The sequence below is a fragment of the Theobroma cacao genome, chromosome 1 (assembly GCF_000208745.1).
Source record: "Theobroma cacao cultivar B97-61/B2 chromosome 1, Criollo_cocoa_genome_V2, whole genome shotgun sequence".
NCBI lineage: Eukaryota > Viridiplantae > Streptophyta > Magnoliopsida > Malvales > Malvaceae > Theobroma > Theobroma cacao.
In genome coordinates this window covers 6508740-6579549 of record NC_030850.1, presented here as the reverse complement: position 1 = coordinate 6579549, position 70810 = coordinate 6508740, and the positions used below count along the sequence as shown (strand labels likewise).

At 34.2% G+C, this 70810-nt stretch overlaps 5 protein-coding genes and 1 pseudogene across 7 annotated transcripts; 1 reads left to right on the top strand and 5 right to left on the bottom strand.

Annotated features, from left to right (window-relative positions):
* On the bottom strand, window positions 733-1749 carry LOC18611743 (agamous-like MADS-box protein AGL103). The gene has a single exon (XM_018116981.1). It carries the CDS (start codon window positions 1747-1749, stop codon window positions 733-735), a length of 1017 nt encoding a protein of 338 aa, XP_017972470.1.
* LOC108660474 (WAT1-related protein At5g64700-like) lies at window positions 3442-8087 on the bottom strand. The gene is made up of 7 exons (XM_018116351.1): window positions 7886-8087; window positions 7710-7772; window positions 7462-7578; window positions 4467-4719; window positions 4222-4380; window positions 3965-4116; window positions 3442-3878 (listed from the first exon to the last, which is right to left on the bottom strand). Exons 1-7 carry the CDS (start codon window positions 8056-8058, stop codon window positions 3737-3739), a joined length of 1059 nt encoding a protein of 352 aa, XP_017971840.1. The 5' UTR covers window positions 8059-8087; the 3' UTR covers window positions 3442-3736.
* LOC18611742 (WAT1-related protein At5g64700) lies at window positions 10713-15427 on the bottom strand. The gene is made up of 7 exons (XM_007048159.2): window positions 15226-15427; window positions 15050-15112; window positions 14802-14918; window positions 11817-12069; window positions 11572-11730; window positions 11315-11466; window positions 10713-11228 (listed from the first exon to the last, which is right to left on the bottom strand). Exons 1-7 carry the CDS (start codon window positions 15396-15398, stop codon window positions 11087-11089), a joined length of 1059 nt encoding a protein of 352 aa, XP_007048221.2. The 5' UTR covers window positions 15399-15427; the 3' UTR covers window positions 10713-11086.
* LOC18611740 (WAT1-related protein At5g64700) lies at window positions 34397-38413 on the bottom strand. 3 transcript variants are annotated; one of them, XM_018120391.1, is made up of 8 exons: window positions 38251-38413; window positions 37809-37993; window positions 37658-37720; window positions 37375-37491; window positions 35934-36189; window positions 35342-35500; window positions 34987-35138; window positions 34397-34729 (listed from the first exon to the last, which is right to left on the bottom strand). In XM_018120391.1, exons 2-8 carry the CDS (start codon window positions 37979-37981, stop codon window positions 34549-34551), a joined length of 1101 nt encoding a protein of 366 aa, XP_017975880.1. In that variant the 5' UTR covers window positions 37982-37993; window positions 38251-38413; the 3' UTR covers window positions 34397-34548. The 3 variants fall into 3 exon arrangements, with proteins under 3 accessions (XP_017975880.1, XP_017975885.1, XP_017975889.1); XM_018120396.1 differs by lacking the exon at window positions 38251-38413 and adding an exon at window positions 38210-38239; XM_018120400.1 differs by lacking the exon at window positions 35342-35500.
* LOC18611739 lies at window positions 45208-50074 on the top strand. The gene is made up of 3 exons (XM_007048155.2): window positions 45208-45719; window positions 46408-47899; window positions 48541-50074. Exons 1-3 carry the CDS (start codon window positions 45341-45343, stop codon window positions 49721-49723), a joined length of 3054 nt encoding a protein of 1017 aa, XP_007048217.2. The 5' UTR covers window positions 45208-45340; the 3' UTR covers window positions 49724-50074.
* Window positions 60430-63792, bottom strand: LOC108661100 (annotated as a pseudogene).

The following is a 70810-nucleotide window of genomic DNA, read 5'->3' as shown; positions in this document are numbered from 1 at the left end:
TTAGTATTATTTAAATTTAATGAAGAATATATTTTATCTTTTAATATTAAATATTATTTAATTATAATAAAAGGTTTAATTATCTTCTAATACAAAATATTATTAAATTATAATAAAAATATGTTTGTATTTTGATGAAAATATTATTTAATTATAGTAAAAGTTATTTTGATTTTATTGCTCAAAATATTTTTATCTTTTAACAAAATAAATTCTTTAATTTTAATAAAGAGTATTTATTTCTCATCATACTTTTTTTGTTTTTAATTAAAAAATCTTTAAATTTTAATAAAGGGTATTTATGTCATTTACCTATTATTCTTTAACCATTCTTAAAATTATTCCTGCCAACCAAATAATAGAATAAGTAATAATAGCAATTTCTATTCTATTACATTCCCATAACCAATTTACATAATAATTATTATTTCTCTATTCTATTCTTTTAGAATGACTATTCTATTCCTATTCTATTCTTTTCAGTGAACCAAACATGCTATAAGTGTTGCCGATATGGGAAATCATTATGTTTTTTTGTCGATGCAAGCAGACATGTATATAACATCCCAAACTGATCATACTGCATGTAAAATTAAAACTGAAACCTTAAATTAAGCAAGAATCTTAGGTACAACAAGAAAATAGCTAAGAATCAAAGGAAAAAGGTCAAATCAAGCCTAAATTCACGAGTTTTCAGCGATCTTTAAAATAATTACCAAAACTCCTTACTTTCTAAAACTTTGGTTTCTTGCTCTTTGATCCGCACTGATCATCGGCGTCACGATAGATTTCCCCATACTGAAAAGGAAAGCTTGGCATTGCAGACTGCCCAAAGGGTGTCATTGCCTGCATAAACGGACCGTAGAAGCAAATCGGGACTCCCCAAGGGTTATTGAACATCACATTGTCCAGCATTGAAGCTGATGGATCATAACAAGCTTGGGGTGAAAGTGAACTGTAAGTTATGCTGCTACTAGACTCCCCATCCACTTGAGTGAAATCCGAACCGTTTGTGGACAGCATCATCGAATTATCGATAGGATTTACATTGAAGGGCTGCATTTGGAGAGCCTCACCAGAAACAAAAGGGTAAAAGGAAGGCACAATATTCATGTCAAATGGTTTTAGTCCTGACATAGGTTGTTGCCGGCTTGTGACTTCTAAGTCCAAATTCTTTTGAAACAAGCAGGGTCGAGCTTGATTAGAATGATTAAGTCTTGCTTGTGTACTAGGACCAGTCAATATCCCTGATTTTGAATCTTCAATCAGACACTGATGGTTTCCCTTTATCATCTTGATCTTCTTGGATGCAGCTTCCAGGTTTGAATCAAACCTAGCAAGAAGTGCCCAAATTTGGTTGATCGAGAAGTTGTTGATACGATCATCCCATGTAGAAAACTTGGCATCTATATTAGCTTTACGCAATTTACAAATCTCATCATCAAGCTTCTTTTGGCGAATTGCAAAGAAATCAAACACGTTAAAGCATTTCCTTTCACGTACATCCAAAGGCTTTCCCTTGTATTTGTTGATGACATGCATGACTTTAGCAGGATCTGAAGGCCAAATCTCAAGCTTAGCAGGGCCATCCTTCAATTGGGGCCCGTAAATAATTACGCACGTCTCAACACCGCAAAGAATGGAGAATTCGTGAGCCTTCTTTATCAAACCCTTTTTTCGCTTTTGGTAGGTTGAGACACGAATCTTCTCCTTCGTTATGAATTTCATGTTCATTTTTCCACGACCCATCTGTATAGATCTTTATATTGGCACAAAAAAATGCTTAGGACATAAAATACATGCACACAATACATTTTACATAAAAAATTTTATATATAATTGTTAATAAATAAAAACTCCATGCACATATCATGTTACAGAAGAATTAATATAGAAAAGGAATATAGGTCAAAGAAAGGCGATGCCCCTCAATTAGTGCAGAATTGAACTTTGAAATTGACAACTAAAATCCGAAATCGTAAACTTTAAATTGGACAAATTGGTGGGGACGTTCTTAGCAAACTGTAGGCGATTTACACCAATCAAGGGATCAAAAAGGTCATACAATAGTGTTTTTCTCTTTAGTAAATCAAAGAATCACAGTAAGAAAGGAAAGAGAAGTTTTAAACATTCACAGAAACAATGAAACCCATGAACAATTTTTTTTAAAATCTAGATTAGATTCAAAGCCTTTTCCACGCCTGCTGTAAAAGAAACCAATGTATGAAAAAGAAGAACCAGAGAACAATAATAAAATAAGAAGAAAAAAAGAACAATACAGGAAAAGACAAACGGCTAGCAACTGAACAAAGGTTAGCTAATAAAGAAATGGCAGTGTAATAAAGCACAGAAGTAACTTACCTTAAGCTTTCAATGGTTTCTCTGGACAATATTTCTCAAGGCAATACAAAGAAAGATAATGGATTTCCTTTCGAATTTTATAGATGAGAAATTAATTAGGTTTTTTTTTTCCATTCATTTATTATGATTATGATTATTGGTACAAATCAAAGATTCTGATTTTTATTCATAAAAATTAGGGGTATATATTTTTCTTAATTACCTTAAGTACACATTGTGGTAATGCCAAATCTTTTATGTTCCTGTTTTTTAGACAAAGATATGGTTAAATCGGTGGGAAATGAACACTGAAAAAAGATAAAAGAGCTGAAATTATTATAAGTAAAAGTCTAATTCCCTTTTCTGTCCTCATTAATTATAATGGGAATTTATGTATGATTTACGATTGGAAGTGGAGGCGGAATGAAATCCCCAGTATAATCCGTCAAGTTTTATGTAACTACATACTAATTTCAAATTAAGACATTCAATTGGAAAGACTTCTATAGATGGTAACAAATATGAATTCAGAGCTTTCTTCCTTCAGATGATGTACATATGTAATGATTTTTTATATTTTCTTGCTTCAAAAAACTCTTATTCCTTCTTTTTGTACAACTTATTCATTTTATAATTCAAAATATTATTTCATTAAACAATAAGGTAATTAATTAATTAACATTGTAACTCTTGGCCAAAGAAAATTAATACACAATATATTGTATTTTAACCAAAAAAATTTATAAGAGGGACTAAACTGTAATATTAATTGTCACCATTTAGCTCATTAATAAATGTTATCTAAAAATTTGTTCAAAAAATCTTACTTTTCTAAACAAATCAAATAATCATGAACACATAGTAATATATATATATATATATGAGCGAAAGAGTTAAAAGATTAGGCTTTCATCTTGGATTGGGGGGGATGGGGTTTTGTTGTTGGCCGGTGGGCCTTTCTTGGCCTTTAGGCTGGCAGGCGGGCCAACACTAATTGTAATCTACTTGAGAAAGTCTGTAAATTCATGCTAAAATGTTGCCCAGTTGAACCATGACAACATCAATTGGCAAACTGCAATTAACAGCGGAAGCATTTAGGAATTGAAATTTAGCCTCTTAGCATACATAAAATGACCAAACTTTTAAACCCAGGCGAATGGTGAACACTACAATCGGCTTACATTGGCGTTGCAAAAGACCATTTTGGTCCCAGCTCTCCTTAGAGTTCAATGTCAATAGAGTTACATCATCTGTTTCAGACCAATCTACATGAGCTCACTCTCTCTTTTCTCCAAATTATCCGAAGGTAGAAGGAAGTGATGGAATACTGGGGCATTTGCCATTCTCAGTTAGGAGCGTTCTCACTTTCTTTCATGATCAGCAATACTGATGGATTTCAGGCTGTTACAACTTGGATTTCTGTGCATTCTTTATCAACAGGAGCTGGTAAACAATTCTCATCCAGCATTCTTTGCTCTCTGGTTTTTCCCCACAACACACTGTATAGCCCACCAATCAATAACAGCCCCCCTAAGACACTGAAGAAACAATAAGAAACTAAGGTTAGATATTGAAATCAGAATTCAGAAAGATAACTTGAAGGCTAAGATGGTTATAACTTTACCTTCCTAAATTGATAATCTCGCATAAGAGAAATGCAGAACAAAATATTGTGAACATCAGATTCAATGGTGTTGACATGGCCAAGAAGACAGGCCCTTTCTTCTCAATAACCCATGCTTGTAGGTAAAATGTCACGCCCGTTACCACAATCCCCTGCCGTAAGCAGCATAGAATTCATCAACACCCTACTACAGATATGTGTCTATAGGTATGCGTATATTTGCATGTATAAGAACAAGTGTAGCAGTAGATGTTTACACAGTACGCTACTGCAAGGAGTCTAACATTCCAGCCCAGTCTCCATTCGTAAGGGTCTCTTTCCAGAGCAATAGCAATAGCAAATGATTGAATTGTGCTTAAGAAGCACTGAAGAGCTGTAAAGAGAAGTTTTGAAGGGTAGCTCTTCAAAACCCGACCCTGTTTCACACCAAAAATTTTCTTCATTGTCCTAAAATGGAAGTACAATTTTATCATGGCACAACTTGATCTGGATAAATGCCTACCTGCAATACGAGCCATAAGCCCCAGAAACTGTTGGAAATCAACATGAGGAAACAACCCTTTATCCATGTGTCGCCGGAGGAAGTACGTCTCTGAAGGTTCTGGCTATGGTGGTGCTCAAACAGGTGATGGAGGCAGAAAAGTTTCATATGGGGACCCTTGTAAAAGGCAAGGGTCAATGCACCAGCCAAACAAATTAGTATTCCTACAATTTTTGCAATCCCTGGAGTTGTCTTCAGTCTCAACACCTCCATTCTGCCATTCAAATTTCATCTTTTTAGCCAATTTGATTGAACAGATACAGAAGCAAAGAAACCATCCAAAAAATAATACAAATACACGAAACATTCCAAATTAACCATAACTGTAATTTACAATTTTTTTCTGGATTCCAACTTTCTTAATTAGACAAAATGAATATATATATATATTATAATATATATGTATATATATATTTTTTTTTTTTTTTTTAAATAAAAAGGAAATGAATGTAGAAGAAAGACATTGCTAAACTTTCTGACATGGTTTTGTTTTACTTGTTTCTCCCAAGAGACATTGGTGGAAAGGTTGCAAATACATGTAACTCCAAATTTAGTGGGGCATTGAATCAGAGCAGATCCGGTTTTTGACAATACCGTTATCCTTGACAACAAGTAAGTGGTCCAATGTTGATAGTTCAAGTTCTGTCACAAGCAAATTGTATGGCATCTAGATCATATCTATCGAGTCCATATCATAAATTCTTACACGTGCTGTATATATCAGGATTCAGAGCTGTGTGATATGGACTCGATTTAAGTGTTAGACACGTACCGATATCTAAAAATGGATTTGTTGGAAAATTTTATCTTCATTTTAATGATGTAAATGTCTTGTTTATTTTTTTTTAATTTAGAGAAAGAGGATTTGAATTTTATTTTTTTAAACAGAAAAATTATGTATCAATAAGTCAAATGCTTGGACGTTAAATGTCTTGCTTGCATACATGTAAAGTGTTTCAAAAATGTTCAAAATGAATATACTAAGCTAAAGTAAGAACTCTATGGAACACAAATTACTTTTTAAAGCCTAGAAGCTTAAAGAGCAGGCCTATCAGATTGCAACCAAAAACTGGCCTTGCAGATTTCCACTGAATACTCCAGGGTTCATTCACTTCAGAAAGTGCTAGAGAAACAGTAAAAGTCTAAAGCAAATGCAAGTCACAACATATTTAGTTGTTTGCTTCTATGACAAACCTGATATTCATTGAGCAGAAAAGATTTATGAAAACTTCAAAAAATATCAAATAGTAAAGACCAATGTTATTGTTGTTTTTTAGAACTTATTTTACGAAGAGTTAAACTAACAAATAGCTAATTAAAAGAGCATTTGACAGTTTCTATAATTAGATCACGCGTTGGAAATTTTTGGTTAGCCTGTCTATGTTGCAAGGTTTAGTGTTTTAAATGTTTTTGAATTAATTACATATCGGCATTTTCTCTTTGGCTACTACACCATGGGACCCTATGTTTCTTTTTTGACTTTGATTGAAAGGCACAATATAACTAATGAGAAGAATAAGAATAAAAAAACAAAGATCGTTGCATTGAGCAAGGTTTTCCAAGGACATTATTGACGATGTTGCATATACCCGATTGATCTTGAAAAAAAAAAGATCAAAACCATTAACTATCTAAAATAAATGCCTTTTTTATTTAGAAAAAAAAGTAAACATTTGAAATTGACTTATAAATAAAAGATATATACATTTACCGTTAATTTAAATGATAAATTGTTAGAATAAAGTTAAAGACTTCATATGGCATAGCAGTTTAATGTCAATAAAATTAACTTTTAAAAAAAATGATAAATTGTATGTATTGGTAAATATGTTTTTAATAAATGAAGCTTAATTTGGAACTCCAAAATTAATATGTAGCAACTAGCAAAATCTTTCACTATAAACAAGAAATTGTTTTTTATAATATTGTGTGTGTGCAAATTTGGAACGTAGGATTCAACATAAAAAATTGTATTAAAATAATGTTTTTAAGCTCTTTTTTTTTTATATGATAATTTCCTATGATTGAGGGATTTTTTTTATTCTTGACCAATAATCAGAGGGATCAAAGGTAAAATCAAGCAAATAGTAATACTAATAAAATATTTAAAACATTCCTACAGGGACTAATAGAAGGGCAAATTGCCCTGCATATTCCCATTCCTATAAGAGTGTCAAGCCCTTTCCACCGACCAGATTTTTAAGACAAAGCTATTCCTTATCAGTTGCAACCTAAACATTCTTTCCTAAGAAGCAACCTTCTATCAATTTTTAATTAATCACAGTTAAAGAGGAAGACATTCGATACAAGAATGATTAGGTCTAATGAATCAATGAGCTGTCTGTCACATGGCATGCTTACTATATTTTTTGCAAAAATAAAACTAGAATTAATCCACTTAAATTTAGTATTAGTTAAAAATAAGAAAAGATATAAAAGTCGATTCTAAAATAGTAATTTCCCTTTTAAAAACAAGTTAAATGAAAGAATTAATAGGACTTAATCTCAACACGCGTGAATATATGAAATAAGGTACTTCTCTCTTTTGAAATTATATCAAATAATGTTATTGTAGAATATGAGTGATGAATCCATGCATAATTTGGCATCATACATCTGAAACTTGAAGCATCTACGAAGCCTAATGCTGATATTTCCATGTCTCATGCTAACATCATTTCCGCTTCTGATGAGAAGCCGCGACTAATTAATTATTCCTTCTCTTTTTTCTTTTTCTTTTTCACTTTTGGGTAAAAAAAATGTTAGCATCATTCACTAATATGACATGCTAATTAAACGATGAACTTTGTCTCCAAAGAGATATCCTAAAAGAAATTTACCTAAGAAGGATATATAGAGTGAAATTTATAAGATGAGAGCATATATCATTCATCAATCTAAAAGAAGACAAAAGAATGGATATTGAAAAAAAAAATCAAGAGCTGGAACTAATTACCTGAGTAACACTGCCAAGAAAAAAGTGATGACAGGCAGGCAATTTGTTGTTGCAGCAGCTAAAGTTGCAGAGGTATAAATCAGGGCAACGCCATAGATATCCAAGCTTAAAGTTATCCTGAAATTGAAGAAAACGAGTGAAAATTGAAACTTGAAAGTCATGTATATTGCTTTTTCATTTTCTATTGATAACTTTGAGTGCGATGGCTGCAATATGTTAATTCAACAAGCAATTTCAACTGGACATACCCGCATAAAGATAGCATAAAAATCTTGCAGAAGGTCATGAATGATAGAGGCGGCGCAGTTTTCCTTGAGTTAGAAAGAAAATAATTACTCAAGTGGATACATAATATATACTGAACTTTCAAAGAAAATTGGCCAAAAACCAGGGAAAAACTTTAAAGGCTAATTGAGAAATTTACCATTCAAATAACAAGGCGAGAGGGATCAAGAAAACTGTTGCTGCAGCCTGTCTGTAAAAAACGAACACAAAATTGTTCATGCCGCCATCAAATGCAGCCTTGGAGAGCAAGAACATGCCAGCATAAATAGATTGTACGAGAATAGCAGCAAGATAGGGCTTCCTTTTATCCATTGTTGAAGAAGTTTGGCACTTGAAGTGAATCAATGGAGGGGTTTATATATAAGTGGAGGGAGGATGGGCAATGAAGGGAATGCTCATTGAAACTAACATGCTTCTCTCTATTGGGACGTGTGTGGTGAAGATAATGGGACTCCTTTTCTAGGGGCAAGGGACCACCAAAAGTTATTGGTGATGTCTCTATTCATTATTATTCATGCAGCGATCTTAGAATTGGCTTCTTTGATAGCTGGATTGGTGCCCTTTTTTAGGTGTTTAAATTTGAGGGATATACTGCAATTATTTTCCTTTTGTTATTATTCATTTCTTCCATGTTAAACACTGAAATCTCATTCCTCACCCCGCGAGGAATCTTTTTCGGTTCAATCATTTTTTAAAGTAATGCCAGAACCTCTTTTCTCACACTATTAGCCATTAAATCTCAATATAAGTTATAAAATGACCTTAATTGCTTGGTTTGTATTTAAAAAGGGTGTATATATATATATAAAACAAATTAATCAGCAATTTCATTAGAAAAGCATCCAAACATTTGACTTCTTAGTAAGTTTATTTATTTGTTATATTTTTTAGCTTGAATTCATTACTTAATTCGCTCTCACTTAAGAAGATTTTTTTTTTACATAATACTCAAATAAATCCTTAAATTATGTAAAAAAATTTAAAATAATACTCAAATAAGTCTTTAAATTATGAAAAAAAATTAAAAAAGTCTTTATTCTTTTATTATGTTTAATCAAAACTCTATAATTTTTATTTTGAGTCAAATAAGGCTTTGTGACTAATAATTGACTAATTGTCATTAATGAAAATATCACTTGTTATTTTATATTCATATGACATTGATATAGCTTTCATATAGAGAGTAATCAACGCTACGAAAGCATAGAATAACAAATAGTATTTTGACTAAATCAATTATTAGTTGTAAAAGCTTATTTGATTTAAAAATAAAAATATAAAGACTTATCTAATTGCAAATAAAAATATANTGTTGGGAAATTATGGAATTGTCTCTAAAGAATTGTCCAAGATCTAATCCAATCAATAGAATAAAGAAAGAAAGAAATCAAGGACACCCACAAGAACACAAGAATTTACGTGGTTCGGTCTTTTGATGACCTACGTCCACGGACACAGTAACAGAGAAAAATCCACTAAGAGAAAAATCAGGAGATTACAAGAAACAGTCTTAAACTCATAACCCTTATCCCACGTACACCTAAATCACTCTCTCTAAATCTAAGTGATAATTATTCTTTAACCCATAGGGTCCTTTATAGTATCAAATACAATAACCTTATCCTAATTTAATTAGGAATCTTATCCTAATAGAATTAGAAATTGTTATTCTAATCTAACTAGATTTAAAGACTATTTATAAGGTATACTAATTTAATTAGAATTAAACAATCCTAATTAAATCACAATTCAAGACTATCCTAACACTTAGTGGGGCATTGAATCAGAGCAGATCCAGTTTTTGACAATACCGTTATCCTTGACAACAAGTAAGTGGTCCAATGTTGATAGTTCAAGTTCTATCACAAGCAAATTGTATGGCATCGAGATCATATCTATTGAGTCCATATCATAAAATCTTACACGTGCTGTATATATCAGGATTCAGAGCTGTGTTATATGGACTCGATTTAAGTGTTAGACACGTACCGATATCCGAAATGGATTTGTTGGAAAATTTTATCTTCATTTTAAGGATGTAAACATTCACAGAAACAATGAAACCCATGAACAATTTTTTTTTTAATCTAGATTAGATTCAAAGCCTTTTCCACGCCTGCTGTAAAAGAAACCAATGTATGAAAAAGAAGAACCAGAGAACAATAATAAAATCAGAAGAAAAAAAGAACAATACAGGAAAAGACAAACGGCTAGCAACTGAACAAAGGTTAGCTAATAAAGAAATGGCAGTGTAATAAAGCACAGAAGTAACTTACCTTAAGCTTTCAATGGTTTCTCTGGACTATATTTCTCAAGGCAATACAAAGAAAGATAATGGACTTCCTTTCGAATTTTATAGATGAGAAATTAATTAGGTTTTTTTTTCCATTCATTTATTATGATTATGATTATTGGTACAAATCAAAGATTCTGATTTTTATTCATAAAAATTAGGGGTATATATTTTTCTTAATTACCTTAAGTACACATTGTGGTAATGCCAAATCTTTTATGTTCCTGTTTTTTAGACAAAGATATGGTTAAATCGGTGGGAAATGAACACTGAAAAAAGATAAAAGAGCTGAAATTATTATAAGTAAAAGTCTAATTCTCTTTTCTGTCCTCATTAATTATAATGGGAATTTATGTATGATTTACAATTGAAAGTGGAGGCGGAATGAAATCCTCAGCATAATCCGCCAAGTTTTATGTAACTACATATTAATTTCAAATTAAGACATTCAATTGGAAAGACTTCTATAGATGATAACAAATATGAATTCAGAACTTTTTTCTTTCAGGTGATGTAAATATGTAATGATTTTTTATATTTCCTTGCTTCAAAAAACTCTTATTCCTTCTTTTTGTACAACTTATTCATTTTATAATTCAAAATATTATTTCATTGCCTTTAGGCTGGCAGGCGGGCCAACACTAATTGTAATCTATTTGAGAAAGTCTGTAAATTCATGCTAAAATGTTGCCCAATTGAACCATGACAACATCAATTGGCAAACTGCAATTAACAGCGGAAGCATTTAGGAATTGAAATTTAGCCTCTTAGCATACATAAAATGACCAAACTTTTAAACCCAGGCGAATGGTGAACACTACAATCGGCTTACATTGGCGTTGCAAAAGACCATTTTGGTCCCAGCTCTCCTTAGAGTTCAATGTCAATAGAGTTACATCATCTGTTTCAGACCAATCTACATGAGCTCACTCTCTCTTTTCTCCAAATTATCCGAAGGTAGAAGGAAGTGATGGAATACTGGGGCATTTGCCATTCTCAGTTAGGGGTGTTCTCACTTTCTTTCATGATCAGCAATACTGATGGATTTCAGGCTGTTACAACTTGGATTTCTGTGCATTCTTTATCAACAGGAGCTGGTAAACAATTCTCATCCAGCATTCTTTGCTCTCTGGTTTTTCCCCACAACACACTGTATAGCCCACCAATCAATAACAGCCCCCCTAAGACACTGAAGAAACAATAAGAAACTAAGGTTAGATATTGAAATCAGAATTCAGAAAGATAACTTGAAGGCTAAGATGGTTATAACTTTACCTTCCTAAATTGATAATCTCGCATAAGAGAAATGCAGAACAAAATATTGTGAACATCAGATTCAATGGTGTTGACATGGCCAAGAAGACAGGCCCTTTCTTCTCAATAACCCATGCTTGTAGGTAAAATGTCACGCCCGTTACCACAATCCCCTGCCGTAAGCAGCATAGAATTCATCAACACCCTACTACAGATATGTGTCTATAGGTATGCGTATATTTGCATGTATAAGAACAAGTGTAGCAGTAGATGTTTACACAGTACGCTACTGCAAGGAGTCTAACATTCCAGCCCAGTCTCCATTCGTAAGGGTCTCTTTCCAGAGCAATAGCAATAGCAAATGATTGAATTGTGCTTAAGAAGCACTGAAGAGCTGTAAAGAGAAGTTTTGAAGGGTAGCTCTTCAAAACCCGACCCTGTTTCACACCAAAAATTTTCTTCATTGTCCTAAAATGGAAGTACAATTTTATCATGGCACAACTTGATCTGGATAAATGCCTACCTGCAATACGAGCCATAAGCCCCAGAAACTGTTGGAAATCAACATGAGGAAACAACCCTTTATCCATGTGTCGCCGGAGGAAGTTCGTCTCTGAAGGTTCTGGCTATGGTGGTGCTCAAACAGGTGATGGAGGCAGAAAAGTTTCATATGGGGACCCTTGTAAAAGGCAAGGGTCAATGCACCAGCCAAACAAATTAGTATTCCTACAATTTTTGCAATCCCTGGAGTTGTCTTCAGTCTCAACACCTCCATTCTGCCATTCAAATTTCATCTTTTTAGCCAATTTGATTGAATAGATACAGAAGCAAAGAAACCATCCAAAAAATAATACAAATACACGAAACATTCCAAATTAACCATAACTGTAATTTACAATTTTTTTCTGGATTCCAACTTTCTTAATTAGACAAAATGAATATATATATATATAATATATATATAGTGTATATATATATATATAAATAAAAAGGAGATGAATGTAGAAGAAAGACATTGCTAAACTTTCTGACATGGTTTTGTTTTACTTGTTTCTCCCAAGAGACATTGGTGGAAAGGTTGCAAATACATGTAACTCCAAATTTAGTGGGGCATTGAATCAGAGCAGATCCGGTTTTTGACAATACCGTTATCCTTGACAACAAGTAAGTGGTCCAATGTTGATAGTTCAAGTTCTGTCACAAGCAAATTGTATGGCATCTAGATCATATCTATCGAGTCCATATCATAAATTCTTACACGTGCTGTATATATCAGGATTCAGAGCTGTGTGATATGGACTCGATTTAAGTGTTAGACACGTACCGATATCTAAAAATGGATTTGTTGGAAAATTTTATCTTCATTTTAATGATGTAAATGTCTTGTTTATTTTTTTTTAATTTAGAGAAAGAGGATTTGAATTTTATTTTTTTAAACAGAAAAATTATGTATCAATAAGTCAAATGCTTGGACGTTAAATGTCTTGCTTGCATACATGTAAAGTGTTTCAAAAATGTTCAAAATGAATATACTAAGCTAAAGTAAGAACTCTATGGAACACAAATTACTTTTTAAAGCCTAGAAGCTTAAAGAGCAGGCCTATCAGATTGCAACCAAAAACTGGCCTTGCAGATTTCCACTGAATACTCCAGGGTTCATTCACTTCAGAAAGTGCTAGAGAAACAGTAAAAGTCTAAAGCAAATGCAAGTCACAACATATTTAGTTGTTTGCTTCTATGACAAACCTGATATTCATTGAGCAGAAAAGATTTATGAAAACTTCAAAAAATATCAAATAGTAAAGACCAATGTTATTGTTGTTTTTTAGAACTTATTTTACGAAGAGTTAAACTAACAAATAGCTAATTAAAAGAGCATTTGACAGTTTCTATAATTAGATCACGCGTTGGAAATTTTTGGTTAGCCTGTCTATGTTGCAAGGTTTAGTGTTTTAAATGTTTTTGAATTAATTACATATCGGCATTTTCTCTTTGGCTACTACACCATGGGACCCTATGTTTCTTTTTTGACTTTGATTGAAAGGCACAATATAACTAATGAGAAGAATAAGAATAAAAAAACAAAGATCGTTGCATTGAGCAAGGTTTTCCAAGGACATTATTGACGATGTTGCATATACCCGATTGATCTTGAAAAAAAAAAGATCAAAACCATTAACTATCTAAAATAAATGCCTTTTTTATTTAGAAAAAAAAGTAAACATTTGAAATTGACTTATAAATAAAAGATATATACATTTACCGTTAATTTAAATGATAAATTGTTAGAATAAAGTTAAAGACTTCATATGGCATAGCAGTTTAATGTCAATAAAATTAACTTTTAAAAAAAATGATAAATTGTATGTATTGGTAAATATGTTTTTAATAAATGAAGCTTAATTTGGAACTCCAAAATTAATATGTAGCAACTAGCAAAATCTTTCACTATAAACAAGAAATTGTTTTTTATAATATTGTGTGTGTGCAAATTTGGAACGTAGGATTCAACATAAAAAATTGTATTAAAATAATGTTTTTAAGCTCTTTTTTTTTTATATGATAATTTCCTATGATTGAGGGATTTTTTTTATTCTTGACCAATAATCAGAGGGATCAAAGGTAAAATCAAGCAAATAGTAATACTAATAAAATATTTAAAACATTCCTACAGGGACTAATAGAAGGGCAAATTGCCCTGCATATTCCCATTCCTATAAGAGTGTCAAGCCCTTTCCACCGACCAGATTTTTAAGACAAAGCTATTCCTTATCAGTTGCAACCTAAACATTCTTTCCTAAGAAGCAACCTTCTATCAATTTTTAATTAATCACAGTTAAAGAGGAAGACATTCGATACAAGAATGATTAGGTCTAATGAATCAATGAGCTGTCTGTCACATGGCATGCTTACTATATTTTTTGCAAAAATAAAACTAGAATTAATCCACTTAAATTTAGTATTAGTTAAAAATAAGAAAAGATATAAAAGTCGATTCTAAAATAGTAATTTCCCTTTTAAAAACAAGTTAAATGAAAGAATTAATAGGACTTAATCTCAACACGCGTGAATATATGAAATAAGGTACTTCTCTCTTTTGAAATTATATCAAATAATGTTATTGTAGAATATGAGTGATGAATCCATGCATAATTTGGCATCATACATCTGAAACTTGAAGCATCTACGAAGCCTAATGCTGATATTTCCATGTCTCATGCTAACATCATTTCCGCTTCTGATGAGAAGCCGCGACTAATTAATTATTCCTTCTCTTTTTTCTTTTTCTTTTTCACTTTTGGGTAAAAAAAATGTTAGCATCATTCACTAATATGACATGCTAATTAAACGATGAACTTTGTCTCCAAAGAGATATCCTAAAAGAAATTTACCTAAGAAGGATATATAGAGTGAAATTTATAAGATGAGAGCATATATCATTCATCAATCTAAAAGAAGACAAAAGAATGGATATTGAAAAAAAAAATCAAGAGCTGGAACTAATTACCTGAGTAACACTGCCAAGAAAAAAGTGATGACAGGCAGGCAATTTGTTGTTGCAGCAGCTAAAGTTGCAGAGGTATAAATCAGGGCAACGCCATAGATATCCAAGCTTAAAGTTATCCTGAAATTGAAGAAAACGAGTGAAAATTGAAACTTGAAAGTCATGTATATTGCTTTTTCATTTTCTATTGATAACTTTGAGTGCGATGGCTGCAATATGTTAATTCAACAAGCAATTTCAACTGGACATACCCGCATAAAGATAGCATAAAAATCTTGCAGAAGGTCATGAATGATAGAGGCGGCGCAGTTTTCCTTGAGTTAGAAAGAAAATAATTACTCAAGTGGATACATAATATATACTGAACTTTCAAAGAAAATTGGCCAAAAACCAGGGAAAAACTTTAAAGGCTAATTGAGAAATTTACCATTCAAATAACAAGGCGAGAGGGATCAAGAAAACTGTTGCTGCAGCCTGTCTGTAAAAAACGAACACAAAATTGTTCATGCCGCCATCAAATGCAGCCTTGGAGAGCAAGAACATGCCAGCATAAATAGATTGTACGAGAATAGCAGCAAGATAGGGCTTCCTTTTATCCATTGTTGAAGAAGTTTGGCACTTGAAGTGAATCAATGGAGGGGTTTATATATAAGTGGAGGGAGGATGGGCAATGAAGGGAATGCTCATTGAAACTAACATGCTTCTCTCTATTGGGACGTGTGTGGTGAAGATAATGGGACTCCTTTTCTAGGGGCAAGGGACCACCAAAAGTTATTGGTGATGTCTCTATTCATTATTATTCATGCAGCGATCTTAGAATTGGCTTCTTTGATAGCTGGATTGGTGCCCTTTTTTAGGTGTTTAAATTTGAGGGATATACTGCAATTATTTTCCTTTTGTTATTATTCATTTCTTCCATGTTAAACACTGAAATCTCATTCCTCACCCCGCGAGGAATCTTTTTCGGTTCAATCATTTTTTAAAGTAATGCCAGAACCTCTTTTCTCACACTATTAGCCATTAAATCTCAATATAAGTTATAAAATGACCTTAATTGCTTGGTTTGTATTTAAAAAGGGTGTATATATATATATAAAACAAATTAATCAGCAATTTCATTAGAAAAGCATCCAAACATTTGACTTCTTAGTAAGTTTATTTATTTGTTATATTTTTTAGCTTGAATTCATTACTTAATTCGCTCTCACTTAAGAAGATTTTTTTTTTACATAATACTCAAATAAATCCTTAAATTATGTAAAAAAATTTAAAATAATACTCAAATAAGTCTTTAAATTATGAAAAAAAATTAAAAAAGTCTTTATTCTTTTATTATGTTTAATCAAACTCTTATATTTTTATTTTGGGTCAAATAAGTTCTTGTGACTAATAATTGACTAATTGTCATTAATGAAAATATCACTTGTTATTTTATATTCATATGACATTGATATAGCTTTCATATAGAGAGTAATCAACGCTACGAAAGCATAGAATAACAAATAGTATTTTGACTAAATCAATTATTAGTTGTAAAAGCTTATTTGATTTAAAATAAAAATATAAAGACTTATCTAATTGCAAATAAAAATATAAAAATTTGATTGAACGTAATAAAAGTATAAAGATTTATTTGAATTTTTTAAAAACAATTTAAAAATTTTTTATGTTATACTTTTTTATTTTAAAAACAAAGGCATTTAGAAGGTCATCTTATTTGGAAAGTTATAAAATAGGGGAAAAGGTTTGAAGCTGAGCCAAACGGGCCTCATTTAGTCCCCTCAAAGTATTACTTTTATTTATCTTCCAGATAAGGCTTACGGAGCAAGCACTTGATTACGCAACTGAAGCTTAAATTGACATTGTAACAAGGTTTTTTTCTTTTCCCCTCTTGGGAATGACAGCCATGATCTTTGCATATAAATATATATGAGGAAATAAAAGGAGGAATGGATAGACATCACTTTTTCTGATCTATTTAAAATTTGGGGCTCCATTCAATGATTTGGTTTCTCGAATATAATGCAATATTGATAAACAGGGGTAAAATTAGTCAACTTTTGTTGAGAGGGTCAAAGATTAAGAGGAATAAGGGTTAAAATTTTTTAAAATTAATCTATTAAACTTAACTAATAAACAAAAAATTCATAATATACAATAATTTTATATAAAATATAAATAAAAAAAACAAGAAAAAAAGATTTACAATAAGTTTTTAGAAAAGTTGTGCTCGATGTTTGAAAAATGATGTGTGTTTTAGTGGTGAGTTATAAAGAAAAAAGTAAAATAAAAATAAAAAGAAAATGCTTGCTAGCTCTAGCTTCATAATATATGCAACCCATTAAGACTCATATTTATGCACTATGTTGCTGGTTTGAAAATTGATAGAGATTCTCTATGATAGTCTGTAAATCAAGACTAGCGAAATGAATTGATTTTCCTTTCGGTATTGATGTATAGTTAGAGTGAAGTCTGTCCATTAAAGATGACAACCAATGCTTGCTGAGATTTTCTGTAAACTAGAGAGCTTTATATGGAGATTGTGTAGGAGCCATGTGTTTCAAAAGAAAATGGCTCTAAACTTTGGTTGTTTCTGCTGCTAGACTGCTTCATTATATGCAGCTTATCTCATATTAGGGAAATGTCCTATATGTTTTTGTTGCAATACTACCAAAATGAGGTAGGTTTTGTACACATCTATTAAGTAATGAAATTTTATCGAATGCTTTTCAAAAAGTAAAAAATAAAAAGACAAAAGAAAAGAGAAAGAGAAAAAGAAGAGAGAGAAAGAAGTATAGTGAAACCTAAGAATTAGGATAAAATTGAGTAGGATTTAAAGTATCATTTTATTATTTTTTATTTATATTAATTATTAAATAAAAAATTATTTTAAAAAAATTAAAAAATATATAATACTTATTTGGGGGGCCATGGTCCTAATAACTATACTATCTTTCATTCCTAATTAAAAAATATATATAATGAATAAAATATTTTTAAATTTTTGGTATTACTTAGCTACCCTCCGCCCTTGCTGATGAACTTATCTTGACCATCATCTCCAACTTCGTTGTTAAGTTGAAAACATATATAGGCATCAATAATTAATAAATTAATTGAAAATGCCAATTTATGATGTTTTCAGTTGAATTTTGTTTAGATATTGGAGATCCAGAACTTCTGATTTTACATCAAATTTTCATGTTATCTTGAATTGTGCATATGTTGGCCAACTTTCTTGTTTCAAGAACCTTAATCTCTTTAACTGGATACATCAAATTTCAATTTAATGAAGTATCAATTGAGTTCTAAAAACTGAGTGAGAAAAAATTGAAGTAAAAAAAAAAGTTTAAGATTGATTTTAAGGTTATCAAGTACACTATGTCAATTGCGCGTCTCAAAAAAAGAAAAAGTTCAATATGTCAATTATTTCTCACACCGACCATAAATTCCATTGTATGTTAAGCTTAAACGAACAAAAGTATACAGGATTGGTCCACTGTTATCTCGGACCATTATTCACCCTTTCTAGGCTACGTAACTTATGTCAAAAGTTGGAAAAGCTACTAGCATTTTGATCACTTGCAACATCTGGTGGTCTTGCAATATTAAATGAGTCACGTATTTAAAATTGTGGACTTGGCATGCACTGCATGCATTCCAATTTTATTTTGGCAAATCAACATTAGTTAAGTTGTGCTCATATTGTGGAATATTGTATATATAATTGCCAAGGTATTGAACAAGGATGCCGTGGATATATGGAATGACAAAATTTCCCCATGTTTCAGCTGGATTTTTATCTATGATCTCCTCTTTTCTTTTCTTTTTTTATTGTCACTTTCGTTTTAAAGATAGATAAGCAAACCTCATGCGTCACTGTGACCATCCCTCATGCACGTTCAATTTGCTGGACCACAGGTGAATTCCCTTCTTTGGTGAAGAAATAATTTGGGTTAGCTACTTTGACGTAACTGAAGTTAGTGGTCGATCGGCATCCCAAGCCAAAGAGAGCAGCAGCTTGGACGTCTTTAAATCTTCGAGATGGAGGTTTCAACTTTCAAGCCAGCAGCAACTAAATGCGTGAGAAGGTTTACAATTCCTCTACAACCAACAAGGAATTAAATAATTTAGTTAAGGTGGGATCCAAGCAAACAGTTCAGTGGGCGGTCCAAAGGAATTTGCATTAAGATCGGATGACTTTAACTCTTGAAATCGAGTTCTTTTGTCATTAACACCTTTTATAAGGATTACAATTTTGTTTTTGAAAAGTAAAATATGTATATTTCTTTCATAGATTAAGGATTACATTACTTCCTCTATCACCAAAAAGAATTAAATGTGCGTGTATATAATTACAGTCAATGGTCTGTATGTTTTTATAATCTTGAGATCGAATTCTTATGTTGTTAACGCCTTTGTAAATGAGAAGGATTACAACACCTTCGACACCAAGAGGATACTATAAAAAGCTATAGACATATCACATATGTGTCCACAAATTAACATATTCCCTTAATTAAAAAAATAAAAAGGAAATCTACCAACCAACTTTCAACAATGAAAAGTATATGAATTTCAGAAACATAATTATTTTATCTTCTATGCATTTTTTTTAAAAAAAAAAACAGTCTCCCTCTAACGAGCCACAACTGTACTTCGTGATGGCAGACACGATGCATGGAATATAATTGGTATAAATGGCCGCCCATTCCTTGGTTTTATCATGCTATTTCTTTAATGTTTGTTTTGATTTAAAATAGATTTGGCAATGTTACTATAAATGTTCAAAAGACTGTTTCATGATGCTTCTCCTGTTTCAACAGATGCCTGAAGCACTAAGATTTTAACAAATGATTCTTTTCCATTTCCTTTTCTGGCGAGGTTTGCTTTATTTGAAATAAATCCATTTTTAATGGTATCTAATCTAAATAAAGTAGAGATTAAATTCTTGGATTCTTCTTTTTCATTTCGTTTCACCCTTGTTTAAATCCACCATCAATCACTTTAAAACGTTTACGTTAATTTTTAAATTACTAACTTCAATAAAAGAATATGGAGTAAGTTATATCAGATATCAATGACAATGACTTTTGTATAATATTTTATTTTTATCCTCAATTTTAAATTTCAATTTTTTAATTTATGAGTTTTTAAAAATATTTTAAATTAATCCATTATGTCAATCATTATTTAATTCTACTGGAATTTACCACCTCAATGTCACATGGAAGTCCACATGGCAAAACTAAGTGGTCTTAGATGCTTGGATGTTCGCATGGTAAGAAAGGCAAGTGTTTATGCCATGTGGATGTCCATGTGATCAATATTTACTTAAAATTTTTTTCTTTATGTTTGTTTGTGTTAATTTCTTAATTTGATTATGTTTGTGGGATTTTGAATGTTTAGTTGTTTACTTAATTTAGATGTTATATATTTCGATTTTGTAAATTATAGAAACTTGAAAAATTTTTGTTTAAATCATGTCAAATCGAATTCATCAAAGTACATTTTGGTTAGTTCGGTTGTCCCAAAGAGTTCAATCAGTTTGGTCGGCTGTCAAAATAATTTCAATTAGTTCAATTTCGTAGGTAATCAAGCTTTGTCCTATCATAGACTAGTGCGACTAGAAAAATAATGCATAGAATCCATCAATTCTTGAGGCTTTAAGAGGTTTCACTTCAAATAAGGCATCATGTACTTCGTTCCCCTCAATTGGTTTAACCAAATTAAGATAATCAACATCAATAAGTGTAGCGAACTTACCTCTGATGGGGTAAAGTGGAATCAACGCAATTTGTTTCTTCGTCGAGTTACTCTAAGATGGAAATATTTAGTATTTCCATCTCCCAATTTGATTCATTCCATCCCAGCCTTTTGCAACCAAAAAGCTCTCTCTTAGCGAAACACATTTTCATACTCTACCCTTAAACTGTACTCCATTTCTTGAAGGTGCCAAGATAAATTAAGTTCTAAAGTCTTCTCCACATCACCCAATCTTGCTAGCAACCGTTTCTTTCTGTAAAAAAATATTGCCAAATACCTCCCTATTCCATTGGTGAGTTTTCTCAGAAAAGTTCAACATATGAGCTTCAAGATCACCAAAATTACGCCACGTTTGTTGAACAAAATTGCTAAATTCCTTATGAGCAAGCCAAGCCACTTGGAAATGAAAGCTAGCCTGTACATGTACATTCTAGTTGTCTACTAAGGAGACTAATAGTGGCTTATGATCAAAATGCACATGGGGCATATGATGAACAATAGCTTCATAAAATAAAAGCCACCACTTTGTGTTACGCAATGCCCTATCTATCCTCTTCAAAACTAAACCTCAGCTCCATGTGAATTTAGGAACCTTTAAACCAAGATCAATCAAATCAAAGTTAATAACAAATTGTTGAAATTTTAAACAAGGACGACTGCCTCTCTATGAGCCCCCCGCCTTCTTATGAGAAAATAAAAATGCATCAAGATCACCTATCACTAACCACGGTCTATTAACTCTTTTTGAAAATTCAGAAAGTTCATCCCATCAAGCTCATCTGATGGAAGAATTAGGGTGTCCATACACTACCAATAGGAACCAATTATAACCTGTTGGGCATTTCAAAGCCAAATGTATACACTAGGAGTGATTTCTGATCACTGAAAAGTGAACACATTTCTTCCACAAAACCTAAGTACCTACAAAGAAACCCAATGCCTCTGCTCATGTGACATATCAAAATTCAATGCACCAACTATTCTATCTACCGCCACCCCACTTATTCTAGGTTCCATTAAAATAAGAATCGAAAGTTTGTACTGATTAACAAAATCTTTCATCACCCTGACAAACCTTCTATCACCTACACCTTGACAATTCCAAACTAAAATTTTTAATTCCATAAATTAAAATTAAAAATTAAAAATAAAGTGAAGGAATTCATAAGTTATTTAAACCCTTATTTTTATCCTCTACCAACATGGAGCTATTCTTAGAAGAACTATCAACTAACTCCATTGCCGAATTAGTCTTTTCTCAATCCAATCGATTACTTTTTATTGTCTCCTCCCCTCCTACCATTTGGGATAATACATTAGATTGAGATGAAGAAACCACATTTTTCGACCTAGCCTTCTTCTTAAGAGAGACCTTTTGTGGACGAAAGAACATCTTTTGTTTCGGAGCTTTATATTTCTTTTTGTTGATAATAATGCCACCAAGTTTTTCTGCCCTAACAACATTATCATCCATCTGCATTAAGACGACCTCATGTATTTGTTAGCTATTTGTTTATCTACTATAAGAATAGTAGAGTGTTTTATAGAATCCAACAATCTCTCTTGAACCACTGCTTCCACATGCTGTGACTTTTGTGATGAGAACGAAACCATACCTTCATCTTCAGTGATACGTACCTTTTTCTCTTTCTTTTTCGAAATATCCTCTAGCCTAGCTATCAATTCTGCATCCACAAAAAACTCATCCCCATTGTTTTCCTGTTCCATCTCGGTGCTATTATTCTCTTTTCCAACAGGTTTCTGGATCATGGGAATGGGACTTGTTTTCTCTTTTGTGGTCGCCTATGCGGAAATTTCTACTTTCCAATTAATCTTCACACTATTCTTATGTCCATCATTAAGTAAATTATCAAAACCAAAACCTTCCTCTAATACTAAAATCTTTATCCATATCCAGTCTTACTATTAACCCTAGCCATAGTTGTAGCAATATGTCTTCCATCAGCACCTCTAAGCTTCTTCTTGGAAACAAGCATCCATGGTTTGAATAGCGATCCCTTTGATGCTGTTCTTTACAACACCGATCCTCTTGAATGTTTTTCATTTGGTTCTCACCAAATTTATGACATTCTTCTTATACATGCCTATACACTCCGCAAGAGAAGCAAACCCTAGGGAGACCTTCGTATTCCACCATTTGCATTCTGCCCTTAATATAGAATTTTGGGATCAATGGTTTTGTCAGATCGAGCTCCACAGGAATCTGCTCAAATTTGCCTCTCTTTTCCTGCCTCGTGTTGTAATCGATTTTCAGTAAACGACCTAGAATAGAACCAATCTGTTGTAATATGGATTTATGGTACAAATGCAGTGGCATCCCGAGAAACCTTACCCATGTTGCTACTGCAGGCAAATTTTTTGAACCTTGCACATAATTTGGTGACCACGGCCTGACCATCAGATAGTGTCTCTGAATCATCCAAGGACCATCCAAGAGGGCGAGCTCTAAGGTAATCACCTACTTTAGCGAATTTCACCAAATAAGATTTGTCATCCAAATCCACAACCAAATACCTGCCTTTAGGAGCCCATAAAGCCACTATTTTATAACATGACCATCGATATGAAATTGGACGACCAAGCATCTTAACTATCATCGATCTTTGTCATTGTTTAATGAGCTCTTCCTATTTCCTATCCGATGTTTTGATAGAGGGCATGTCATTCACCATTTCAACCCAGAAATCATCCAAAAGCTCATCCACTCCATCAGTGTTCTCCATTTCACTGTTATCATTCAACTCGTTACCATTTTCCATCTCCTCATCCAATAACAAATTTCCTTCCAACAAAAAACCATCACTTTCTGACTGCATTAACGCCTCTTTAAAAGAGTGGTTACCACGCATTGTCAACGAAGCATTAGCAGATAGTGGATCATTGTTCTCCTTTCTTAACCTAACTTTCTTCTTGGATCTATCGTCCAGAAGGGAACGGGTAGGGTTTTTTCGCAAAGGGTCTTCAGCCACCATTTTGTTGACTTCTATAAGATAGAGTTAGAGTGTTTTTGTAATTTTACATGATATAATATTTGCTTGGTTAATTGAAAATTTTGCTTTTTATTATTTAAATTAAGCAAGTAAAAAATAAATAGCAAAAAAATTTTCCAACCCAATTTTGTGATCCCAAACTATTGGTTGAATCTTCTAAACCAATTTTATTAATTCAATTAACGTTAGGAAGAGAGAAGAAAAACAAAGGAAGAGCCCTTTATCTGTACGAATTTTATTGAACAGTATGCCAATTAAGTCAGAAAAAGCCATCAAACGTGCATTCAATACGCTTGAGGGTCACGTCCTTGTCCGAATCAGAGCAACAACAAGATATGAACATAATATTATTACGTTCAAATACAAGCCGAAGACTATCAAATCTTTGCACGTGGCATCTTTTTTTTTCTATGGCAATTATTTTCTTCGGTAAAAGAATATGCAAGATTCTTTTTGAAAAAGAAACATGATATTCCTGAATATTTTGGGTGGGTGGCATATGATGAGTACTACTAATACCATATAAGGAATAAGTTGCCTTTTTGCTTTTAATTAAATAATTAATTGTATATTAATATGCATTGAACAAAAAATACTCATCTTTAGTTTGCTGTGTAATTTGTTTTCAATACTTATTAACATTACAAAACTACAAAAAAAAATCTTCTGGAATTTGTAAATTTAGGAATGTTAACCGATGAGGTAGATACCTATTATTTTTGAGATATCTTAATCCAAATTTTATAAATATTTGATTAATTTTTTAAATTATTATCCCAATCTTATAAATAGTTAATTGGTTATAATTGATTTTATGAAATAAGAGAGATATCTAACTCCCGTTATACAACCAAAGCCTACGATTGACTTTCATATGAATCAAGTTAATTCAATCAAATTTATCTTCCACCATGCCAAAGATGGGAAAATCTTTTGTAAGCAACTAATTTCATTTTTTGAGAAAAGAAGGTAGTTTGAACAGAGTTTTTCTAGCTTAGTAACACATAATGTGACCACTAAAACAAAATTAAGTTTTAACCACACTTCTTTAAGTAACATATTTTTTTATAGTGAAATCTTAAAAAATACAGCTATTTAAATATTTAATTTCACTTTATTCACATTTAATTGCAATATAAAAAAGTGTAACATTTGTTAATGTATGCAATTTTTATAATTACATTTTATTCATAATGCATTTAAAAATTTATATAATGAAGTTAAATCTACGACAATGTTCTAAAAAGTATAAAAAATAATTATTAAAAATATTTTTAATAACATATTTTAAAAATGTACTGTTTTAAGTTGAATTTGTTGTAAGCACTTCAATCATTAATCAATAATGCTTTAAAGAGCTGTTCTCGTAAAGTACAATGAACATGAAAAAGTCACCATGACTCGAATTACTTGTTGTAGATTTTGGCAATGTGTATCCGTACAAAACAACAAAATTCAATTAATTTTGTAAGATTTTGCATGAATTTCCTTTGAGAAAAGAGTAAAAGAATATTCCCAAGCCCAATAATTTCATCCAACAATGGTCATGTGCTTGGCCTTGGACCAAACAATCTTGACACTGCTTGAAAGTAAGAGTGCGTTAATTTCACAAAGTCCACAGAATCACAAAGAAATAAAGTGGCATGTGTCTTTCAATAAGGGTCTTGCTTTCCAGCCTTGTGAAAAATACTTTGATGTTCACAAATCAACTTTGGACGTTAAAGCAAGATGTTGATAACTCGAGACCAATAGTCGTGTTCACAACAAAAGATCGAATCAATAACATTGAACCATAAATTTCCAATAATACTAGGACTTTATTATTACTTCTTTTTGCATCAGAGCCATGACGAAATTTGCATGCTGTCGTCGCAAAAGACCAGGGAGTAAGGAATTTCCAAAACGTAAATTAATTTCCATGCAGTAACGTTGTTCTTATGGATCCCATGCCAATTAATTTATTGCTTTTGGACTTGGAAAGTGTCGCTATGACAATCAACATGGGCGGCCCTTGGCTATAATCATATAGGTAATTATATATCTTATTTGCTTTTGATAACAAAGCCCAAATGTCATGATTGCTTGTAATCTTTTTCTTGTTTTAACCGTCCACTTGTAGCTTTATATTAAATTTGTGCTAAAGAAAAAGGGTTTGGTTCCTTTTTCTTACTTTTCTGCTCATTATTTCTCAATATATCCATCACCTCCGTATGCATATGTAGCATTCATCTATAAATTAAAAATAATGGAAATTAAGAAGCCGTCCCCATTATTAAAGAATGGGTAATGATAAAAGTGTTTTCTGGTGATTGTGGTATGTATAACAATTCAAACAGCCTTTTTCTTTTAATTTATGGATTGATAGGTCAATTTGAATTGATACATGAAGATCTTTTCTGCATGACAATATTAGTCGATTTCAAGGTGGTTTTGAGTATTGAACACGTTGATGATGAGAAATGCAAGAGTTAGGCACGTAATAAAGGGGAAAGCTTTGCGCATCCATTGTTAGTTTGGACGATCATAGAAGATTTGGCCGAAAATAAAAATGTGATGGAAGAAGGTGCCTGCCGTATTTGTCTTTCATGATTTGTAAGACAAAATATAAAACAAAAAGATTCGCAAATTTTCCATAACCTCTATGATGTAAAGTAGTAGAAAGACATTAATGTTTCAGTTTTTACTTGAAGAAAATTAAAAAGCGTAATGGACAATAATTCGATTTTGTTTATTATTTTGTGTTAATGACAATACCGTAGCAGTCGTTTTGGGCGTAGCTGGCTTGATTAGCCATGGAATTAGGGCTGTCCAAGGCAAGGCTAAAATTAGAAGAAAGAAAGTTAAAGAACTAGACATTATGCTACAAATTCTTCCCAATGTTCAAAATGACTCAAACTAAAAAGAAAAAACGTTGAGGATAAATCAACTGTTAACCCTTGCTATATCGAATTAGGACATTGTGTTCTCGTGCTGGCCAGGGAGGCCGAAATTGTGACAACTATCTGAAATATAAGTATAGGCAACCCATAACAACAATTGGACCCAAATTTTGTAGCTTTAGTCCTTCTTATCTTAGATATAAACAAAAGCCCAAAACAAGGCCTAGGTGTGCCGGGGAGAGTGAGTTTGATGAGGGAGGGGTCGCTGATTTTTTTCAAAGATCCCATTATCACATTGCGTACGAGAGATTAGGAGGACGGAGGGATTGTTTTGCAGCTTGCTCTTTTTAAGTTTTTTTTTTTAAAAAAAAGCTAGTTTTATTCTTTCATCATTGATCATATCATGATAAATCTTTAATCAAATTAGTCAAAAACTTTAATGGCATAGGAAACCTAGTGAGGGCAAAATCACTTTACAATTAAAGAAGGTTCACTGCTCAATAAGGTAAGTGTAGGTAGAGGTGAACAAAATCAAATTCGACTAATTACCTACTCAAATTAAATGTGATTTGAATAAAATGATTTGGTGTAATTAATTTAAAATATTTGGTTCAATTGATTTTTTGATCGGTTCTCAATTTTAAAATTTGTAGATCAATCCACCTTAAAAACTAAATGAATTTTTTATAATATTTTTTATATATATTAAGAAGAATTGATAGTAAACTTAATTAATAATATACTTAAAAGATATTCGTTTATTATATATATGTATACAAATCATAATCATAGCAATTTAATTTTAGTTATATACATTTATTTATTTATTTATTTATCTGTATTAATATGAAATTATAAGTTATATATTTTAAATAATATAACTTATATGTTAATATTATAATAATGATAGTAAATGTCTTACATATTAATATGTTATAATTATTACGTCATATTAATGTTTCGTAATATAAAATGTTATAAATATATATATAATTGTATAAATATATTATATATATTTAATTTATACAAAAGTATTTTTATAACTTATAATAAAACTTTATTTATATAATNCAAGTATATATTTGAAATGATATAATTAATATGTTAATATTATAATATGTGATAGTAAATATTTTATATATTAATACATTATAGTTATTACACCTTAGTAATGTTTCATAATATAAAATGTTTTAAATATATCTAATTGTATAAACATTATATATATTTAATTTATACATAGATATTACTATAACTTATAATATTTATTTATATGATTACACTTAATGATCTTATTAATTATCACTCGAGTTTTTATAATATATTATTTATAATTGGTTATTATTTATACAAACTTTGATATAAAATATTATAACATATAAGTTGTGTTATTAATTTCATATATACATAATAAAGTAATATTATATATATATATATTTAATTTATATATAAGTATTACTGTAACTTATAATCGACTTTATTTATATGATTATACTTAATAATTTTTTTAATTATTGTCTTAATTTTTATAACATATCGTTTATAATTAATTATTATTTATACAAACTTTGATATAAAAATTAAAATATTATAATATATAAATTGTGTAATTAATTTCATATATATAATAAAGTAATATATTATATATACCTATATTTAATTTATACATAATTTGTATATATTATAATTATTGATAAAGTTTATAAATTTTAATATTATAATTTGTTAAAAAAATAATAAAATTTTGATCTATTGGCTCAAAACCAAACCAACCAAGCCAATTCTATGTTTGGTCGATTTGATCGTCTTTTATGTTTGGTCGATTTTGATCGATTTTCTAAAAATGTTTGATCTATTTAATCTTTACGTATGACGGATCAAATCACTCAATCCATCCATTTACTCACCCCTAAGTGTAGGTTTAGCCTTTTCCGTTAAGGAATTTAGGTAGTTATATCATTATAAAAATTTAAAAAAAAAAGATAAGAAAAAAATTTTATTTATATATAGAACAAAGAGAAAAAAAAAAGAGAAAGGGAAAAATACATAAGAAAAAAAAAACTGTTGTTTCATGGGATTTTTGGGTGTATGTTTTTTGTGATGAGGATGCCCTTCTTTGTGTTCATGTGTTTTGTGGTCTGGTGATGGGAAGGCTAGTTGGTGCTGCCTTGAGACGATTTATCTTTGACGTAGGCTTTAGAGGTGGAGAGTTTTTGATGATTGACTGTAATGTGAATGATTAGGATTGGATTGCTGGGATCTACGGATTTGGTGTCCATTCTTCTTCATGAGCAGGTGTCCTTTAAGGGCTTCTATATGCCCTTATCATTTCTTCAGCTTGTTCTTGCCGATTTTGCACTAAGGAATGTTGATCGAGTCTATACGGCTGTGGTCTTCTGTTTTTGGATCCATTTTTTGAGGAATTCTTGTGGCTTGGTTGATTGGAGTGTCTCCATTTTCGGGTGCTGGAATCATGTGCTTGATTTCTGTTTGGATACATTGTAGGTCTACTGTTCTTGCTTGTTTTGAATTTGAGGAGCGTTGGTTTGCCGGAGCGTGACGTCCCTTTCGACTGCGATGTCCTGTTGGTATAGCAAGTTCTTCTTTTTCTGATCCACTTTCAAGCTGGAATTTTGATTTCTTTCTGTGAATTTTGGATTGGCTGAAATGATGGCTTCTTGATTTGTCGCGATGCCTCTTCTTCCTGCTCAGAGGCAAAATGCTGGGTGAGGGATGTGTGATGTCGTGCTTCATGAGGATGATCCGGTTTTGCTGTCGGATGCCTTTTCCTGGTAGCATGGGGATGGCAAAGAAGATGTGATGTCTTGTTGGGTAAGCTTGATAGAGATGAGTGCAGATCATGGATAGGAGGCGGGTGATTAAGCTTGCAGGGGGACCTTTGTTTTGATGGCTATTAGGAAAGCTCAAGAGAGATGACTGCTTTTAGGAGGCTTCAGGGCGAGATTCTTTCTGGTTTTGAGGCCCTGCTTTGTCAGTTTCTACGACTGGAATAGTTCACCTCTCTATTTAGGAAAACCATTTTGGTCCTCGTCGCTGTCAGATTTTGTTCTTCTTTTTTCATTTATTAAATTAGCTTGAACTCAATTTTTGTTTTGCGGGCTATCTTTTCTGAGGATGCTGCTAATTGCTCTTTGAGCAGCTTGATTCTTCTGTAATTGTACAGTTCAGGCTCTGCCCAAAGCTAGCTGCTATGCCAAAAGGAGTCTTCTTCCATTAAATTTGAAGACTCTTCATGGCAAAGAAACAGAAATAAACCAAGCTCCAACCTCTATTTTCAGCTCAAAAGTTTATGAGGCTGAATCCACGCATTCATATACAACTCTTCAAAGAAATTCACTATTTCAAAACTTCAAGGAATTGTAGAGATGGAATTAGATTTATTTCAAAGCTTCATGGCGATTGGGCAAGTTATGTCACTTCGGGTTTAGGTAATTTCAAGTAGATTTCGAGTTTGAATTTGCATAGAATTTTGTTTTTGCTTTGTTAATTGTTTACTAATTTTGTAACATCTTAGTTTGTTGAGTTTTAAGTTGACTAGAATTCTAGATCTTATTTGATTAGGATTTTTGTTTGTATACAATATTAAATAGTTGTATGGTTTTAAACTTCTTATTCCACATCGAATACTAATCACATTCTACTTTGGACTTTTATACTATAAAAGTAGATTTCTAGGCTTTAGAATTGTAAGTAGTGCTTTGAGAGCTCTAGAAAAGGAACATCTTGTAACTCTATCTTTTGCTCTAGGTGGAGCTAGAGTGGTTTGAGTGAATGTTCTTGGGAGGTTATTGACGAAGAGTATGCAAGGGATCTTAGGTTATTTTGGGAAACCATAAATGTCAATTTATTGTACTTTAAATTCTCAATAATAGAAGAACAGTTTCACTCCGTGGACGTAGGCAAGAGGCCAAACCACGTAAATTCTTGTGTTTTTCTGTTTGCTTATTTTCTCTGAATTTTATCTTTGTTGATTCTTGGACAATTTTCACAACAAACTGGTATCAGAGCTTCAGGTTCGGTAAATTCAAGATTCAACAAGGATGTCGAAAGTTACTAGTTCTGTGAATTTTTCAATTAAGAAGTTTGATGGGAAGACTAGTTTCACGCAGTGGCAGAGAATGATGAAAGATCTCCTTGTACAGCAAGGTTTAATGCGCCCCTTGCTAGGAAATGAGGAAGGGCAACCAGATGACATGAAGGATGTTGAATGGGCAGAGTTGGAGCAAAGGTGTGTGAGCACTATTCGGCTTTGCATTGGAGATAATGTGTTTAATCATGTTATTGATGAGGATTCTGCTCTAAGATTATGGGCAAAGTTAAAGAGAAAATTTACTTGACGAAAAGTCTTTCTAACAAGTTGCAGCTTAGGCGAAAGTTGTATCACTTAAAGATGAAGCAGAATGGAGACCTTATGAAGCATATGAATGAATTCGATGGAATCTTTGATCAGTTGAAGAAGGTTGACGTCAAGGTGGAGGAAGAGGAAAATATACTATTGTTCTTGGCTTCGCTTCCAAACTCCTATAAGGTATTTGTGGAATCTCTAATTTATGGGATGGATACAATAATGTTAAAACAAGCACAAGTAACGTTAATGTCTTGTGAAGCCCGAAAGAAAAGTAAAGAATGGGATAGAGATCCAAATGGCTTGGTATTAGTAATTGAGGCTAATAGGAGAAAGTCAACTAGTAAAGGATCTAAGGGTGGCAAGTCTAGATCCAACAATGTTCAATGCTTTAAATGAAAAGGGTATGGGCATATTAAAAGGGATTGTCCTATAAAAGGGGATGAAAGTAACGAGAACAAAGGTGAGTTTGCTTTCGTTACTGAAGGTGATGATTGTGATGTTCTTACAATTTCAAAAAATATGGATGCAAATTCTAATTAGTATTTAGATTCTGCTTCTGCTACTCACATATGTTATCAAAAGGATTTTTTTGATTTACTTCAAGAAGGGGTGGCTGAGAATTTGACTTTGGGTAATAAGTCAATAGTGAAGGTCATGGGTATTGGAGTGGTGAAAATCAAAATGTTTAATGGGGTTGTGCGCTCTTTGGGTGGTGTAGCCTATGTCCCAAAGATGCGTAAGAATCTAATATCATTGAGTCTGTTAGACTCCAAAGGGTATGGATATTCTACTTGTGATGGAGTCGTAAAAGTCACACAAGGCGACACGGTCTTGATGAGGGGGAATTTGCATAATGGCTTGTATCATCTAGAATTTGAGGCCTCGAAAGGATGGGAACAATGCACAGGGGATGGTAGCTACCAAAGTGAGATTTCATTTGCCGAGGAGGTGATGAAAGGTTCCCATGGTGTAGACGATGATGAAAGGACGAAAAATCTTGCCAGTAGTGAATTGGAAGGGTTGTCGAGGTCCCTTTCCGAAGTCAATTAGTGCCATTAACTTGACGGCTACACAGGTGCATTAGCCGTTTTGTGGAATCAAGTGTTGGACCATACTTGATTTGGTATGTGTAGTCGTGGTAATTATAAAGGTCAATGATTTAGAAAATCTTATGCTTGGAGAGTTGTTCAAGGTGTTGAAAAGTAGGTGGAGTTAGGAAGTTACAATTAAGGTGCGACTAGTGGAAGAGGTTTAAAGAGTTTGAATTCAAGTCAAAGGTGGAGATTTGTTTAGTTTTAGGTTGACTAGAATTCTAGATTTTATTTGATTAGGATTTTTGTTTGTATACAACATTAAGTAGTTGTATGGGATTTTAAACTTCTTATTCCACATCGAATCCTAATCACATTCTACTTTGGACTTTTATACTATAAAAGTGGATTTCTAGGCTTTAGAATTGTAAGTAATGCTTTGAGAGCTCTAGAGATGGAACATCTTGTAACTCTATCTTTTGCTCTAAGTGGAGCTAGAGTGGTTTGAGTGAATGTTCTTGAGAGGTTATTGAGGAAGAGTGTGCAAGGGATCTTAGGTTGTTTTGGGGAACCATAAAAGTCAATTTATTGTATTTTAAATTCTCAATAATAGAAGAACAGTTTCACTCCGTGGACGTAAGCAAGAGGCCAAACCACGTAAATTCTTGTGTTTTTCTGTTTGTTTATTTTCTCTGAATTTTATCTTTGTTGATTCTTGGGCAATTTCCACAACATAGTTGCTTAATAAATTTCTTTGACTTAACAAATAAGGAAACACCAACATGTATACCACCATGCTTCATCGGGGACGTTGGTTGGTTTGGCCAGGACTTGAATGGCTTCGGGGGATTCTGTGTGCTGTCTGATGCTTTGAGATTCCAACCATCTCCTACATCCTTGGACATGCAGTCTTGTTGCTGGTGGCTTCCTTGTCTGGTATGGGTCACTGCTCTGTTTTTTGGATGGTTTCGTCGAGGAACCTTTGTTATGGGTCATGGTGGTGATTATTGAGCATTGATTTTTGAGTTGTCACTGCTCATGTTCGGATCCTCTTTTGGATGCCATGCTTTGTTTTGAATTTTGTTTAGACATGATTCCTTATTCCTTAGGCTCCACATTTGTTGGGAACTGTGGTCGTTTTACCGAGCTATGGCTTCTCCGAGCTCTCGCTCTCTTTGATTTTGTCGCTAGGCTAAGAGTAGAGAGATCACAGTTTTATACCTTTTGCTCAAACTTGTGAAGTAATTTTCCTGTTGAAGTGTATATATCTTCTTTTTGCAAGTCTAATGCCAGTAGAAGTCTATCAATTAGATAAAGATTTTGGATAACAGGGAGACTTAATATAATAAAATCATATTTCAAAAAAAATTAATAAAAACTAGCTAATAAGACAGAAATAAGATCTTTATATTAGGTGAAAGCTTATGTGGTAAATGAAATGGTGGATGACATTAGGTGGTGGGTGGAATTTTAGAAGTTTGATAGTAGGACAATGCCCATTGATGAGGACAAACCTCAATCCAATGAACTCAAATTTAATATGGATGGATCCACTAAAAGTAAACCGGATTTGACTAGATATGGTGGAATGCTTCTTGATGTAGAAGGCTCGATTGTTGAACTGTTGTTTGATTCACTTAACATTCAAGAATCAAATTTTGCGAAATTAATGACCGTTAAACATGCTTTACAAATATTTATAACTTCCCTCTCAATGGGATGAGAAAGACATGAAAAAGATTGGTGATCGAATCTGATTCGACAGTGGCACCATCTTGAGTTAATGAGCCACGCAAGAGGCCTTGGGTCCGTAGAAAGATCTTTGATAACATTGATGCATGTCTATGCTCCATTGAAAACTATGAGTTTAGTTAGTTTTACGGATGCTTTGGTGAAAAGGAAAAAAAAAAATGCTCTTTGCACGGTGGTAATGTAAACTATGTTTGAGCTATGAATGTTTGGACGAAATTTCCTTCTATTTTTGTATATTTTTGTGACTGCATAGCTGGTTTGTTGAAAGACCATGTTGGGTTGTTATCATATTAAATTCGAATTTAATAGTATATCATATTAATTAGTTAGAGACATTAATAAAATTGGTTTTCATGAACATCTTAGTTTTTAAATTTGAGATTTTGTTTAAGAAATCTCAAACTCAAATATTGAATACACTATAATAAATTTGACTGAAGACAGTATATTTTTAAAATATGTTATTAAAAATATATTTAATAATTTTTTTATATTTTTTTAGAACATTTTTATAGATATAACTTCACTATATAAATTTGTAAATGTATTATAAATAAAATGTAATTATAAAAATTGCACATACTAGCAAAAATTACACTTTTTTATATTGCTACTAAATGTGAAAAAAGTAAAATTAAAAATTTAAATAGTTACACTTTTTAAGATTTTATTATAAAAAAATATATCGTTTAAAGAAATGTGTTTAAAATTCAATTTTGTTATAGTGATAAGAGATTAACGAAGAGAGATAAGATAGAGTTCTTAATGTATAGCTTATTATTTTCGCCTTGATTTAAAAATTATATAATTTGTAAGGGATTAAGAATCTTAACTAACATCAAGAAAAGAAGAAACAAAGCAGCTTGTCCAAAACCATAACACAATTACAAAAAGGCAGGGATAAAATAATAGATACGCAAAACACATCAAAGAACATGGATGTTACATAGATAATGATGGCCGAGGGTTGCTGCTAAGTACTGGTGTTTCCTTCACTTGTGTACTACGGTCTGTTTGAGCTTGAACCGGTAAGCAACCCAGATTATTATCCATATTCTGTTCTTTGCTCTTTCCCCACAAAACACTGTAAAGGCTTATCACTAACAAGATTGCCCCCAAAACACTACATCCACAATAAGAAATATAGTCACATACCCCATTTTTTAAATTTAAAGGCATATGACATTTTAGCTTTCTTTTCTTTAACTTGAAAACAATATTATCATCCACTCCCCTTTTTTTTATCAAAATAATTGATAGACTTACATAAGAAGTAGTAACTTTAAACCTCTCCTCCCTAGACTAACAAAACGAAAATTCACTCATGAATAGTCCATTCTTCACAATTTAAGTGAAGTTCATTTAGATAAAATAGTTTACCTTCCCAGATTAATGGTCTCGCCTAAGAGAAACACTGAGCCAAGAATTGTCATGACCAGATTCGATGGTGTCATCACAGCATGGAAAACTGGTCCTTTCGTTGCAATCACCCATGCTTGCAAGTAGTGTGCAACACCGGTCACGAAAATCCCCTGTTACAGATTAATGCAACCAGTAAAATAATGTTTTTTTAAAAAATGAAATCACTGTAAAAAATGCAGAAGCAAGAGAGAGAACATCGGTTTTAACTATTTGATGTCTTTTTCCTTTTTTTTCATTTATGTGATCCTCCATCACTCAAAAGATAGATTTCTCTTAGAAAATTAGTAGTAGTAGAAGCTTTCTCTTTGCTTACACAATAAACTACTGCGAGTAGTCTAAAATTCCATCCCAGCTTCCACTGGTGAGGATCTCTTTCCAAAGCAATAGCAACAATAAATGACTGAACTGCACTTGACAGGCACTGAATACTTGTGAAAGTAATCTTGGAAGGGTAGCTTTTCAAAATTTGAGCCTGTTATTATGAAATTACAACCATCAAATTGACAATTATAAGTGGCTTTCATTGTCACTAGTGGATGACTTCATAGATTGTGGAAGCAGTTCAACGATACTGATAACAACTGTTAGAGGGATGGTAAAATCTACTATTGAGCTTTCATTATGCGCAGGCCTTCAAGTTTCTTCATATGACAGGGTAAAAAAAGAAAAAAAAAAGGGTTCTTTAACCTGGGTCCTAGATTTTAAACTTTAGACATCATTTTAAAAAGGTGAAACTGAAACAGAGACCGTATTTATAAAAGGGAAAGAGTAAAAAAATCCTTTTCTAATTTCTCAAGACTAGGTGTTTAAGGTTTAAGAACTCTTTCCATGGACCTGATTATTAAAGCAAAAACTGTGAATATGAGAATTCTTAAGAAAATTGGTTAATGAGTGCAAGGGGCTACCTGAAGTACAAGCCACAGGGCCCAACATATGCAGGAAACTAACAAGAGGAAACATCCTAGAATCCATTTTTTGCCAGAAGAAGCCTGGCCATCAGCATGGTGATCTTGGCCGCTATGAGGTTGGAAATGTAAATGGCATAGAGGTTGCAAGACAGGACCTTTGTAAAAGGCTAGAGTAACAACGCCTGCCATGCACACCATTATACCTGCAACTTTTGCAATGCCGGGGACAGTTTTCACTGTCACCTTTTCCATCCTGCAAGGCAACCCATCGTGTAAATGAGCTGTCTGAGAATAAAAATTTAACTGCACGTACGTCTTTGACACTGTTGTCTATGCGAGTAATAACTGATTGCAATATAAATCCTAGTCACCAATGAGCAGGACAAGTCAATGCCTCGAAAGATTTCTAGTTCTTTTGCTACAGTTAAAAAGTCTGGAGAGATTTAAACTCTAAATCCTCTATGACTCTGTATGTATGTCTCTTTGAATATCAAAAAGGAAAAAAAAAAAAAGAGAGAGAGAGAGAGCAAGAATTTGAATTCGGTGCCAACTGCCAAGAAGGGTGAATCCTATAATATAGCTGGAGCCATGTCTGAAACAGGATCCGTTTAGTTCTTGAGCCACACAAATTTTCATAATATTCACCTTAAACCTTTTTGTAAAGAACATTAAAGGCAGGGATTCAAATAGGAATCAAATAGGAAGTTTCGCCAACTTAACCAAAAAATTTTTGCCTAAATTTTATCCTTAGTACAAGCTTAATTGCTAAAGTAATAACTTTTTGAAGAAATTTACTTCAATTAACTACTTGTACCAAAATTTTACTTATAATAATATAAATATTACTAGTACGAAAGACGAACAAAACAAACTAGAATGATAAGAAGAAATGAAAGGAAAGTATTACATACAGTACTTATTATTGAATTAAATATTTAAATATTAAAAAATTAAATTTAAAACTTTAGAGTAAAGTATTTAATTTTATACCTTTCGAAAAAAAAGTATTCAATGTTATAAAAATCCATTAAGTCGCTACATGCATTATATTAGTTAGTGCACAACTTTAAAAGGTGCATGTACGTATGACATCTATATATTCTTAATGATTTCCAGAATCTCATTTTCTAAGATGATGCTAGTGTTAATGAAATTCCACTAACTTTACAAATAATGATTACTATTCTTTCACTTATTCTAGAGATATTCGAAGAACATTTTAATCTCTTCCTCATTCATTGCTTAATTTTACTGATTGACATCAAAGAAATTATAAACTATGTCATTAGTTTAATAATAAGTGTATATATTTCCTATTCAAAAAATTGAGTTCAAATTTTTATTTTTATTTTGAAATAAAAAAGAAGCAAATGAAAAAAATAAACAATAAAAGCAAGGCAAAACCATAAGATGCAAAAAAATTGTTAGTAGCACCTGCCTGAGTAAAACTGCAAAGGCAAATGTTATGACGGAAATGCAATTAATCGTGGCAGCACCAAGACTCGCAGATGTGTAAATGAGAGCTACCCCGTAAAGGTTCAAGGTTAAGGTAATCCTGAATATCGGAAAGACAAATGAAGCATATATTTCAGACGAATTTCATTCTTGAAATTAACAGTTAAAAAATTCATGAGCAAATTAATATTCGTCCTCCGAGCAGAAAGGAAATCTTGCAGAATGAAATTGGCTTAGCGTATAAAATCTTGCAATACCATACATACCCCAGTAAAGCAAGCATAAAAATCTTGCAGAAGGTCAGTAATGAAAGTGGCTTAGCGTTTTTCCTGGGATGCAAAACAAGGAAGAGAGAAAAGTGGGCAATAGTTGCTTGGAACCATTATCAAAAAAGATAAAGAAACTGAAACTCATTACCCTTCAAAAATCATGGCGAAAGGGACTAAGAAAATAGTTCCAGCCACTTGTCTGTAGAAGACAAACACAGATGTGCTCATACCCATATTGAATGCTGCCTTGGAGAGTAAGATCATGCCAGAAGAAAGAGCATGCACCAGCAGGGCCACCAGGAAAGGTTTCTTTGAGCCCATTTTCTTCACTACCTTCAGGCTTCAACTACAAGTGTCAGAGTACTTGAAATGATTTATATAGACACACCAATTAATAAATACTGTATTGGATATGAACTTTTGATCAGAAAGCATATGCTTTTCTCTGTTGGAGGTGAAATTAGAGAGCAAGATGCAGAAATTCTTGTTAGTGGTGCATCATAATCATATCATTTTGTTTGTTTTCTTTCCATCCAAAGAAATACTTACTTTAGGATAGCAACAAGCCAACAACTCGGATTTCTTCTCACCTTATGTTCCTTTCAGGATCTTTTCTTCTGCTTAGAGGTCCATACTGGATCAGCAGAGAGAGCTTTTATAGGTCGATTCACTTGTTCCTTGTGACTTAATAGATGGTGCCACTGTCAGCAGCAATGAGTGGTGCCAATTGCAGTACTTTGTTGGAGGTTGATATAGAGCTGGTGGTTGTAAACAAATTTATTCATACTGAAGTCAAAACTCCATGGCCGATTTTGTCTCAATCAAAAACAAGCTTCATCCACATCAAAAAGGAATCACAGATTTCACTTTCTTTTCATGTCACTCTCCCATTCTCATAGGCGTTCATATTTACAAAACACAAGTAAACTGCACCTATTGCATTTTATGAGAATGGAAACAATTTATTTATCTCGAGAATTAATTTCTTCACCAAAAAGAAAACTTAAACCTAAACATATAAGTTTTTATTTATTCCATATTTGTTCATAAAAAGGAAAAGTTAAACCTATGACATACTACATTATTTATTACAATGTATCAAATTATCGATTCATTTATTCAGGACCCTCACAGATGTGCAGAGATATTATCATGACAATTACAAAAACCAATAATAATAAAAAAAAACAAAAAATATTACTATTTAGTCACATTTATTATTTCTCTTTTTCTTCACATTAGAGATTATGCCCTTGACCATTAGGCGCTTGATGTGATGTCCGAATTAATGACCAGACGAAGTGCGTAGATGAGTGCTCCTTTCCTAACAAAGTTGACGTGTTTTTGGAGTTGGGCAAAAAAGAGCGAGGAATGCTTGCTACTGTTGTACGGATAAGTTGCCTCGTGTATCTATACAATTTAACTTAATTATCCCATTACTCTTGCCACAAAACTATTAATATTATAATTTTAGTTTGAATTTTTTTCACATAAATATTAATATGTGACCAAATAGGTGACACTCACATATCAAAACATGTGGTTGATTTACGTGAATAATAAAATCATGCATAATATATAGTATAACAATACGCTTTAAGGGGAAAAAATGTGGAATGAATTTGATAAAGCATTTGTTTCCCAATATTTTTCCCGCTACTATATGCCTTCAAAAAGTATACTAATTGTAGTATGTCTACCTCAATTTTCATGCATACAAACCAAGGCATCTTCAATACATATTTGACTGTAAACTATGTGGGGTAGTGCTTTCGGTTTTTTCCATTGTGATCGTCTCATCAGTTGGATCTGTGTGCTTGGTCTGTACCCCAGGGCTGTGTCTCACTTTTTGTCTCGAGACATTGTTTTGTAACATTGCTATGCTCATCTTTTTGCTTAGGGGCATGTAACTCTTTATCCTTTTTTGTGTTTCAAGTTTAAGAGTTTAGGTTTCATGATTTTCAGCGTCAATGAATTTTTGTATGAATTTTTTGGAAGTATACAGATTTTCATTGCTCGGATCATATGTCAATGTATCATAAAAAATCTATTGTAATAAGCAAGAGATTTAAAATGACATATGAATCATTGAAACTAATAAAATCACCTTTTGATATATATATTAGCTGATCTCATGCATATAGTTCTTTTGATTTCTCAGGATTGTGTGGAACTGTGGAACACAACTCAAAAAGGAAATATTCGTTAGTAAAGGTCTGCCAAATGAAGCTAGCTTTTGCTATAAGTAATTAAATTTTTAGCTCTTTTCCATAGCCAAAAGAACAATTTATATCATGTAAAAAGTAAACAGCATAAACACAAAAGGAAGGGACAAACATATATTAAAATTGTGTACTTAATTATTTGAATAAAGTGAGATTTAAATTCGCCCGGATCCCTTTTATTGCTTTTTCATCCCTTTTTTAAACAGAATGGGATTCACAGAATTTTATGTCATTCCAAACACGTTTTATGACTGTGCCGGTGTCAAAGGCTTCAAAATCATGACGAATCTATTCATAATTTTGCAATTTACAAAGTAAAACAGAGAATTAAATCACTCTCGTTTCTTACTCCCCCAATTTCACTCTGATATCTTGTTTTTCATTTGCAAGTTTGTCCAAAGATAAATTGTGAGATTATACAGAGAGTGATCAGTAGCTGCTAGCTAGAGGTAAGCAAATCAGTGGCGGTTGGAATTGGATCTTTCAACTTCAGTCATTTCGAATTTTAATATTTCATATTATTACGGATTTGGTTACAATCTTATTTGAATAGTTGACTTTAAGAACAATAAAAAAATTCAAGAAATAAATTATCATTCTCATTATTAAACTTTTCAAGTTTTTTTTTTGGTTATCTAATTTTGAAAAAAAACATTTTGATCACTAATGCTTATAAATATTATTATTTTGATCACTTGAATGTTAAAAAAATAAAGACGGTCCAATGGGTATTTTATGTCATCATATACATTAGTTGGTATTAATGCAGTCTCTTTTGTAAGTGTATAGTTTTTTAATGTCTGGACCATGATAGTGTGCCTTGAAAAGTTTATTGCAACAAGCAAGAGACTTGTAGAATAGATCAGTTAATTTGTCCGATCATGAATGGCAAATGGGGATTTGAACCATTTTTGGTATGCAAAATTTCTGTATTATAACTTAATGAACATGTAACAAAACTTTTAAATCTCATCGTGGAGTTAAAATTTTCCATTATTGATATATAGGATAATTTATGGAAAAGAAGAGGAGAAAAATATCCTCAACAAAACAAATTTTACAGGTCCCAATATCCTGTTAACAGGAAATTTAATTATTAGAAAAAGTTCGTATTATTTGGTCACAGCATCTATCTGAAATGACAAGATATTCTATTATTAGTGTTTGCACCAATTCTAGTGCCCTCTTTCAACCCCATGAAGGAGGAAAAAGAAATTGAAAGAAACTCACAGCTTTAACTTACTTTTTTGTAGGGTAGGGGTGGAGAAATGTTTCAACTTTTCAACCGATTGGCTTTAGATAAGGTTCTTGTTATGCCATGCTTTTCAGGTTTCTCAACAACTTAAACATGAAATCTACGTTAGCTTTATTTTACCAAGTCATCACAACTTTAAACATCTGATTTACTTCCATTCGGAAATTTAAATAAACAGATGTAATAATAATAGATAAAACAGTTTTTTTTTTTTAAAAATGAAAAATGATTTTTATTAACTTTATTACTAACATGCTATTTCAAGTCTCTAACTAATTGCCAAGTCGATCTTTCATGTCAATGAAAGTCTCTGAAAATTACAACTAAAAACTAGCAATAGCATATCGGTTCTGTGAATAATAAAATCCATCTTTCAAAAAAAAAAGTCTTTAACTAATTAGATTACAAGAGACTCTCATGACATATTGGCCTGACTTGGATGTTTCGGAGGACTCTGTAGCTGTTTTACTGGCATTGATCCTTTCGAAACCGTTCTGTGTGATTGATCACTGCAAAATGATGGAGATTGTCCCTCACCAGGAGTTGTGGCGGGGGAAGCTGATTCAACTTGGAAGAGAAAAGGTGGTGCCAGGGCAGTTTTCATCCGCTGTTTGCTTTGAAGATTCTTTGTTTTTTCCTTCTCCTTTAGTTGAGTGGAATGGCGGTGGCTCTTTTAAGAGTGTTTTTTGGCTACGGTGATTCTCTACCTCTTGGTTACTGGTGTTTGTCGACTTGGTTTGGAAATGTGGAGAAACACGCCATTCTCCTTTGCATTGTGCCCTGGTATCAGCTGTTACTTTTGTGTGTGGCTCAACTTCATGTTCCGGCAAGCCACAGTGAAATTTTATTGCTGTTAATTAAAACTAGGACAGCTTTGTTTAGGTTCCGAAATTTCCAAAGGGCTATGTTGCTGCCATTCTTTAAGTGGGCAGCTTGCTGGATGTAATTATGTAGTTTTCAACCAGTCAAGGCAAACCATATGCCACTAAGAGTCTTCAGTTAATGAAGGACTTTAGACTCGAAATGGCAGGTTTAATGGCTGGATAATAAAATACCACTTTCAAAAAAAAAAATGGTTAGTGAAGGTGAAAGAAGTTTGTACAATTTTCAAAATGAACAAACTAGGCAACACGATTTTGGTAGCGTCACTGAACATAGGACCCATCGTATCCACCCAAATAAAAAAGAACAAGTTTCCCCAGGAACAATAACTTGGCAGCTTAAACGAAAACTCTGCCACTAACTTTTCACGGCCAAACCACCTATTAGAAACAAACAACAAAAAAGCACCCTAAAAATCTCAAAAAGGCAGCCTGTATCAGCAGGACAGCCCATCAGAAGCAGCATCCTTTCGCAACCCGACAATGTAGTTTCCTCAGTTGACTGTCCCTACAGCTTTAGCAAAGAGATGAGCATATACACAAAAGAGATTAAACGCAGAAAGAAGTCTTCAAAGAGAAGACTAACTCCACCACGAAGAGTAAGGGAAGTCTTCAAATAGAAAACCAGCTCTGCACCAAAAAGTTTTGTCCATCAAAGCCGCCACCGGCTCAACAGTTCAGCCACCAACGAAGGAGAATCCCACAGCTCCATAAGATGCAAAACCACAAGCCACCCAACCCAACAACCACCATCAAGACGAACCTCTGAAACCGTAACAAACAGAAGCAGCCAACCTAAAAAACATCCTTGGCACACCTCTATTTGGCCTTAAAACCCCCCAACAGCAGAGGGACCCCTTCCACGAAAAGCAATAACAACCCCACCCCCATGAAGCTCTCTTCTAGGTTCCTCAATGTCGCTGCGGTAATTTTTGTTGTTAAAATTCAAAATGTTTATCATGGCAAGATGAGCATTTCATGAAAGTGAAAAAGCAAGAAGAGAAAAATGTGTTTCCAAAAAGAAAATTTCTATGGTCACAATGGAGCATCCGTTGTAGTCACGAAGATAAAAAATTTTGGTATAATATTTGGAAAGAGTCTTTGAATTATTCTTCTATTACCTTTATCAAGTTTATATATTTTTATTTTAAATTAAATAAATTTTTATAATTAACAATTGACTAATTACTATTAATCAAAATACCAATTGTAATTTTATGTCCACACATAAAAAGTAAAAAACACCACATGATCTCATCATTATCTGTTATATCATTATTATTATGACATGTCAACATACATAGTACATTAATGCCATATAGTATAGAATGACAACTTGCACTTTGAATAGCAACAATTAATCGATCATTAATTATAAAGATTTTATTTGATTTAAAATAAAAATATAAGAGATTAATTAGATATAATAAAAGAATAAGGATTTTATTTGAATTTTTTGAATAATTCAAGAGTTTTTTTAGATATTTTGTAAAAAAATTTCAATGACAAAATAAACATTTTTTTTTGAAAGGGTCAAATGGAATCATTTCTCAAAAAACAATGAAAAAGAAAAATGTTTTGAGAGAATAGTCCCAATGATCAATAGGAACTATTGAAATCCAGATTTGAATTGATACATATATAAAACCTAATTATCTTTTGATGTTTGTTACAGAAGGATGAGGAAAAGATGGTTTCAATAATCTATGTCAACATGACAAGATCAATACCAGATGTTTTGGAGTAAGGAAAATGCCAAAAGCATGAGATCATCACCAAATAATGCATACAAGTGTTTGTCAACAAGACAAAGAGAATGTTGACCAAGTGAGTACCAGGCAAATACGATGAGTAAAGCAAGGGAAGACCAATAGGTATCATAGTCTAAGACCAATAGGTATCATAGTCTTTCCATCTTGCAATCTGCATACATATCCTTTTGACCATGCAATACCACAATTGAAAATTATTATGCAAAAGCAATTAAAGCATGTTTTTCGGGCTTTTAGGAGTAGAAGCCCATTCAACTTGAACTTTTTTCCAAGTTATGAAGCCTCGATTAAGTTAAAGGGTTTTTCATCAAATTTTAAAAAATTGAATAAAATGAAAGAAGATTTTCAAACCCAATCTAGCTGGCACGAGGATTGTTAGGTCCAATTGAGTCAACATCAAACTTTATAAAGCGTTGTTGGATGAATATTTCAGGTTCTCAATATTTTCAAAATTAAACTCATTTTGAAAAGAGACAAGCCTTAGCCAAGTCAAGGAGTTTTTAATATTTTCAAATCAAACTTATTTTAAAAAGTATATAATTTTGAAAAAAATTCTTAAACTATTTAAAAAAATTCAAATAAATTTTTATTCTTTTATTACGTTTAGTCAAATCCTTATATTTTCATTTTGTATCAAATAAGTCCTTATGATTTATGATTGACTAATTATCATTAGTCAAAATATCACTTATTATTTTATATTCACATGGCATTAACATAACATTGATATAAAGAATGAAAAATGTCAAATAACCATGTTATCATACCAAATTAGCATGTTATTTTATTATCAATTATCATATGTCAACATATCACATCATTATGATATGTTAACATACCACGTCAATACCACACGACGTAAAATGATAAATGACATTTTGACTCAATTAATCATTAGTTATAATAACTTAATTGACTCAAAATAAAGTATAAAGATTTATTTGATTTAAAACAAAAATATAAAGACTTAATTGAACACAATGAAAATATAAAGACTTAAATAAAAAATTTTAATAATTTAAAACCTTTTTTGGATATTATGTCATTTTGAAATGAGTCGAACTTTGATCAAGTAAAAAAAAATCAATATTTTTAAAGTCGAATTCATTTTGAGAAAAGTAGAGTCTTGATCAAGTCAAGGAGTTTTCAATATTATCAAATCGAACTCATTTTAACTGCCATCCCTAAGCAATATTTAAATCTTTCCTTAAAGAAAAAAAAAACCACAAATGTCTCACACTTTTTTCCTAGAAGAATAAACAGAGAGATAAGAATTTATCGAAACAAACACTAGCGCATTCCTTGAGGGCCTAAATAAAAGCCCAATAATAAACCCAGACTAGCTTTGAATTTCCCAACACACTCAAAAGCCCAAACAAATGCATATGCACATGAACCGAACGTGCCCTGATGCTGGAGCAGGGGGTTTTAGGTCTCTGGCTCCTCTCTTCCTAAAACCCTCGCCTGTCTTCCTCACCACCGTACGCCAAAATTTCCCAGAAATCCAAAATCTGTGGTATGAAAAAAACACCATTTTCTCATTAACAATGAAACTTAAACCCTTTTCTCTTGAGACCATTTTTTCCTTTTCCTCTTCCTCTTCTCCACCGATATATTCACTCTCAACCTTCATTTCCCATTTCTCCACTTCCCAAAACCACCCTTTCCATTCCTATTATCCATCGCGGCGCCAGGAGGAGGAGTCAAGGCACGTTAAAGTTTCGGTTTGGTGGGATTTTGAGAACTGCAATTTGCCTGCAGGTGTCAATGTATTTAAGATTGCTCATATGATCACTGCCGCTGTCAGGGCTAATGGAATTAAGGGTCCTATTCAGATAACGGCTTTCGGAGACGTTTTTCAACTCTCTAGAACTAATCAAGAGGCGCTTTCTTCCACTGGGGTTAATCTTGCTCATGTTCCACATGGTATGTTTTTGTTTCTTAAGTTGGCGAAAGAAATTTTTTTTCATGGTTTATTTTTATTTTATTTCGGTTGCTTTATTATGTAATTTAGTGATTGTTTATAACCAAGATTGAAGTGCAATATTGGGCTTTTTATTGAGTAATTTAGTGGTTTAGGGAAACTTTATTTAACCATCATATATTTGATTAAAAATGAGAAAATAACTGAAATGTAACAATTACAAATGTTTTAACATAATTTGATTAATTGTTTTATATTAGTGCAAAATCATGCCTTTTGATATTTAAAAAAATTAAGTTTTAAGTTTTAATTATTCAAAATTATTACGTGCTTTTTTTATTCAAACAGGCAAAGTAAATAGCAAAAACAACAACCAAAGCCTTAGTCTTCAAATAATATTGTTTAAGGCATTTTTTGTTTGTGTTTGTGCCTTGTGCGATACAAGAATCCTAGATCATGATTCATATATTTATCTTAGAAAAAAACTTTTCATTTTTCTACTAAAAGATTTAGGTTGGAAAGGGTGGTGTGGGGGGTGGGGGAGCTACTATGAAGTGTTGGCGTTGCACAAATATTGCGAAAGAATACGGATTGCAGGTCTTGTAATTTTTTTTTTACATTGCATTCAAAAGGTTTAGTTGATTGTCTCGGTTCATGTTAATATACCATGCAAATGTCCTGCCAATGCAGGTGGAAAGAACAGTGCTGATAGATCGCTTCTGGTAGATCTTATGTATTGGGTTTCTCAAAATCCTCCTCCAGCACATCTTTTTTTAATTTCTGGTGACAGGGACTTTGCTAGTGTATTGCATAGATTACGAATGAACAACTACAATGTACTGCTTGCTAGTCCCGAATCTGCTCCTAGTGTTCTTTGCAGTGCTGCCAGTATCATGTGGAATTGGAATGCACTGCTTAAAGGAGAGAATCTGACTGGAAAGCACTATAACCAACCTCCTGATGGTCCTTCTGGTACTTGGTATGGCCATTACAAGGTGCCTCTTGAAAACCCATTTTTAGTTGTTGAACAACCAGCTTGTCCACGGACTGAAGAATTGTCTGAGGGTTGTTCAGATTCTAAGCCTCGGCCAATTCCAAAGGTGGTCATAAAGCAAATTCGTCAGATTCTAAACTCTTATCCGAAGGGAATTTCCATTACAGACCTTCGTCTTGAGTTGGACAGAAGTAATGTTGGCCTTGACAAAGACTTGTATGGATACAAAAAGTTCTCCCGCTTTCTTTTATCAATGCGACGCATTTTGACGCTTAAGTCTGAAGGTGATGGTCAGTTTCTTATACGTGGTATTACCCCAAAAGCTGGTGAACTATCTGAGACTAGTCCATGTTTATCGGCAGAACCTGTCTGTAGATATGGAGACGACCTCACTGTTTCTTCTAGGTCAAGTGGTGATGACAGTTCAGTTGGTGGTGATCTAAATGGAAAGTCCACATTGCATCATTCCCCTGAAGTTAATTCTGGAGTTACTCCAAGAAAGGTACAACAAAGCCCAACAGAAAATGATAATCTTGTTAAAGTAAATGCAGAAGAGCCTCCAGAGGAAGTCCAACAGCCCCTTCCAGTTGGTCAGAAGATTGCTGAAGCATCTAATGAGCAGGTAACTGAGGGTCATCAGGCTCCTATGCTGGAACAAGATTCTGCACCTGAAGTTGGTTTTGTTAGAAAAGTTTGGCGAAGATGGTTTGGTGGTAGCAATGGAATTTCTGAAATAAATAGTCATGACCTTCCAGAAAAAGATGATGATTCTGAAGTTAGCTCTGAGAAAAGAAATAACTATACTCTGAAAAAATGTGCTGGGTTTAGCTCTGAGAGGGAAGGAATGAAGGAAGAATGTGATGCAAAGTCATGTGAGGTTTCTCATCCAGTGACCGTTTCTTCATCAAGTAATGATTCAACTGTTGACAATAAAGTAAGTGCTGAAACAGGCGAAAATCACTCAGGAAAGAGGTCAGGTTTACTTAACAGGATTGCCAATTGGTGTAAATTTTGGAGAAGTAGCAAAGACTCTAAGGCTTCAGGTGATCAATTGATTGACAAGCTCAACCAAATAAACATTAATTCTTTAAAGCATGAGTTTTTCACTCAGGATTCCTTCTGGAAAGACATGGAAATCTTAATGGACTCACCTAGGGGATCAGTTCTTGTCAACCTGTCTAGGACAAGGTTTGCTAAATCTTCCCCTCTAGTTTTTACCGCATGCCTTGCTAATAAAAATATGTTGGTTTGCTTGCTCCCTTCTGTAGTTTGCATCTTTTTATATGTATCCTTCTTTCATGATGGAACCCAGAATAGCATTGACTTTTGTTAAATTGTTGAACTTCACAGATTTACACACTCCTGTCATCTGTTGTGATTGCTTTATTTATATTGTTGAGTTTTGCATAAGCATGAGTTTATTTGACAGAAAAGAACATAGATATTTTGGCTTAGGAACTTGCCCAATTCTTTTTGGAGCTTAGTCAGTGTACAGGGGCTTCTGTTTGCTGTCCATGTGTTTGTGCATGTCTTTGATTTGGTACATGCATTTTGATGTGTTGGTGGATTGGGACTGCAGGTTTACTTGCAAAAGGTCGTAGAATAGCAAGAATGGCCATTTTTCTTTTTTCTCTTTTCCAATGAGTCAATGCTTTTCAGAAATGAAAATATAAGACCAAACAGTGCATTTTCTACAAATGATATTTTAGATTGCAAATCTGATGCAGTTTTAGAATCAAATTTAGTGAATTGGAAATTTGAGTTCTAACTTAAAAAGGTGAAGGAGTTCGAAAAAAAATCATGTCTTAGTTGTTATTAATCTTTTGCAGGGAAGAGATGGCAGAGAATCTTCTTAAGGAAGGGCCTTTGGTTCTTAGATCTCTCAGTAACATCGATCTTCTTCAATTGGTGGATTTGTTAATATCAGATAAGAAATGGATCGAAGAATGCCCCTCCCAAACATCACCTTTCAGGATCACAAGGGCTTTTGAGAAGAGTCCCTGTTTGGGTCATTCTCATGCTGCAAATGGGTTGAGATCTATCTTTATGCACACTCCATCACAGGCAAACTTGCAGCCAAAGCATGAAGGAGAGAAAAAGTTGCAGAATATACCTGATTCTGGAGCTTCATCTACCATCATCAATAAGAAATCTTCTGATCGTTCTAGATGTGAGATAATATCTGACTGTCAAAAACTTGTAGAACAGATAATGAAGGAACACCCTGAAGGATATAATATGGGTCTCTTTAGGAAACTGTTCCTTGAGAGGTATGATTATCCTCTTGATATACAAAGGCTTGGTTACAAAAAGTTGGCATCCCTGCTAGAGATAGTGCCTGGGATAAAAATAGAGTCCTGCTACATAATTCCTGAAAGTATGGTTCCGGACAATGCTGGCCTGGAAACTGATGTTCCTAACATTCAAGGAAATACTAGTCATGCATTAGGGAACTCAGCTGGTGAATTGCCAGATGCATCAACAAAGGATGATGATTTTGACCCAACATGGGATGAACTAGGACCTGTTTTAAGCACAAGTTCAAACAAAGAACTGCAATCAGTATTAGGGAGCAAAAGAACAGAGGACACAAAGGTAGCATATTCTAACTATGAACCTTCTGTGTCAGATGATGAATTTTCAGATTCTGAAGGGGAAATCTCAACTTCGGAGCAATCAGGACGGCAACAGAAGCCAGGAATAAATGAGGAAGACAGCTCGTTGTTGCAAATCCTTGATTCTTGGTACAGTAGTAAGGAAGATGAGGAAAGAAAGGAAAATTCAGAGAATGCCGAGGGAATGGTTGATTGTTCTGAATACCATGGAAAGCCATCTGGTGCTGCTGAAGTGGGCATGAGGTCAGAAACTTCTTTGAAGGACTGTGGACAGAGGAGGAGGCTGCAAAAGAACTATTCTTTTGTTGCAGATCCAGTGGGGAATGACAAGGATAAGTTAATTAATGGAATATTAGGTAGTTTGAAAAAATCAAGTGAGTCGAGGATGCAGGTGTGAATGGTCTCATGGTAGGGAAATGATTCATTTTGCATTTTTTGCATCCATTTTGCTTATATTAGTTCAGGTACAACATTCAAGCTATGCTGGAGAAAATGTTTGGGCCTTAAAATTAGTTCAAGGTGCCAAATGATGGCTAATAGTATAATACTTTATTCAATTATTATACTAGTAGTTAGCTTATTTTAATGAGCCAAGAGTATTTTTGCTCATTCTGGCCTGGGATAGGTCTAGATTAAGATTTCCTTCTTCTCTACTAAAAGCAATTTCTATAGCATGCTGTTATGCAATCATTCCGCTTTCTCTTGTGGCATGATGTTTTTCTAGAGATATCAAATAAACTTCAGGAACTATAATCAATCTTTTAACATTTATCGTGATGAGGGCACTTACAGGTCTGTCTTATTTCATTCTCTCCTACAGTCTTGCTAATATATTCAACTGACGCATTGTAGATGTTAAAAATAGACTTGATCGCTCAAATTTTGCAGGCTCAATATAAGGATGAATGGTGACTATGTTAAACTGAAGTAAATCTGGAATGGGAATTATGTTAAACTGGAGTCATGCTTAAGTCCCTTGTTTAACCTTGTTATTGATTGGAGTCAATCCAGCTAATAGAACATGTACCTCAAACTACGTGGACCAAAAACTCAACATTGCACCATGCATTCTGCAAACCGAGGGACATCATGAGGATTGCAGTTAGTTTTGGTGTAGATTTTCTGCAGACTACGGAGGCTGCATCATTTTTGAAATTCAATCCCATTTCCCTGGAGCCAAGGGCGGATGCTTTTACAGTTTTGGAGTTTGTGGCCTTTAAAAATTTTTAAATTTTTTAAAGTATTATTTGTTTTTTTAATGTCTCTTTAAAATAATTTTTTTATTTAATAACTAATACAAATAAAAAATAACAAAATGATCTCACATGGACTATTATAAGTTTTTTTTTTATTTTTTTTGATATACATGTTATATAAAATTATTGTCTACCAACATATTAATCTTATAAACTTTTATCTTTTTTTTTTTTCTTTGACTCTTTCAATAAAAATTGACTAACTCTATCGCTGTCATCATGAAAAGCATACAATGATATGGTCAGGCTTGTCGCTCATGCCTAGAAAACATGCTGGAATCTATGAAATGCGCGGTAGGGAAGAATATAGCATTGCATGATGTTCAAAGTTGTGGTAAAAGATTAGAAGATTAACCTCAACAAGGTATCTTTAAAGATGATATAAGGCCAAAATTATAAAATAATCCTTAAAGATAAAGTATTATAGGCAATAATTTTTTTCATAATTTTAACTATTTTTAATTAAGAAAAAAGATTTTAAAATAAAATTATCATTAATGAAACCTTGTCATATTTAAGTGCATGTGTTTTAAAATTTGACAACATGTCATGTTGAAAAAATATTGTTACACACCAATGTTATTATATGTCGTATTAAAAAAATGTTATTGTTACACGTCATTTTCAAAAAATTTTACTAATAGTTGTGAAACTGAGCTGTTGGATTTTTAACTTTGTTTATTTAGTGTAATCAATTTAAATTTGCAGTTACATTTTAAACTAGATTTACTGTGATGTATTTAAATTTCATACTTTAATTCAACGTGATTATGTTTTGTGATGGATCCTTAGGTGTTGATGTAGTGTGTCCGACTTTTGTTTAGTTTAATTTTTTTTTAAATTACTCTCAATAAAACTTCCTCATATTCAAATACATAACAACATTACGCACTAGTTATATTACACGACAAGATTTTTCCTCTCCCTTTTTATTTTCCTAAACTTTATATGCCGGGTATATTACACGATCATTTGATTCATTCCTCATAGCAACAAGTTCATAACTGCGTAAAAAGGTAAGTCAGTTAATGTTAAATTTTTTGTTGAATTTTTTAGTGGGTTTTTGTTGTGATGGTAGCCATATTCATTGATTTTGTTAAATATGGTAGTTAAAGGTTTAAGGAAATCCTTAAAGATATTATACGCCATGCTCATTTGGGTCGAATGTTATTACAATGGCGTGTAACATATCAAGACAATATGGGCATGGTGTGTAACAACTCTAAGGATTTCCCTATGGGCATGAATATAAACATAGTGTAGCATCATTTATGAATTTCAACATGGTGTATAGCGACTTAGATTGTTAGGCATGGTGTGTAGCAACTTAGGATGATGCATGGCGTGTAGCAACTTAGGATTTTTAGGCATGACATGTAGTATTTAGAAATTTTAGGCATGATGTGTAACAACTTAGTCCATTAGTTAAGCATGGCATGTAGCAACTAATAATTTTTAGGCATGGCATGTAGCAACTAATAATTTTTAGACATGATGTATAACAACTTAGTCATTAGTCATGACGTGTAGCAATTAAGAATTTTTAAGCATGGCGTGTAGCAACCAAGGATTTTTAAACATAACGTGTAATAATTTAGTTATTACGCATGACGTGTGACAATATTTAACTTGTTCTACATGATGTGTAATAACATTAAATTTTTTGTAAATGATGTGTAGCTTCCCTGGGTTAACTATTCAGGCCACTTACATGCCATTTGTTACGCACCAATGTGCATTAGAGTTGTTACATGCAAGCATGACATGTAATAACTCTAGATAGTGTTCAAATTTACAGATTTCACTTATAATTTCAACCCATCAACTTTGAAGTTTTATAAATGTAAATCAATAAATTTAAGAACATACCTTAATGTCATATCTGCTCTTTGGTTTGTAAATTAACAACAATATAGCAAGATGGCAAGAGATGGAATCCAAGAACATACCTTGATGTCATTTCTGCTTTTTGATTTCTAAATAGACAACAATATGACGATATGGCAAGAGATAGAACCCAAGAACATACCTTAATGTCATTTCTACTCTTGGTATGCAAATTGACAACGATATGGTGAGATAGAAAGAGATAAATAAAGAGAGATAACGATTGTGGTAAAATTAGAGAGAGTTGGATAGCGAGATAAAGCTAGATGATGAGAGAAACATATAACATTTAATTTATCTGAAATGATTTAAAAGGTATTTTTGTCAAGTCAATAATAAAAGTTGATAAAAACAATTAATTTTATATTAAAGATTATTTTTGAGATAGACTTATAAGGTTTTCTATTTTTCATAATTTCCTTTATAAGTAATTGACCTTTATCCTTAAAGAGGTCTCTGTGACACGTGCCGAGTCTTTAGTTCAATCTCGATGCGTCCCTAGACATCCCTCACACGCCACTAGGACGCCTAAGCAATCTAGAAACTCTCATATGCTATTGGTATGCCTAAGCAGCCTGGAAACTCGTATTCCCCTCTAAAGATGGAATGAAAAAAGAACGATGCAACAGAAAATAAGCAACAAAGGAGTGAGGAAAAAAAATGTGTTGTATTCACAAATGTAGAACATTTATACTAGAGAAACCCTTAAAAACCTTTGTCTCATTAGGAGGGCAAAGGAAGGGATGAGCCCTCCCACCCTTACATTTTCACCACCCAACTAGCCCCTTTGGCTCGTGTGCAAGATCCTTTTTACAAGCCAAGTGCTTATCCCTCTCTAATGATTAGGAAGAACCTTAGGCATGATTTGAAACCTCCAATAGAAGATTGTTTCTACCCAATGGAACAGTGAGTAGACCGTTGGGGCAGTGCTGGGCATGCTGCCTGCCTACTGGCGTGGCTAGTTGGCTCGACTGCTGTTGGCCCGCCTGGCCTCCTTGGCCGCTAAATGGCCCCTTTCAGTTCTCATCTGCTCGGTTGTTGGCTCCGATGGCCTATTCCTATTGCTCTTGAATCTCCCCTCCTATGGGCTTATCACGCGGGCGTGACTAAACCCTAAATAGAAGAAATTAAAGAAATTACGCATTCTGCTAGTTGACATAGAGCTCAGTTATGACAGCCACTTGCTTAGAAAGGCATAAAACCACGCTTGAATCTGGCAAGTTTCAGCTTATGAAACCATGAGAATTAAGGGAGTTTTACTGAAAAACGTTTTAGAATGGCCAATCTGTATTATATTTCCGGTTTAACTTGTGGCGAACAATGTTATTTTTTAGGTTAATTATGTAGTAGTGTATCTGCTAGATTTAACCTTTAAAAAAGCACGAGAATTGAGGAATTAAGCTAGTAATTTTTCTACAGTTTGATGGTACATCATTTCATATGTAAGACTAAGATTCTAGATTTTAAACCTAATATATCAAAGATGGAATTTATTGTTGGATAATAAAAGCTAAAGGAAAATAAATGAAAGGGATTTGAAATTGCCATTGTGTATGTCTCTCATTGGCCAAATTTCTCCTTTTGTAGAGAGTGCTTAGAATTATTTGTCATATGCTATGCTAGGCAGTATTGAATTTAAGAATTTGTATGAAAGGTGACTAAAGAGTAATTATATAAAGTCATGGATCAAGTCAATGATTCAATTCGGAGTAAAAAAATTAATCACTTTTAAAATAAAATTAAATTATAAAATAAAATTTCATTAACAATTTAAATATAAGTTTTTAAATTCAGTAATATAAATATACATAATATAGAAAGAAAAATTAAAATTAGATTTTCACATTAGGCATTGTAATAGATATAAAGTAGAAAAAATGTAATATTAAATTTTCACATTAAGTATCGTAAGTTGTATTCAATGCATTTTAAAAAGAAAAGAAAAAAAAGAAAATAATTTTAAAATTTAAGCTTATAAGGAATTGAATGCATATCTTTGAAGGTTAACTTAGATTTCTTACTATTACTCCAAACAAATTCATTTGATTTGTTTACGGATGGCGAAACTAGATATTTTGAATTTTATTCACATAAAAATAAAACAAAATTAAAAATTGAGAGGTGACGACTACCACCCATCTCCCTTTGCCCCTGATGTTAGGATATTAAATTGATATACTTATATTAATTAAATGTTAAATGTCAAATTTGATGTTACAAGTCAAGACACACCAATTTAATTGATGGAATTTTTAAAAATACAAATTAAGTCATAATAGATACTTTATAAAATGAAATATATAAAATATAATGATATATATATGTATATGTATATATACAATAAATTTTCTTATAATCCTGAAAATTCATTTATGAACAAAAACATGGAATGTTTGGCAGTATCATCAACAAGAGTATCAATGTGAGGTGTTGCTAGCTAAAAGTAATAATAAACTTGCCTATGCAATATGTAAATATGCTCAAATTGAATGTAAATTACTAGCAAAGACTTCGTGCAAGTGTACACGGTCGTGACAAGTAATAAGTGATGAGTGGGATGTCGAACCTCAAGGAGTTGATCTAATGATTGCTGCTAATTACCAAAATTGACACAAGCTAACCTTATCCAAGAAATAAATTTTTGGACTATGATTAAATAGAAAATGTAAACTAATTAACAAGAATCTACTCTAAGTAATGCAATCAATAAATGGAAATGGTATCAATGATCTAATAACCTAGGATTATGGTGTCCTCTATTACTTCATTTGGAATTGGTCTTGGTTAGTTATTTAATCTCAATGGAATTTGATATCAGTCTAAGATCTTAAGTTGTGTGTAATCCTCTGTCAAGGTATTACACACTTGCCTAATCTATTTGCCTCCTTATATGTCTATCGGTTACAAATAATTTAAGCTCTTGAAATTAAGAAATTCCTAATTAACTAAGTGTGGCAATTAGTTGTATTTCTACCCTAACCACACATCAAAACAGTACCATTCATTCTCTTTTTTTTTTTTAGTGTTATGAACACACTTTACTCAAGCCTAAGTCTAATTTAGATTAACCTTTTCAAGTGTCATCCAAATACTCAATTTCAATTAATTGGTGATCAATCAATTAATGAACAATAGATTCCAGCTTGAATAAACATCAAGAGTTGCATTAAGAATAAACACCCAACCAACCAATTTCCAAACTAATTAATAGAGTTAACCATAATCTTAGATAATTGAGCTTAGCTCAACATTTCAAAGAAATAGAGTACACAATACAGCAGTAAGAGCATAGTTTTACAAAATGAGAGAGAGAAAAAGCTTCAAATCTAGAGAGAGAGAGAGCAAAAAGAATCTGTTGCAACTTTTAAAATCTCCTCCCCTTGAATCTTCCTTTTTTTCCCGTTTTGTTGCAGCTCCTCTTGCCAAAAGTGTCTCTGCCGAATCTCTCGTTTTCTGTGCCAAAGAATACTATTTATAGTCCCCCTTATTCAGCCTTGACCTAGGATCTCGAGCCCAAAATATTCCTTATCTCTGATATGTTCTCGCTACAGCGAGATTGGATTCTTGCTGCAGCGAGCCAAAGCTGATCTGGCATGGTTGACGAGTTCCTCATTTTCACTGCAGCGAGATTGGATTCTCACTGCAGCGAAAATCCTTCTGTTTCTTTGTGCTCTGTTCTTGCTGTAGCGAGATTGGGTTCTTGCTGCAACGAAAATCCTTCTGCCCGGACAATTTGTTTTTGCAGCTTTGATCCTTTCGCCACCATGCTCTCCTCCTTTAAGCCACCAAGTGCAGAGTTGATGAGGTCCATTCTTCAGCTTCACTTTCAGCCCACCACTCCTTCAAAATCAAAGAAAAGTTGAATGATCAAAGGTTGCATTGAGGGGAGTTTTGATAACACAAATGAAGATTAAATTGCCTTCATGACACTAAACATCCTAAAAATTAACTCCTACTAAAAAGTATGAAAATTTGGTAAGAACTATGCTGAAAATTAAAAGAATAAGTACAATTCATGCTCCACAAAACTGTATGATAACTCTATGTAATAGAGTTATCATGAGGCAATGAGAAATTATCTTTTGAGTTTACTCTATTCAAATCCCTATAATCTCCACACATTTAAACCTTTTTACCTTTCTTTGGAAATTTGAACTAGTTAACCACTCATTCTTAATATTTAGCCACTTCTAACAATCCCTTATCAAACTATTTCTTAACCTCATCCTTAATTTTCAACAACAAATCTAGCTTCATATGTCTCAACCTTTGTTTGATCGACTTGCACTCCGATCTCAATGGTAACTTATGAAAAAAGACAACAATACTAAGACTTGACATGTCTTAATATGACCATGCAAATACATCTATCATATTCACAAAGCAATTTTGTCAATTTTTGTCTCTCATCAATTGGGAAGGATGTGCCGACGTTAACTTTCTTCCTATGCTCTTCATCTCCTAAATTCAACAAATCTATGGACTCTTGATGGGGCACAATCTTTTTGTCCTCCTATTCTACTAGTCTCGACAAGTCAAGAGATAAGAAATAATTATCTACATTCTTTTCATCATCCAACTCACCAATATTTATGATTAATCTTCGTATTCATTATTTGGAGACTTAAAAATAGATGAAATTAGTTAGATATAGACAATCATGACAAGAAAGAGGAATTTAAGAGATTTTTTTTAAAAAAAAAGCTAAACATTAAAAAAGATTATAAAAATGCATCATGTTTATCGTAATTACTAAAATGATTTAAATAAAAAAAGGAAAAAAAAAACTATTCCCAAAGCTCTTGGGCATAAGCATATAGCAGAATTTGTACATTGCATTACTTTTATAAAAGGCTCAAAGGTAACGGGCAGATCCATGGCCTTCCAACTGCTTAGCACCCTGTAGTGAGAACCCAGATATCTCATTGTCTTCTTCACTGATCATTTGCAACCGAGAGCTCAACGAAAGCATCCTCTAGAGTCTTGTTGAATTCATATTTTCCCAATTTTAACGCTTTGGGGTAAATGCAACCAATTGAGCGAAAGGTCTTATGCAAGTGGGGAATGCAGATTCTCTTGGTCTTTAAATCTTGCCCCTCGGAGCGAGCTGACCTCCTCCTTTTCATTTTAGCCACCATCTTCCTTTTCCTTGTCGTGTATCCTAAACCAAACATCTCCTCGTTCTTGATCGGTAACACATGCCTTTTGATTTTTTGAAGGTTCTTCCACTAATCGTACTCGACATGACATCCTCTCCCCTTCGTTTTCCAAACTCTCATGTTAGTGGTTCTCGATAAGCATAGAGTGTGCACCATTAACGTTTCAACTGTGTAAGTTGTGTTATAAATTTTGAAAATATCTAAAGAAGCATTCAAGTTCTTTCGTCGATTCCACCGATGGAGTGGTTAGAGAGTTGCTTATTAGTAAATCTTCTTCACCAGACACACATACTAATTGATTTTCTACTATGAAATTGACTTTTTGGTGTAAAGGAGAAAGATTAGCACCAATCATGTGGATTGTCGTAACGTGCGGGTCCGGGAACCCGATCGCCAGATACGGATGTGAAAACTCACTAAAAATTAAATTAGGAGTCGCCACCAATCTTTTTTAATAGGTGCGATTGGCCACCTATTGACTCGATTCTAATCGATGAAAACTTAAATTAATTTTAAGCCCACCGAAAAGAACCTTAAACTGGTTTACGATTTTCTAGATCTAGGTTCGGGAGTACGGTTACGTCCGGGGAAGGATTAGCACCCTCGGGACGCTCGTTCCATGAACGGTTACATTTTTAGATTATCCTATTGGACTTTAATTTTTAATTTTACTATATTTTCTTAATTATTATTTTTTTATTTTATCTCCTATTTAACCTAAAATGGAATGCAAATGGGTGGCAAGATGAAATGCATGACATGAGATAAAAATGCCGGACGAATAACCTTTTATCGATGATATTTTCTCGAATCCGCCCATCATACTGGTGGGACTCGGGATATTCTCTCACCTAGGGAATTATCCGAGAAACTAGCCTTCGCAAATTCGACGAATAACTCCCGTCATTGGGGTCATCGTACGTTTTCTTTTTAAAATAATATTTTTATGCATAATGAACCTAATTCGAGCAAAAGCCTTTTATTAAAGATGGTTCTCGAGCCCTCCCATCATTTCCTTTCCCACAACCGACGGGACTCCCTCAAGCTTCCTATCTTCTCCACTGATCGGGACACCTATCTAGATCTCCTTTCACTCTCTCTCCCTGCCAATCGACTTTGCCCTCCTCTCATTACGCATTTTTTGATTTTTTGGTATCTCTTTTCTTTGATTTTTTTTTGGGTTGTGGATCGTTGTGGTTTTTCGGCTGCTAGGAAACTTAGGGAATTTTTTTCGTTTTCTGTAGGTTCCCCCCGTTGGCAATTGCTACAGTGCCCCTCCCCTTTATACCTGGTTCCTGAGCACTGAGGGGGGCACGTTCCACTACCCTACCAGACGTAAATTTTTCGCGTCTGGCAGAGTAAGGGAGGTGCCTGACAGGGTGCGGACGTACCTCTCTCCCTTCTTTTTTCATTTCTTCTTTATTTTTTAATTTTTATTATATTTTTTTAATTCATTTTTTTGTTTATGATTTTAGTGTCTACAGCTGCCCCTCTTTGCGCATTTCGAAAATTCGAAATAGTGCAAAAACGTAGACATTGTATTTGACTAAATTCTTTATTTCTCTTACCAATTTTTTTTACATGAATTCCTCAAAACTGAGGCATTACGACTTTTAAAAAATGAACTCCTCAAAACTGAGGCCACGAGACTTTTAAAATGAACTCCTCAAAACTGAGGCAATGAGACTTTTAAAATGAACTCCTCAAAATTGAGGCAACGAGACTTTAAAAATGAACTCCTCAAAACTGAGGCAGCGTAACCTTTTAAAATGAACTCCTCAAAATTGAGGCAACGAGACTTTAAAATGAACTCCTCAAAGTTGAGGCACCAAGACTTTAAAAATGAACTCCTTAAAATTGAGGCAACGAGACTTTAAAATGAACTCCTCAAAATTGAGGCAACGAGACTTTAAAATGAACTCCTCAAAACTGAGGCAACGCAACCTTTTTTTCTTTTTTGGAATGGTGAAAAATAATCAACTCCTCATCTAAAGTTCTATGATTTTAAAGATGAACTTCCCTTTTTTTCAATTGTTTTAAAATTCATCTTCATCAGTTTCCTTTTTTGGGTGTTTTAGAGCCTTTTCTTTGATCAATGGGGGATGAATCGATCACGCTTTCGATCTCTCGTCTTCCCCAATTCATTGCTCATAACTGTTTTCTTCCTCTATCATATGCATGATCCAATCATTCTTCACATTTTTACTGTGCTCCATTCTATTACTAATTCCATTTCTTTCTTTCTTTTCTTAGCCTTTTCTCTTTTCTTACATTACTAGACTCCATTTCATTTCCTGTCAATTACGATCCTTTTTCAAAATATGGCAAACATTTCTTACTTTATCATGCTCTTTATTAAGTATCATTCCAATTTTATGACAAATGTAGTGCAATGTACTCATATCTCCTCTCTTGGCAGAATAGAAATGATGGCATTGTTGGGAGCAGAAAGGCTACTTTTCATTAGAAAAAAGGGAAGTTTCTACAATCAAGCATAATGACAATGAACAGGGGAAATTTGATTAATTCAAAAGGGATACGGTTCTTTCTTAATGACTGTTTCGATAGATATTAACAGTAGTCTCAAAATTTTATCCTGAAATAGGCACATTTGTCAGCTCCCTTGTCTTTTGCATGAACATCTCGGATCATGATCTTCACTTTTTTTGTGTTAAGCTTTTGTAGTATTTGCATCTCTTTCGTGTCTAGACCACTTTTTCGGGTTTTCACCCTAAACACATATCCCAGATTCAAGCTGCCTTTTCAGGTTTTCAACTTGAAAATTTTTTTCTCTTTTTTTTTTATGCAAAATATTTCTTGACTGCATCGACATTCACCAGGTTGGAAAACTCTCTTCCGTCCATCTCCGCCAAAATTAGTGCTCCTCTTGAAAAAGCTTTCTTCACCACAAATGGTCCCTCCCAATTCGGTGTCCATTTCCCGCGAGGATCATGCTGATTTGGGAGAATTCTTTTCAATACTAATTCTCCTTCTTGTAACTGTCGAGGATGTGCCTTCTTGTCATATGCCCTCATCATTCTCTTTTGATATAACTGCCCATGGCAAAATGCCATCAACCTTTTTTCTTCTATGAGATTCAATTGCTCATAACGAGCACTAACCCATTCGGCTTCTTCCAACTGTACTTCTTTAAAGACCCGGAGGGAAGGAATTTCTATTTCAATTGACAAAAATGCTTCCATCCCATACACCAAAGAGAACGGTGTAGCTCCCGTGGAAGTTCGGACTGTTGTACGATAAGCATACAAAGCAAACGGTAACTTTTCATGCCAATCTTTGTATACATTTGTCATCTTTTCAATTATCCTTTTGATGTTCTTGTTGGCTACTTATACCGCTCCATTCATCTTTGGGCGATAAGGCGTTGAATTGTGATGCTTGATCTTGAACTTGGCACAAACCTCTTTCATCATCGAACCATTGAGGTTACTAGCGTTATCCGTGATGATCTTTTTCGGGAGACTATAGCGGCATATTATTTCTTTTTGGATGAACTTGCATACCACTTTCTGGATCACATTGGCATAAGATGTTGCTTCTACCCATTTAGTGAAGTAGTCAATTGCCACCAGAATAAACCGATGCCCATTTGATGCCTTCGGGGTTATCAACCCAATCACATCCATGCCCCACATTGAGAATGGCCATGGTGATGTCAACACATGCAGTGAATTAGCAGGGGTGTGGATTCTGTCTGTATATATCTGACACTTGTGACACTTTCGAGCGAAATCTATACAATCCGTTTCCAACGTGAGCCAGTAATACCCTACTCTCATGACCTGTCTTGCCAACTTATGTCCACTTGCATGTGCGCCACAAATTCCTTCGTGAACTTCCTCAACTATTCTCCGAGCTTCGGTTGAATCCACGCATCTCAAAAGCGTTTGATCCCTACTTCTCTTGTATAAGATGTTCCCATCCAAGAAGAAATTCATTGCCAACCTTCTAATGGTTTTCTTATCATTTTCTGAGCTTTGATCCGGGTACTGCTGAAATTTGAGATAATGCACAATATCATGGTACCACGGTTTCCCGTCTTTTTCTTCTTCTACACTGGAGCAGTGTGCGGGGAACTCTCGAAGATTAATCATGATGGGTTGAATCTTGACATTGGTACCAACTTTGAACATTGCCGCCAGCGTGGCTAATGCATCGGCCATTTGGTTCTCCTCTCGGGGCAAATGGGTGAAGCAAATTTTATCAAAATTTTCAATCAGCTTTGAAACATACTTGTGATATCGGACTAACTTCGAGTCACGTGTCTCTCATTCTCCCCGCAACTGATAAATAACCAAAGCAGAGTCCCCATACACTTCCAAAATATGAATTTTCCTCTCAATTGCTGCCTGAAGACCCATGACACAAGCTTCATATTCAGCCACATTATTGGCGCAATAGAAGTTGAGTTTAGCTATGACGGGGTAATGATCTCTTTCTGGTGACACTAACACGACCCCGATGCCATGCCCCAAGGCATTCGAAGCTCCGTCGAAAAACATCTTCCAATTCCCTTTCTCCGATTTCTCCCCACTTGTTTGGCATATTGACATCAAGTCCTCATCCGGAAACTCAAACTCCATTGGTTCATAATCCTTTTCCACCCTTTCTGCAAGGAAATCCGCGATTGCACTTCCTTTGATAGCTTTTTGGGACACATACACAATATCATATTCAAACAATAACACTTGCCATCTTGCCAATCTACCTGATAAGGAGGGTTTCTTGAAGATGTATTTAATAGGATCCAACTTTGCAATGAGCCAAGTGATATGATATAGCATGTACTGCCTGAGTCGATGCGCCGTCCATGCTAAAGCACAACACATCTTTTCCAACGAGGAATACTTGGACTCATATTTAGTGAACTTTTTACTCAAGTAATAAACTACCCTTTCTTTCTTACCAGTTTCATCATGCTGTCCTAACACACATCCCATGGATCCTTCGTTTACCGTCAGGTATAAAAGGAGGGGTCTCCCGACCACAGGTGGTACCAATACTGGCGGACTCAACAGATATTCTTTAACCTTGTCAAAAGCAACTTGACACTCTTCATTCCATGCCCCAGGATTATGTTTGTGAAGGAGTTTGAAGATCGGGTCACATTTGAGTGTGAGCTGTGATATGAACCGGGCTATATAATTTAATCTTCCCAAAAATCCTCTAACTTCTTTTTACGTTTTGGGAGGAGACAAATCACGGATTGCTTGAACCTTATCCGGGTCAACTTCTATTCCTCTTTCACTGACGATGAAACCCAGTAGCTTTCCTGAAGTGACTCCAAAAGTGCACTTTGCCGGATTTAATCTAAGTTGAAATTTTCGTAACCTCTTGAATAATCTTTCAAGATTGGTCGCATGGTCCTCTGTTTTGCGAGCTTTTACAATCATATCATCCACATACACCTTAACCTCTCTGTGCATTATATCATGGAAGAGAGTCACCATAGCTCGCTGATAAGTTGCCCCGGCATTCTTCAAACCAAATGGCATTACCTTATAACAAAAGGTCCCCCACATAATTATGAAGGTAGTTTTCTCTCTATCCTCTGATGCCATCTTGATTTGGTTATACCCTGAAAAGCCATCCATAAAGGAAAACATGGAATGGCGGGCAGTATTATCAACAAGGGTGTCAATGTGGGGAAAAAGAAAATTATCTTTTGGACTAGCTCTATTTAAGTCTCGATAATCCACACACATTCTCACTTTCCTATCTTTCTTAGGTACTGGGACAATATTTGCAACCCATTTAGGGTACTTAGCTACTTCCAAAAATCCTGCATCGAATTGCTTTTTTACCTCTTCTTTAATTTTCAACAGCATTTCAGGTTTCATTCTTCTCAACTTTTGCTTAATCGGTTTGCATTCAGGTTTTAAAGACAGTTTATGGGCTACAATGTCTGTATTGAGTCCTGACATATCTTGATAGGACCATGCAAACACATCTACATATTCATGGAGTAGCTTTATTAGTTTTTCTTTTTCCATTGGCACCAACGTCATACCAATTCTAACTTCTTTCTTATTTTCTTCATTTCCCAAATTAATCGTTTCAAGTGTCTCTTGATATGGGACAATTTGTCTCCCCTCTTGTTCTACTAGTCTTAACAAGTCCGGAGTTAAATCATAATCCTCCATGTTTTCTGTATCCTGAAGTTCACTGACACTTGCACCTTTTTCAAAATTAACTTTAAAACCACTGTCATTATCATCTTCGCATTCATTATTTGGAATCTTGGAAGGTAAAGGGAATTGAAATATGTAGAGTTATTGTATAGGTAAACAGTTAAAATAAAGGGACGAAATGACACAAATGGAAATGGTTAATCATGAAAAGAAATATGAGAAATGCACTACGCATGTCAATTTATTAAAATGATAAATGATAAAAAGCCCAATACACAAAATTTCAATGCTTTTGGGCATAAGCACGGATGTTTAGTTTGCATTACTTTGAAATTGAATCACAAGTGACTGGTAAACTCATGGTGGTCCAACTGCTCAACTTTAGATTCGATGGCCCGAGGTATGTAGTAAGAATCCCATCCACATTTCTTGACTGTTCTTCACCTTCCTCCGTTGCACATATTGATAAATCAGAAAAGGCTTCCCCCAAAGCTGACATTGATTCTCGGCTCCCAACGGTGAGTGATTCAGGAAAGATGCAACCTCCAAATCGAAATGTCTCGTAGAGATGAGGATATGTCATTCCTTGAATTTCCAAATCATGCCCCTTAAAGCGAGCCAACCTTTTCTTTCTTCTTTCAGCTATCATTTCTTCTCTTTCCTTCTTAGTTGGCTTATACCCCAGGCCAAACCTTTCTTCATTTTTGGTAGCACGTATGGGCCTTCTAATTCCTTGTAGTTCTCTTTCCAGTCCTACCCCCGCTCGGTATCTTTTCCCTACTATCTGACTGACAGCCATCTTGGTGGTTTTGGAAAGCTTCGGAATAGGCGGTGTGGTTCCTTCTCTAACATATGTGGTGTTAACAAACTCGAAGGATCGAAAGGAACATTCAGGCACTTCTTCTGTCGCTTCCACGTAAGGAGTATCGGCTAGCTTGCCCATGAGTAAGTCCTCTTCCCCGTTAACACAGACAATCTTCCCTTCCACGATGAACTTGACCTTTTGATGAAGAGATGAAGGTATGGCCCTAGCCATATGGATCCAAGGTCTTCCCAACAAATAATTGAATGAAGGAGCGATATCCATAACCTGGAATTCAATGGTAAAGGTACACGGGCCAATTTTTACCGGTATCTCAATGTCCCCTACTACTTCTCTCATTGTTTCGTCGAAGGCTCTCACGATCATCTGACTCTTTCGCATGTAGGACATGTTGATGGGTAAACAGGCCAAGGTCTTCATGGGCATCACATTTAAGGATGATCCGTTGTCAAGCAGTACTTTTGCGACGATACAACAGTTACACTTGGTAGTGATATGCAAGGCTTTGTAATTTTCTCTTCCTCCAGAAAGGATTTCTTCATCGCTAAAGGATATTATGTTACCCACCGAAATGTTCCCAACGATGTAGTCCAAATTTTCAACTGAGATATCGTGATCCACATATGCTTGGTTTAGAATCCTCATCAAAGAGTTCCTATGTGGTTCCGAGCTAAGGAGCAAAGATAGTAGTGAAATACGAGCGGGCAACCTGTTCAATTGCTCGACCACATTGTACTCACTATGTTTGATGAACTTGAGGAACTTGACAGCTTATTTTTTCGTCACCGGTCCTTTTGGGTCTTCTATCGATTTCGAAGGTTGTACCTTTTTTTCTCTCGGACTTTGTTCTTTTTCCTTTTCTTTCTCATTCTTGAGATTCTCCAATGCTTTCGATGAATAGCAACGTCCGCTACGGGTAATCCCTCTAACACCAGTTATATTTGCAACATTATCTTGAGATTCAGCTATATATTTTTTCGCTTTTGAAACTTGTACACTGCAGTTGTAGTTCCATAGGATAGCTTTGTTCTCTTTATAGGGGAAGGGTTTAGGGACTTTGATGATCATCTTGGCATGGGTTCTGTTCTCCACAAACTCTCCTCTTGGTTCATAGAAAATGGTTAAAGGTTTTATCTTCATTGGGTGAGTGGACTCCTTAGATATCATGTTTACTGCTGATTCTGAAGCTTCCATATAAAACTCAATCCTTGATTCGTCCATCATTCTTTGCACTTCCTTCCGAAAAGAATTACAATCCTGGATTAAATGCCCCACACATCTTTTGTGATACAAGCAACATAGTCTTTGGACATCTTCTGAGTCATTCACATTAGGACATTCCAGCCAAACCTTGAGCATATTGGCTTTTACCAAGGCTTCAAATACTTTCTCCATAGGGGTTTTCACTTCTCGAATGTTCCTTTTAACATACACCTCCCTTTCAATTGCATTTACCCCTGCCCCAGCATGATTCGACAGTGGGTTGTTGTTAACATTCTGTTTCGGCTTTTTTTTCAAAGTTTAGGATTCCTGCCTTGATCAACCCTTGCACCTTATGCTTGAATGCTGTGCAATTCTCAATCGAGTGACCTTCGATTCCATAATGATAATCACAGTGGGCGAAAGTGTCATACCATCTCGAGAATGGAGGTTTTAATGGCTCTATGTATAAAGGTGCCACCAGATGGTTTGCAACTAACTGAGTGAAGAGTTCAGCATATGGGATTGGGATTGGGTCAAACTGCACTTTTTCTTGCTTGTTCCGCCATCCTCTTATTCACCGGTAGTATGATTGTTTGAAGGTGTTGTTTGTTGTGTGGTTGAAGCTGTAACAAGTGTGGAAATAAGTGGGTGAATATTTGTGGGGTAAGGTGTCCGTTGGATGGGAGTATATGGGTACAGGTTAGGAAAGGCATTTGTCATGGATGGGTATAGGTATGGGCTTTGTGAAGTGTTGTTCACAGCTAGGTAATAGGGGTGTGGTGGGTATGGCTGGTAAGGGTTGTATATTCCTCCTTGGTGTTGTCTTGAAGTGATGGCTTGGGCTTCTCCCTCTTTCCTCTTAAAAGTTCCCCATTTCCTTGTGTTTGCTGTATCACCTCCTTCGATCTTCTCTTGCTTAATGGAAATTTCTATCATTTCTCCTGAAATCACCATATCAGCAAAATTCTTTATGGCACTGCCAACCAATCGTTGATAGTAAGGGGCTCGCAAGGTGTTAACAAAAATTACAGTGGTCTCTTTCTCAGTCAATGGTGGTTGAACTTGAGAGGCCACATTCCTCTATCTTTGAGCGTATTCTTTGAAGCTTTCAGTGGGTTTCTTCTCCATGTTTTGTAAAGAAAGGCGATCCAGAGCCATATATCTGTAACATGCTTATATTGAGCTACAAACGCCCGAGCAAGGTCTTTCCACGTATGGATTCGATTGCGGTCCAGTTGGACATACCACTTTGCTGCAGCACCAATAAGGCTATCTTGGAAGCAATGTATTAAGAGTTTGTCATCATGAGCATATGCGACCATCCTTCTACAATACATGGTAATGTGTGTGACCGGGCACTTAGTTCTATCATACTTCTCAAAGTCTGAAACTTTGAATTTTTGGGGTATAACCACATCTGGAACAAGACAGAGCTCAATTGCATCCATAGAACAATACATCCCCATTCCTTCTATCATGCGCAGTATTTCCTCAAAAAGGTCAAATTTCTGATGGGTATCGGGATTATCCTTCGATTCAACGGATCCACATTTGAGCTTCTCTTGTTCCTTTGGATCATCCAGATCAGGTACGGAGATGGGATCTGAAGGACTGGCCCCTCCAATTGGCCTTTGTTGAGCATAAGTCGGTGGTGGCCCTATTGGCATCCAAAAAAATGGATATTGACCCATTGATGGCATGGGAATAGACGCATTCCTTGCAGGTGGTGGTGTAAATCCTGGTGGATACATAGGGTCTGTATTGGTTTCTGTCTGTTGAACGTCTTCTGGTGTACCAGAACTCCCTACCGCTCTTTTTCCTTTATCTGTAGATATTAACTCTAAAATTTTTGATAACTGACCCATGATTTCTTCTTGCTTCTTCTCAATCTTATCCATCCTCTCTGAATGCTCATCCCCCATAATCTTAAAACGGGCTCTTGTATTGTATCCGTGGAGAATTTATTTTTCTGAAATTTTGTTCTATTGGTTCAAAGAATAAGTTAGAAATTTATGTTGAGTGCATTATTATTTATTACTCTTATTTAAATCATGCATTATGATGCAAATGAAATGTATTGAAAAGAAAAAATAGGAAAAATATTGGCCATCCAACATTTACCATAAGAAAATCCGTATTCATAAAACTTAAATATCCTATTACATCACCGTCTAAAACCATTGCATAACTATCAAAAGGAAAAATCGACTTTGTCATATTGGTCCCTAACCATCCTAAGGTGATCGATCAACCACTCACTCAATTCATTCTTGGGAAGGATCTCTCACCTGAGTTCTTCGATCTTGTCTGCCATCACTCGAGCTCTAAACGCCACTTCTCTCATCTATCTCAATATCCATCGCATCTCAGCTTCTTTCCTTTGAAGGCTTTGTGTGCACGAATCATTTCTTTCCCTCATTTGGAAATATTTTTGCCTTACAGCTTCGTATTGTGCCTTGTAACCCTCCATGGCAGTTTCCAACAAGTCGCAGTCATTTTTCAACTCTTGGATGATTTGTTCTTGTCTTCGTACCTCGTGCTGCAAAGCATTGTTGGCACTTTGGAGTTCTTGCATTCTGGCTAACAGAGAAGAATTTGCCTCGCTCACTTCCTCAAACTTGCTTTGCCACTCATCCAGTTCTTCCAAAACCATCCGTACCTTTCTTGCCGTTTCTTTCTTTACTTCTTCTAGCTCATCCTCATGTCTCCGTTTCATATTCATCATCTCCTTTTCAAGTCTCTTTCTTGTCAACTCACTCTCCAGCAGGACATCTTGAGGTTCTAGGTTTATTGGATGTTTTGATGGATTTTTCGGGGGGCATATGACGTCTTTCACCCTTTGGTTGTGCCAAATATGATACCCTGTGGTGACTTCATCAGTAACCCTTCCCTGATCCACTCGGCAAGTTTTCTTCCAATCTTGTGCAATTTCCTCAATTTTCTTTAGCGTTTTTGGCTCTCTATATGTAAACTCTAACTGGTCGAGCTGGTGAGTCATGGGCACGAATTGTTCAGATCCGAACTGTCTCCATACCATTATCGGGGCATAGTTGATGGCTCCCCATGGTCCCATCAGTGGTACCCACGGCTTGTCTCCACATTTATACATTACTTGCATTCATGGCATCCATGGAGCTCTCCAAGTCACTTCAATGCTCATTAACCTCCGGAGCCTTGTGACCCACTCTTCTTTCCTCTTACAGTCGGGCCATTCGCTTTCGCATAACTCAAAGATAGGACAACTCGCAGATAGATAAAGCTTTCAAAATTTACTCTCTTTGCATTCGAAGTGGCTTTTGATCCATATGGTTAGGAGTTGAGCACATCCGATGAATCGTCATTCGCCTTTGCGTTGACAGAAATTCAAGGATCTGAAGGTTTCAACTAAGATGGATGGGGCCAAGTTGATGCTCCTTGTCACCTGATTAAAGAAGTCTATGACTGACACCTCCACATGACCTAGAACTTTCGGCAAGACCACTAAGCCATAGATCGCCATTGCGAAAGCTAGGAGACCTTGTTCATCCTCCATGTGTTTTTTAATATATCCGTTCAAGAAACTCCACGGAAGGCATTCTGTGTCTCATTTCTTCTTCAAATGCTGATCCACTTCTACCGTAGTCATTCTTGACAACTTGGCCAACTTCCGCCTATGTCCCGTCTTCTGGGCCCTTCAATAGATCTTATCAAGCTGCATGTGATCTATCCGAAACAGAGAGGAGTACTCTTCTATGGTAGGGGTCATGTCCACCTTGTTAAAGACAAAGCAAAGGTATGAGGGATCCCAAAACTGGACAATGGCTCGGAGCATCTGGTCATCAACAGGTACATATAGGAGCCATGCAATGTGTCCATACTTGTTTTGAAAATTATCTCGGTGAGCACGTCTCCATTGTTCCCAAATTCCTACCATCTCTGTGAAGTCATTCTACCGAAGGTCCAAGTGAACTCTCTCGAGTAAAGTTGGGACATGTCCTTGGGTCAAACAGTCTCCTTTTTCTTGTTGGATCTGCCCCATCTGTAACTCTATCTCATAGTCATTTCTGTATATGTTAAGCGGACCTGCCGATGACGATGCCATGGATGTAACCGGGATCTCTTAGGTTGGATGTTGTGTAGCCAATATTTCTCCTATATGCAATTACAATGCATGCAAATGAACATGTAACATGCACATGACAAGCAAAATAAACTTAAGTTAGTATGGTAAAAAGAAAGAATGGAATGTTAAAAATAATGAGAGAATAATAAACAATATCATGGGTATTATTGTCTACTCCATGATACTTTATTATCTCGTGGCATAATTTAAAATAGAGGGAGTGGAAGAAATTCCTTCATGTGTACCTATTTATAGGGTATATTCTCACGGGGTATGGCCCTACCTAGGGTTAAGCTGCTCTCGGTACTCTATATGCTGAGCAGGGTTTATAAACAGAGCTAAGGTTCCCAAATTGTTCCTCATTGTCATCCACACAAACTAGTAAGGCACCCCGGTCCTCACCCATTACAAGCTTCAAACGGACTAGGTTCAATTTGAGTGGGAGTCTTCACTAGCCCATACGGAGGTTATCACCTCACGAGAGCGTAGCTACTAAACTCCCTCCTAAAAAGGACATAACCCGGGTGGAGGGTTTATGCATGAATGCAAAATGTGCTGTGTGTGTGAAGGAAACCATCGAGTTTGGAGTAACAATCTCACATCCCTCTATCCTAAATCCTCTCCATTATTAAAAGCAATAAAGTAATAAATACGAAATAAACTAATGCACCTAACAAAATATGCAGAACAAATCATTAACACTAAGGAAATATTGAATCATTTAAAGCCTTGGATAATCTATTATTATTTAATGGTTTGACTCTCGGTAAATCCCTAGTGGAGTCGTCATCTGTCGTAACGTGCGGGTCCGGAAACCCAACCGCTAGACACGGATGTGAAAACTCACTAAAAATTAAATTAGGAGTCGCCACCAATCTTTTGTAATAGGTGTGATTGGCCAC

Excerpts from the sequence above, each read along its gene's own strand:
- LOC18611740 (XM_018120391.1), bottom strand. The coding sequence starts at position 37,981 with ATGGGCTCAAAGAAACCTTTCCTGGTGGCCCTGCTGGTGCATGCTCTT. Across the intron at positions 36,190-37,374 it reads GCCTTTGCAGTTTTACTCAG|GATGGAAAAGGTGACAGTGA; the intron begins GCAGGTGCTACT and ends GTTGCCTTGCAG. Across the intron at positions 34,730-34,986 it reads GAGACCATTAATCTGGGAAG|TGTTTTGGGGGCAATCTTGT; the intron begins GTAAACTATTTT and ends TTGTGGATGTAG.
- LOC18611743 (XM_018116981.1), bottom strand. The coding sequence starts at position 1,749 with ATGGGTCGTGGAAAAATGAACATGAAATTCATAACGAAGGAGAAGATT.
- LOC18611739 (XM_007048155.2), top strand. The coding sequence starts at position 45,341 with ATGAAACTTAAACCCTTTTCTCTTGAGACCATTTTTTCCTTTTCCTCT. Across the intron at positions 45,720-46,407 it reads TCTTGCTCATGTTCCACATG|GTGGAAAGAACAGTGCTGAT; the intron begins GTATGTTTTTGT and ends CTGCCAATGCAG. Across the intron at positions 47,900-48,540 it reads GTCAACCTGTCTAGGACAAG|GGAAGAGATGGCAGAGAATC; the intron begins GTTTGCTAAATC and ends AATCTTTTGCAG.
- LOC18611742 (XM_007048159.2), bottom strand. The coding sequence starts at position 15,398 with ATGGATAAAAGGAAGCCCTATCTTGCTGCTATTCTCGTACAATCTATT. Across the intron at positions 15,113-15,225 it reads CTCGCCTTGTTATTTGAATG|GAAAACTGCGCCGCCTCTAT; the intron begins GTAAATTTCTCA and ends TTCTAACTCAAG. Across the intron at positions 11,229-11,314 it reads GAGATTATCAATTTAGGAAG|TGTCTTAGGGGGGCTGTTAT; the intron begins GTAAAGTTATAA and ends TTGTTTCTTCAG.
- LOC108660474 (XM_018116351.1), bottom strand. The coding sequence starts at position 8,058 with ATGGATAAAAGGAAGCCCTATCTTGCTGCTATTCTCGTACAATCTATT. Across the intron at positions 4,720-7,461 it reads TTCTTGGCAGTGTTACTCAG|AATGGAGGTGTTGAGACTGA; the intron begins GTAATTAGTTCC and ends TTTGAATGGCAG. Across the intron at positions 4,381-4,466 it reads GCTTATGGCTCGTATTGCAG|GGTCGGGTTTTGAAGAGCTA; the intron begins GTAGGCATTTAT and ends GGTGTGAAACAG.